General features: G+C 44.4%; 1 protein-coding gene across 1 annotated transcript; it reads left to right on the forward strand.

The window, feature by feature from the left end:
- Window positions 1–20,851: 20,851 nt before the first annotated feature.
- LOC108571432 lies at window positions 20,852–26,428 on the forward strand. Its single transcript, XM_017933475.1, has 3 exons — window positions 20,852–20,945; window positions 22,898–23,080; window positions 26,115–26,428. Exons 1-3 carry the CDS (start codon window positions 20,886–20,888, stop codon window positions 26,331–26,333), a joined length of 462 nt encoding a protein of 153 aa, XP_017788964.1. The 5' UTR covers window positions 20,852–20,885; the 3' UTR covers window positions 26,334–26,428.
- Window positions 26,429–52,101: the final 25,673 nt, after the last annotated feature.

The raw sequence follows: 52,101 nt of genomic DNA on the forward strand, positions 1-52,101 counted from the left end.
GATCGGCTGAATTACCATCCTCCGCCTATGTATTTTCAGAACGGCCACTTCCTGGGCCGGCGCGGCGCGCGATGCAGCATCGGGGACGAGCAGGTAACTCGTCCGATCGCGTGCAGCCCGCGCGACGATAATGACCGAGAATCAAGGTAACAGTACGCCGAGATCAAGTCCATAAACCATCCTCCTCGAGGGCTGGCTTTAACCGAAGACCCGCTGCCAGCCGTGGAGAGAACACTTTCCACGTAGCGCGCGCGCGGCTTGGCTCGTTCGGGTAATTTATAGTCGCGTTATGTTCGCGCGAGATTAACAGTTTACCGGCCGATCCCGTTCGACCGAGCCAGATCACGACCGGCGGTGTGGAAGGTGTTCTGCGAAACGTCTTTCGGTCTCGTTACCGCCTCTTACCTCGAATCTCTCGTCGTTCGATGGCAGCGATGACGCAGATATACGCAGTCGTTGGAAATATGTGTTTCTCGGCAGAGTGTGCGTTTCACTGTCTCTTGTCACATATCGCACCCTTATGAAAAATCTGTCGCGAGTTGGAAATTTTCGCGGAGAGCGAAAGGAAAGTTGCTTAGTTGAAAATTAAAAGATTTTGTTAATTATTCGCTTGAAGGATTACACAAATTTATCAATATTCGAAAATGAAAAATTTTCACTCGTCACACTTTTCTCGCAAGAGTGTGACGTTACCTATCGCGAATCAAAGTCGCGCTTTTCCCCAAAATTCCTGACAATTTCCCATCAATCGATATCTCGGTTTCACTCACGCTCGGCATTGCCAGGAAATAAAAATTGAAAGCAAACGAACACCACTTCCTCTTCAACCCTCCGTAAAATAGCATCCTATCTCCGGTTTCGATCCTTACGTATCATTTTCCCCAAGATATCGCGGGCACAGCGTAGTGTGACAGACAGTAAACTGACCAGCGAACGTGTATTCTGAATAAGCAGCTCGATCGGCCCATAAATTTCCAGCGATACCGTGCACCGGTGGTGGCAGCCTAGCTCGAGCGTGCTTCCGATATGTACGATGTCGGGTCTCGAGTCCGAGGCACGGCCTTAAATTTCCTTTAGACGCGATTAAACAAGAAAAGGGGGGCAGGCAACCGCGGCGAACTAGGGGAGAAGAGAGAAAAAGAGAAGGCGAACAAGATAGAGATTAGAGCACGTGAAAGTTTCGCGTCGACGATACCTCGGTCTAATGTACCGTTATGATCTTTACGGGGGGCCTTATATTGGCCGTTACGATTGAGTTTTCACACCGGCGAAGAGAATTCGCGAGAAATATTTTTCTCTCCTCGTTCCATAGAAGTCAATCTCTTCGAGGCAGTTGTGCCCGTCGTCGTAATTATCGAATCTAAGAGACGGATCGTTTGGCGCTGTAGTTAATCGAAGAAGAGAGAGGGAAAAAGGAAGAAAAATAAGAGAAGCTCGTTAATCGTAGAGCTTGGCCCTCTTTCGAGCCGCGCGTTTCCACGTTTAATTGCGTCGCGCGCGTGTAATTTCCACTCGGCGACCGCGTCCGACGTAAATGAAAATCGCTGGCTAACAGGATCATCAGGGACGAATTAAGCAAATTTGCTGCAATCGCCAAGGCGGCCCAGGATCTTTAATTAACGAAGCTTATTTTAATCATCCCCGATCAGCCGTGATAATCGCGCACTCTTGCGAAACCTCTCTCCTCTTTCTGTCCCTGTGAACGCGGTTTATCGTGAATTTCACGGCGTCGAGTATCACTGTGTAAGAGCGAAATTAATCCATGTTTTCCTTCCCTCTCTCTCCTTCTCCTCTTTTTTCCGAAATTATCCATGCCAGTATTAAGGAGATATTATCTTTCATTTTCGCAAAAAGTAACGCCGGTAGATCGCTACTATGACGAAGATAAGACAAACTGCTTCTATACAGGGTGCTTCGATGAAACTTCGTACCTTCGACATTTTTTAAACTTCATCAAAAAAGGGAAGAATTTCAGAAATAATAAATTGCTCGATAAAAAACAAGTTTCGTTGGAAAAAACTTTCTTCTCCGACTTTGTCCGACGTTGTCTGTAAAAATACACGAGATAATAGTTGGCTACCGGTTCACCCCGTATAGAAAAAGCAGTCGAGCAACGGGCTGCAATTAAGTTCACGCGACAGAATGCGTAATGTGTCCTATAAATCGAGGCGATCAGGCAGCTTTGTATTACACTTTCGAGGCTCTTGGATGATTATCTGTATAGAGGAGGAGGAGGAGAGAGAGAGAGAGAGAGAGGCTGTACCTTCGACAAGAAGCGTGTTAATTTTCCCCGGTTGGCCCCTGTTTCGGGATCGCTATGATCGACGACGTTGCTCCCATGGGTGCTCGTATTTATGGGGCTCGAGATTAGCTCGCGAGACCCAGGCGTAACCTTTGCAGGAGCGACGCGAGGAAGAGACTTTTACGGCATCGCGACGCGATCGAACAACGTTATCGTCCAGGCTGCCGCATGAGTAGCTTTATTGCCTCGCTTCAACCCTTTTCTCCACGTACTTTTGCATTCTCCTTGAGGTTAAAGAACGGTGCAACGTTTTATGTAGCTTCTCATTTTTAACACTTTTAGCAAGAAAACGATTTATAGCACAAAATTCGTACGCTTTAACCCGAGTCTATTGGCCACTTCTCCTCGACCAATACTTTGTCCCTCCCAACGAAACGAATCTTTCTTCCAAACGAATCATCCCCTTTCTATCTCTTCCCTCCATCCACGACCAACCGTTCTAAAAATGTCCAGCGTACGATTATCCACGAGATACCAAGAGCCTCTCTCGGTCAACCATGGAGAGATCGAAAGAAGAGAAAGAACGGCACTAAAGATTAAAACCTCCACTAAAAGCTATTTCCACCATACACGTGGTAAACGCTGCACGTAATTCGCGCATTAACCGAAACCGGACGAGCCCGCGGCGCCACAGAAACCGCCATAACGATCGTCAGCGGTGTTCCACGCGAGACTCCTAAATATTTAGCGATGCCTGGCCTGTATGCGACCGTACATACGTACACCACGGCCTAGCACCAGTCTTCCCCGCTTCGTTTCATTATTTCACCGTTCAATTAGTGAAACAAAACCTGTGCGAGGTTCGATCGGTTTTGCAATTCATAAACCAGATAAAGTGGCGGGAAAGGGAACGAGAGAAGGGGAGACGCATTATCGTGCAGCTCCCAGAGAGCATTATTTTCGAGATAGCAATCGCCGCGATTCCCTTAATGAGTAACGCTCGATCGAGCAATGATTTCGCCGGATTTCGAAATCGTCCGAGCACAACCGAGTTGGATCAAACTGTCTGGCCCGTGGTACCCTTCTATCCACCGTCGCTCTACGACGACCAGCCGAAACCAGGGGGTAGATAAAATCTGTATTACGTTTAGGGACGCGTGTGTACGTTCTCCGTCACTCTGCAAACCTATTAACGTGTGCGTACACGCGTTGCATCGCGACGTATATTAGAGAGAGAGAGAGAGAGGGAAACAGAGATACGTAGAGAGAGGATCGTCCTGGATCCTCCTGGTGATTTACGCGTGCCGGCGCTGCTTCGAATTCCAAAGCTGCCTATATTAGCCGGGTTGCAGCAGCTCGTACGAAATTTGAAAAACGATTTTATCGTCGTGCTCGAACGTTGGACGTCGATATTTCAGTTGCAGAGCGGGGGAGTGGGAGACAGCTCGCGTAATTGCAAGCATACATCTCCACCCCTAATTTCGCTATAAGCTTCCCCATTAAGGAGGAAAAACGTGGGAGAAAAAAACCACCGTTGCGACTCTCGGCGACAAACAATTCGCCTCTCGCGGCTTTTTTCCCACCCTCCACCCCTATTTTTCCATCGTTGCTCTCCGGCGTTTTTCATTCGACTGGCCACCAACGACCGAACAACGCGCTAAGGACACTTTAATTGACAAAATTTCGCAGACGCAACGCCACCACCGCCGTCGCCATTGCGGGGCCCACCCTTGCCGACATAAATTCCCAATTTTCGCCGCGCAGAAATGGCGAAGAAGTTTAATTGGCGCCGGGCAGAAACTTTTAAAGCGTTTCCGCTTGTCGGCCCCGAACACCGTCTTGTTCGTCCCTTCGACGAATGGGGTAAAAAGGAGCCGTCCGAGCGGTTTTTGCCGGCGCTGGTCGAGAAAGCTTCTTCTCCTCCTCTGATGTGCAGGCTGGAATCAATTTTCCAGGACGACGGAGAAACTTTCGGAAGCTCGACGTTTCGCAAAAATGTGTCTCTTTGGGCAGAGAATGGAACTCGTGTCACGTGGATATTTTCATTTCCATATTTCAGCAGCTTCCTTCGCCACACCGTCATTATCCTCTATCGAAGGTAATTTCCATAGGTAACAGGAGTTTCGATATGAAAATTCTAGGCATCGCGATAAAAACAGTCGAAACGAGCAGAAGCACGCGAGACTTCTATTACCCAGCCAGTCGAGGCAGTTTCAAAAGAGAGGAACGAAATTGTACGAGTCAAAGGTTACATAGCGAATAGAGAACCCAGAACTGGCTAATTGCGATTCATAGGTTTTACGACGTCGACTCGGATCGGTTACACCTTTCGGATAGGGAATTCTGAGTAGGCAATAATTGACGCAGGTATACTGCACGAGGAGAAGGAACAGACCGTTAAGTCTGGCCTATGAAAGTATGATGACCTGCAGCAGTAAGAATGGCGAAGTACGAGCTTCCATAAGCACCGTAGATCAGCACCTGGTATCTTTCCTCATTGTTTCACGATCTCCGAGCTTGGCCAATTTTATTCCGCTGGTAATTCGACCAGCTTATCGAATTAGCTGCGCGCGTAAAGTCGGTGGGACAAATATAGCGCGTCGAATGACCGTCGAGTTTAATCTAGCCGCAGACAAGTGGAATAAAAGGACGACTAAGGGTGTGTCAATTAGCATTATCTCCAACTTCTTTCTGTGCCTGATATGTGAATGCTAGTCAAATTTTGAGAACGTGCAAGTGACACAGAATGAGGATAAGTAATCGTCAGAAAAAAAATAAAAATTGAAGCAAAATACAGGTGAAAACGAAGATTGTCGGAAGAATTTAAAGGACGACAGAGAGTACCAACCAATTTCTTCCACCGTCTATACATTCCTAGATACACCATTCTAACCTACGACGCAAAGGCATCAGAGAAACCGTGTAATAGTAAATTAACCACACGATTAACGAACCAACCAAATAGTTCGGTCAATTAATTTTCCCCGTGCGAGAAAGAAGCACGTGAAAACACGTGCATAGTGAAACGAGTGAAATTGACGCGAAGGAAGAGGAAGCGAAGGCAGAGTACGGTGGCAGTGACGTTCGACGAGACGGTGAGAGCCTTCTGCTCCGCGAAGGGATCTTTGTAAACTCAATTTTCTGACTGGCGCGAGATAAGGGCTGGTCTCTTCCGGCGGCAGCGCAGCCCACCCTCGTCACTTTGATATCGATGAGGGTAATTTACGCGAACATTGTTGGCGAAGAAGATTGATGCGTCGAGTGCGTGCAAGAGTACCTGCGAAGGCCCTGGGGCCGTTTTCTCCCTTCTTCTTCTCCATTTTTCCCCTGCTTTCCGACGCCCTCTGCCAAAGACCCGCCGTTCCCCTTCTATTCTTTCCGGGCAGAGCAACATGATGAATTGCGTTTCGACACCCGACAGGCTTGTACGATTGTCCTACGAGACTGCCCCGTCATTCCACTTGTATTATCGCGCGCGTGAAACTGCCGCCTGGTCTGTTTCTTGGCTTCATCGTGGGTCCTCGATGCGCCCCAACATCCTTCTTCCACGCGACAACCGGACATCTTGTTCGTACAACCGCGATATTTTCCCAATTAATCTTTCCACCTGTTACACGGTCGAGAAACAAATACGATCGACTGGCGAAACGAGAAGAATCTAGAAATAATCTCCGCGTTGTATTCAATAATCGTTCGGTTCCCGGAAATTGTCTGATATTCACGCTCCGCCGTGTGCATCAGCGTAAAAATGGCGAAAACATCGGCAGACGAGGGTTTCATCGAAACGCCATTTGCTTCGCGGAATCGATACATTATTGTTGCTCGTTGAATCAAATTTCACCCTATTAACTTCGCCGTTACCGACATCCGCCGATCGATCAAGTCTCGACGAATTATCGACGAGGATTAAGTTGTACCGTACGAGCTTACGATCTAGCGAAAAATTCTCGCTGAAACACATCGTGCAAACCTCGTGCACCGAGTAAAAACATTTGCGCGCATAATGGTTCGTTTATCATTCCACATTAAACACGTCGATAGAGAGGCGCGCAAATATTATCGTTCGCTGGAGCGCGCCGTTGTCTGGAAAATGGCATTTCGTGGTCAAAATGCAATTCTTCAACTTTACCATTTGTACGAAATTTTCTGTTTTTAACGGACATAAGGACGTTTTTAATTTCTGTCGAGAAACTCTGCGCTTTCTAGATCACTGGAGATCGGTGCCGCTCTCCACTCTGATCGAGTTTTCTTTATCAAAAGCGAAACACGTTCGAGAAACTCTGCCTGTGCAAGATAAATCGCAGATATCGCGATGAATCGCACCGACGACTAGTCGCTTCCATCGTCGTCGTAGTCGTCGAGATTGTTGATCGTCCGCCGTGAAGACGGAACAGACGCTGAGCGGACGTAAAACATCGCGTTTGTATAATGAACGAAGGAAAACGAACGACTAGTCTCGAGCTTCTCCCCCGTCGCGAGATCGTGACAGGTCTTATCTACGATCGCGATTGCGTCGAATGAGCTATATAGGGACGCGCACTTAATACACCCTCGTCTACAATGCACCCTTGCACCGTCGCCCGGATACACAGGATTATCTGATGTCGGCCCTTCAAATTTTCCCAAATAACCACGAGATATTGTCGATTAAAATTTCCCGTAATCCTTCGTCCACGCAACTTCGCGCTAATGCACCCACTGAGAAAGGATTTTAATGGAGCGTTCCCTTTCAAAATTTCGCGATTTTTAAATTGCGCCTCAAGGAACTCCGAGAACCTTCATGATACTAAGTTACTAAGCGAAAGAAAATTTTTAAAAAATTTGGAACGATGATTCTTTGGATTCGCCTACCGAGAAAAGATTTCATTCGAAAAATCAAACTATTATCAGAGTTCCTTTTCAAAATTTCGCGATTTTTAATTCGCGCCCCAAAAATATACACGGTGAACGTGTTAAGGAACCCTGAGAGCCTTCTCATTACCAAATCTTGCGAAAGAAAATTTCTAAAAAATTTGCAAAGCTTCGTACAACCAGAAATGACGATTCTTCGGAATCTCTACATCGATAAATCTGAGGAAGACCTGTCAAAATGTGTTTAAGCTTCGTCTGATCGAGAGTGTTTGTTGCGAGGCATGAAATTCGCCGAGACTTGGGCAACAAAACGCTCCACGCAGCTCACTGTAGGGGAAACTTTGAAACTCACGGAACATCGGGATCCCGGTCGGACCTTGTTAATATTAATAGCATCGTTTTTCTGGCGTGTCTGCCGGCAACAAGGTACGCAGTCACGGGGAATAAAGTTTGTTGTTTCGGCTCGTTACAAGATGCATAGAAATATGAAAGTTTAACCGGTCGACAAAGGAGCCGGCCGTGGTACAACGCGGAAAGGACAACGTGGCAGCGATTTTCGCCAACTGAAGAAGAAGGCGGCGGCGGCGGAGGAGGAGGAAGAAGAGGGGCTCGTAAAACGCTAGCTTAAACGCGTCTGTTGATTTACGCGACGGAAAAGCATTCGATGTCCCGATTCGACGGATTCGAGATTATTTCCAGCGTGTGTATAATGACGCCGTAAAGATCTGCACGAGCGTTCAACGCAGAGAGAAAATGTTTCGCTTTAACAGCTTGCTTTATGATTTCTTTTCCACGTTACAGCGTTGGTTATTCGTGGTTTTAGTACCGTGTCGCAACTTTTACGCTTGACTTTTATACTCGAGAACGATTCCGACGATTAACGTTGCAGCAAATTTCCTACGTTAAACACCGCGCGAATTTAAAGAAGCTTCGAAAATTTCTTCATCCCCCGTGGCTATTCTAGGAGCAGAAAGTGGAACAGAGGGGAGAAAGATTCGACTCGTCGAGCAAAAATTAAAGTTATCGATCAAAATTGCCGCATCCGAGGGCCGAAAGCAAAAAATGTCCACAGGGGTTGACTCTGAATCTTCCGTCCTCGGTTCCGGCTGCGTAGCCACCCCAAATCGAGTTCACCTAACGTGATCCAACGTTATCCGCCAGAATACCGTCGCTCCTTTTCTCCGCTCCCTCCCCTTTTGTCCCTCGTCTTCGAGGCGCAACCCTCCCTCACGCGTGATCCCGTCGCGAGCATCCACCCTCCGTTGGCGGGCTGAGGCCACGTCGAATTCACCAGCAGCTTGCCCAGCCAGCGAGACGGAGCTTCGACACGGTGGAACGGAGGCCAGCAGCAGCTGCCTACCATGCTCTCGCGGTGCACCATGCTGGTCCTGATGGATGCTTTCACGCGTCCCTGCCGCCGAACACGTGTCTATGCGGGGTGCAAGAAGATCCGGCGAGCTTCAAACAGGACGGATCCTTTCTTCCCGACTCTCTCGATTCGACGACCGTCTTCTCTCTCCCCGATCGAAAATCTTCCCCTCTTCTGCTTGTAACGTGTACACAAAGAAGGACAGAGTACACACGGTTCCCACCCCTGCTTCGGATGATTACGAAAGACCCCTTCTTCTTTCACTTGTTTTTTGATAAAGAGTCACACGGCGGTGGTGGAGGTAGTTGCGGCGAAGGGAGTCTACGAGTCCCACGGGCGAATTCTGATATTTTTCTCCCTTTCATCTCGATCACATCGTTCGAGGGATCCAATCGAGCCGACTGCCGTAATAGGGCTTCGTGGGTAATGACGAACGGGATGAGACCGAGTAAAACGCCGAATACGGGGCGCGTCTTTTGTGACGTTGCGAACACCACCGGGGGTGGATCGATCGCGTATCGAGGCGACACGCTGACAGAGATGCATCGACGGATAATATGAATTATTAATGAAAGTTCTTCGATTAAGACGGGGACGGGGGGGGAGGAGCCTAAATAGAGTCAGCGACGCTCGAGGAATATGTGCTGTTTCGTAGAGGAGAACGTTCTGTAATCTAGGTTGAAAGAAATCTTTCATGAATTCTTCTTTCTCTATTTTTTAACGTTAGAATACTTTAAATAGAGGTTCGATCTTGCAGAAATCATCCCCGGCGACCGAAATGAGTTCTTTTACTATCGAAATGTCGAATAAAATTGGGCGACCTTTTTCCCGTGGAAAGATTCTATTTTTTAACCTGAGAAATTTAGGTTCAATCAGGTAATTCTTGCAGAAATCATCCGCTGTGACCTTATCGAATAAAGTTGGATAAACTTTTTCCTATTTTTCAACCTCGGAGTACCCGAAATTCAGGCGAATCAGGCATCGCGCGAGCGTCCTCCTCGTAGGAATCATCCCCTGCGATCGAGATGGTTAAAATTCATGACTGGGAAATGCCAAAAGCCAACACTCCGGCATCTACATACATTACAATTTTATAAAAGTCCCTGGAACACCGGATTTGCATGGTTCGATCGCGATCCTTACGATCCCCGCGAGTTCCTAACGGAACGGATGTTACTTCAAGTTGGTGGAAGGGGCCGTACAACGAGCCGTTTAATTATTTTTATGTAAATGCCAAAGCGGCGCCAGGCGGGAAGATTACTCTCCTGCAATTCCACAGGACCGACGATTTCGTTAGGGCCACGCGTAATGTTGCGAGCCACGGGGGTTACTTTTGGCCTCGTGGGGCTGTTTACCCCTCGGTTGGCCGCGCCTAGATCGCCGTAGAAACAGATGGCAACTTTGCTCTCTCGCCTTCGCCATGAGAAATTCGTCCGGTACACACTCCGCTTCTTTCCTCTCGCGGTTCAAACGACGACGAAACGAGGGGAAGGGAGAGGAGAATCGCTCGAGGGAATAACGATGAAACGTTGCTGCATGCTTCAGCAAGTATAAAAGGTAAATTTCAACGCTGTGAATTTACAATTCGCGCAAAGCCAAGCCTCCAAGAATTGTCCTCGGTTTGTACAGTTTGATAGAGCATGATTTTCTTACACAATGGCGAACGAAATTTCTACATTTTAAATTCACTTTTGCGTAACTTCCTTCACATCTATAGATCCAAAGATCTGTACAATCGAACGGGAATGTCGATAAGAAAAAAGCAAACTATTCGACGTCTCGAGGAACCGAGATAAAATCAGACACGATTTATCTGCTCGAATAATTAAAGATACGGTGGAGTGTTTACGGCAGCTGCTCTATCGTCGATCGCTTATGCAGCCACGCGTTTTTAAACCCACCGCCTTAATGCACTTTTTCAACCTTCGCTCCGTCTTACGGTGCACTCGTTTTGCATAATGTCCTTCTTGTCACACCTATAACCCCCAATTCCCGCGATATAATTACTCGAGCTTCTTTCCTCGACAACCAGCTAAATCCTCAAGCGTCACTCTCGTGTATAGATAAATATTGAACGCAGCCCCGGCGAAGGTGTTTCTTCTTAATAACTCGTCCGGCGATTAATTACCAAGGACGGCAAGTTTACCGAGGCTCGTTAAACGAAATATCCTTTGTTTAACCGAGGATTACCAGGCGTAACTTATTCGACGATTTATGGGGAATCCGATACTAAAGGGAGGACGATCACACTCGACTAGGGATGGCTAGCAAAAACAGCAGGGTGGCGTTTCGTTTATTACAAGTCCTCCGTGTGTGTACCCACGAAATCCCGCGGCTTTTCTCCGATGACTAACGCTCGCCCAAGCTTATGTTTACCCCCGTGACACCCGCGTGTTTACCGTGTAACAATAAACGCTGCCATTTTTGCCACGTAGGTAGTCGATGGACAAACAAGCTACCAGCGTCAAAGCGAGCATCTTTCTCGTTCTCTAATCGGTATCAAATGCACGTAGATATCTGTCCTTCTTTCTTCCGACACCCGTGTTTCCACGCCAATGAAGAGACGATGCTCGTCTCTCCAAATATGTACGGCGAGCGAGGATGGTGAAAAAGGCGAAATAACGAAAATCTCGGGGAATACTAATTGACACGTGGGAGAGAGGAAATAACCACGGTGGGCGTCGGATGAGATAGCGATGCCTGTTTCGGGCCCTGACGCCAACAGGCCCAGACATCCACGTCTGCTTTCTTCCAGTACTCCTTCTTTACGGCTCTCAGCGACGTTCGGTCGATTCTCCAACAATCGAGGAATAATCCAAGATAGAAATGTTTGGAAGAAATTAGCATATCTCGACTAGCTTATTTCTCGTTTCTCAAGATTTCCGTATTATTCTCTCTGTTAACTAGACAAGATAAACGAAAACAGCGTGGAGAATGCCTCCTGTCGTCTCCCAGGACACCGTTACGAGACTTTGGAGCGCAACGCAAGCTTCCCTATCGGCAGTTGACACAAGATAAACAGCGTAGGCTGCAGTCACACTCGAGACGCCGGTCAGTCGCCTACTTTTTCCCCTGCTTTTATTATCTATTTACACCACGTGCATCGTCGTCGATATCGCTCGTATCTCCGATGGATCAACAGAGATTCGTCTCTGTGGTTGGCCAACCTCGATAATCTCGTCTCGTAAAACTGCTCTTTAATTAATCGTCCAACTTTCGCAATTAAGGTTCGTCCACCCGTTATTCACCAACCACTTGGAGAAAAGATAGGAGAAAATTCTGTTTCTCAAATATTTCAGTAAATATTACACCAATCTCTATATATTCAATTATCTCCACCGAGCATATACGTTCGATTATGCACCGAACAGACGCCTTCTTGTTCGACTCGGTGCGATGCTTCGATCGATCCACTCTAACCGTGAATCACCGAGAGTCTCTCTCATCCTTCTACCAGCACGTCCTCCGATCGATAGACACAACGATCCGTTTCACGCTCAGAACCAACCGTCACCTGTTCATTAAAGCCTGTAAGACGTCGTCGAATTAACGTGTTTTCCACGGGACAATGGCGACGATTGTTGCCAGCGTAGCGGCAATTATTATGCCTCGACGGTACGCGACGTGGTTATTTTAAAGTCTGACGAGGGAGGCATGCAACGACTGCGCGATAACTGTTTATTGAGGAACGTTTCCGGTGTTTGTCGGCCTCTCTGGAGGGGTTCTCGAATCACCTATCGATCTTCGTCAACGTCATAATTAGAATGTTTTAACGAGGACATCTGAGCCCGTGATAAAAATATCTCTCGCGAGAAGAATACATCCGCGCACAGGCGGACTGTCTTGGAGAAACTTTGCGAAGGGTGTCGCGTTTCTATGGTCGAGAACCGTGGACACAAAGGTGTGTGAACGCGATACGGTTACGAAGAAAAGGATCACGGGCTGCAGCTGCGAGACCGTGTTTAACAGCGATCCAAGAAACCAAGTTCATCCTTGCACGTTCTGGAAACGTAAACCGAGAGAAGAAGCGACCGTCTCTCGCCCGGTGCTGAGTCGCGTGTTTTCCTACGTGTTCGTGGTCGCTCTGCTCTAGATTTCTGGCAGGAGGAGCTTCGATTGGCAGCTGCACAGCTAGTGCAAATGGAACTCTGTATCGATCCGAGGCATTAAGGCTTCGAGGATTCTAGCTATTTTTGAACTGAAGAACTGATAGAAGAACACTCTTTTCTCACCTGACTTCGCAGAAATTAGGCCGAAGTATATGTACAATCGTTACTTGTAAGCAGCTTGTCAAAAGAATTCCTGAAATTATTTACGTGCGCCGAATCCACCACTGAAGTTGTGAAATTCTCCTAAAAGTAGCAAGCAGAAATAGGTCGCGCTCAATTAACTATTGTTCCAAAAGATTAGCCACCCTATCCAGTCTTGCGCAAATAAATGGAAAAACGTTAGAACAAATAAGCAGTCTACAAAGTGTTAAAATTCCAACACTGCAAAGACTGAAGATTCCATAGAAATTGCAGCAAAGGTTACATTTATCTCTGGAGTGTCTGGAAATGTAGGTTAAAACATTTCCGTCTAACCGAGAAAGAGGCCGTAACGTGTCCCAAAAAGAGACACTGTTACTTCGACAAAATATTCCGACAACTCGCTATTCACACAAGTAGGAACAAGAAGAAGCAAGAAGCCTCGATTGAATATCCCCAGTGGAACTATTCCCAGAGCCTCGCGCACACACACACACGCTCGTGCATGCGTGCTATTCCACCAGAGATTCACACCGAGTTGCATTCGTCCTATAAACAGATCCACGTGGAGCGTTTCCACTCTGCACGCGTCCATACAGGCCTCCACAATGGCGTGGAAGAAAAACCGAGGAGGATAACAGAATGTCCCACCACCGAGATACATCCTAGATAATAGTCGTTGGAATAATAGAATCCCTGTTCAGCTTAAACTGTACCAGCGCTACGTGCATTCGATCAACGCGCTCACCCCTTCGAATAATCCTAGAGAGCTCCTAAATCCCCGGATCCTCTGTTGCGCGTGTCCTTCAGGATCGAAGAACGCGTCTTTCAGCCGGCGAATCCTCGGTCGGAGGACGAAGATTGTAAAAAGGCGAGGGGAGGACAGAGCACAGTCTGATTCAGTCCGACGAAATCGGGTCGCGTGAAAGGGCTTCCGGTCTTATTCAGGTATCAGAAGAAAGAGAGAATTAACGGGTGAATAGGCGACGCGGTCCCTTAAAGATGGTGCGTGTGCTGGCGCGTTGCGTGGTCGATTATGAATGCGGATTAACCTTCATTCAAGGCTGGCCAGGATCTATTGAAACTCGCGCCACGAAAACGGCGAAACAATGACCGGGGCTGTGCATCTTCGTTCCACCTACTACCGCCCCACCGTTCCCTGTGCTTCCCTCTACCCCTCCTTCGGCTGATTTATATCGAGCAAGCGGCTTTTGAAGTTGCTGCCAGACGGTCCTATAAATTTCAACTGGCCGCCCAAGCACCGTTCGATGCCGCCTTTCTAACCAAATTGGAGTACATTGTTAATTAAGATCGCGTGACGACGTATCGGGGCCTCGCGGTGTGTCTCATAGACACGTACGGTTGTTTCTTCTTCCCTTTCTCGGTGCTGATGAACGATGGCTTGAGGGAGGATACCTCTGAATTTTGGGGAGGTTTGGATCTCGAATATTTGGACAGTGTGTGATCACATTTTCACGAGCTACATATGTACTTTGTCCTTTTCTGACTTTCTTCCTAAGAGTCTGAACCTCTAGATCCAAATTGTTCACTGCTCGACACTCTCACTCGAGATAAACTGTCAAAGGGTTAAACCACGAATACGTCATTTTCGTCGGAAAAACTGGAGATACACGTGCACGAAATAAACCTCGAACCATCTCAGTTCCGATTTACCACCCTCTCCACCAAACACGCGGTACTTTCGAAAGCAGCTCTCGTGGATCGTGAAAAGTGGGTCGTGGAACGTGCCCAGGGAATATCTCGTAATTTTTTACGGCCTGTACGAACGAGTTAACCGGCCACCGGATGGATACTCGTTGACAGTATCGAGTATATACACTACCGAGAGAAACGAAGAGCCGAGGCGATAGCTCGTATCGTTCGACCCGTGTGTACCGACAATTTCCACGTGAAACGAGAGAGAGAGAGAGAGAGCATGAAACAGAAAGGGGAGAGACATGCAAATTCGCGCCAAGGTTTCACCGTGTCGATAATATTTCACGAGGGGCGCGCGAAGACGCCCGAGAGATTGATGATCGCTGTTCGAGCGGTCCGCGTAACACGCGTCTCGCTTTCCACTCGCCAGATTCGAGTAAGATATTAACTTCGTATCGAGTTAACGTTGACGTGCAATTTTTTCCTCGTCTCTCAACAAAAAAAAACTCTCCTCCGCCAACTCGAACGCGAGTATCCTCCTCGAACGTCCTCCAACTGACAAACCTTCCAATTGATTCCAATTTGTATCAATTCCTCCGCGAGAAGAACAAGAAGAAGATAGACGAATAATCAAGTTTAATGCCTTCCGACTGTACACCAGGGAAACTGAATTTCAAACTTCCTTTTTTCCCAAGGAAGATCAATCACAAGGAGCAGAGGACGGAGAGGGTGGGTGATCAACGAACGATGACGCCTGTACATGCTTTGATCCTCCCGTGGTCTTTGATCCAAGCCGCTTCACGGATCGGTTTCTCTCCTCTCCCTCTATGGAAGCCAGAAATCGGCCGAAAGAAAATAATTATCGTCGTTATAACGGCGGGGATAACGATACCGTGCTACGCTGCCTCAAGGATATCGAGTTCTCCAACGAGGGACGCCGATTTTCAACCACTTGATCAGAGCAACGTTAATTGAAGGTTTACGCGTGTACCGATCCTCTCCTACGGAGGAGCGTCCCCTTTTTCTGCACGAGGATAATCGTTGTTCGGGGAATATCGCGATCGCAACTACGCTTGGAATCTGTTAACCGACCCTGCGAAGGGGGAAGAAGGTCGAGGTGGAGTGAGCGAGGTAACTTCGATTTTCTTGCGAACACCGGGTAAATGGGGGATTAAAGAGAAGAGGATTTTCTTCGTTTTGTTGCAACAGACGACGAGCCAGAGTTGCAGGGGAGAAATGTAAGAGGCTGGGAACCAGTTCGACTTGGTCTTTTCAACGGCTGCTGAAATTTTTTTCCATTCGACACTTTATACTTCTCGGACTTCCCGGCGATTCAAAGTATATTTAATTCAGCACGGCTGAGTAATTGATTTTTAACGAGTTCTTAAATACGTGCGAGTAAAAAAGTTTCAGAACTGCGTTTTTATCGACTAAGTTGGGCTACGGTGTTCACGCCTCCGCCATTAGATAGCAGAATAGTACAATGCCACTATGTTAAAATCTTTACAGAAAACTACACATAAAAAATCGTTAAAAAATGAACGTTAATTTGTCAAATTTTTCCTATCTTTCGAACTGTCGTTTAAATCTGCATAAATCCTAAATTCGGTTAAAACGAGCTCGGTACAATTTTCTGCCTTACTAGTAGAAGATAATACAGAATACTGTACGCAATAAATCTCCCAAGCATTTCCAAAAGTATTTTTCCACGATGATTTCTCTACTTTAGCCAAATTATCTCGCAAAACGATGGTTTAAAAAGTGAAAAATAAATTTCCTCGTAAAAAAGATCGATGGATCACGCACTCACCGACAAAGTGGCGCACCCTGTGCACTCCTTCCGAGAACCAGCCGCGTCTGCATCGGCCCACACGCGAATTAAGAACAGCATACCCTGCGCAGAACGAGCATACATGCACCGAGCAAATATTTTTTATGTACACGGTGGAAAAAGTGACCATCGATTCCAAAAGAAACATCCACACGACCGTTTCAAAGGCAAACACATATCCAGGAATAAAAAAGAAAAACTTCCATCGTCAATTCCAAGCTTTTCAACTCGTTCAACCGTTCGACTATTCGGACATCGAGAAGCTTCTTTCGACGATCCACCGAAAAGCCCGATGAGTCATGAATTACCGAGGCGTCGTTTACCGGAACATCCGGCTTACACCGCAATTTCGCTGGCCGCCAAGGTTTTACGAGGCGTCGACTGACAAAAAACACGCGCACACTCGCTTCCTCCTCGCGAATTACCAAGTCCAAGATAAACACGACTCCGCCAGTCGTTATTCCGGCTATGTAGCTGCAACGAGATCCGCGAAATTCGCCAAGAAAGAAACAAGAAAACCGAGCTCTTCGACTCCGATCGATTTCACTATTCCACCACCGATTTATTTTCTCAAGCAATTTATTATTCATCCACCGATCCTCGTAAGCAATCCGATCCTCCTGCAAATCGAGACGAATTCTTATTCGACCACTCGAGTGGAATATACTCGACCCGTAAGTCGCGAAAGGGTTAAATCGAAATTTATCACGCGACGTTACCTCCGAATCAAGATTCTAAAACCACCCGCGGAACTTCAACGATAACGAGGAAAAATTCAAGAGAGTGTAATCGTTTCTCCCACTTCCACAGCAGTCTCTTTGACCTTTTTCCTCAGCTTTATTCCCGGGGTTTCCGGCCAAAGAGAAGGTGGCTGCTGTAAATGAATTATCGCCAAGAAAGCCGCTTGATATTCATGTATTCCCGGCGACACGTTCGAGAGAGAAAGAAAGAGAACGCAAATGGAGACGAATCGAGACCTGCAATTGCGCGTATTTACGTCCGGAGAGAAGAGGCGAAACCGCTGCGTTGGTTGTTAACTAATTAGAATCGGTTTCTTGGAATACTGCACTTCGCGATCTTTCTTCACTCTTCCAACATTCTTCTCCTTTTCCACACTCCAAACGCTCTCTGACATTTCCATCCTCCCGCTGATTCAATTACACAAGGTTACTACTCTCAGCCGAGAGTTCTTTCGCTATTTCCAAGTGGTTAATGGTTAGCTTCTCTATCTGGCTCTCCCTCGTGTTATCGGTATAATTAGTACCTCTGGATCGACCTTTTAAAAGTCTCGCAGATTCACGTATCGCTCTTTCCGAAACTCGTCGGTCGAACAGATCCAAGTGGAGGTGGATTACGTTACGCCCACGAATCGCTGTCTATTCGAGGGTTGATTTCGACGTGTGCACGTACTTCCGTGAACGAGCGCGGGGCGGTTCGTTCTCTCACCTCCGGTTTAACAGCATCTTCGACGCGAAAACAGACACGGTCCTGTGTATCGTGGATTTTTATTTCGCCCGGGAAAATCGCCGGTTGTTCGCGAGAACCGGGCAATTAAACGAGCATTCTGCAGTTCCACGCAATGTTCCTTTCGTGTTTGTCCAGAGGCCAATTACGAAAATATCACCGAACAAAGAAAGGACAGAGGAGAACGGACGAATTCGAAATCGTAGCAAAATTACGGTGGATTCTTATTATAACAAGCACCTACGATATTTCCGACTATCGATGAATCAGCCGCGTAGATGATTCACTTGCGCGAAAATGGAATATTTTCGCTAGTTGCGCGTATTACGCGAGAAATGTTACGAGTTCTCTCTCGCGGAACTCCGTCCACAAGCAGAGGAGATATTTCTGAAACCTACGTGCTCTATGTTCTTACGATCTTACGATCGAACGAGTTTTGCTAGCCTCCGTCTACGCCTACGTTGCGCCAACTGGTCACACCCCCTTTCACTCTTCGGTTCAGATAGCGCACACGAGGCACGGTTGCTGATAAGAACCAGTGAAAACTCGACGATGTTCGGTAAAGTTTATCTAGATTGTGGAATCTCCAATTTTTACGCGTAACCGCGACAACTGGGTCATAGAGCAAGAAGTAAGAAGAGGGGACAAACATCCGAAAAGTTTGTTGAATTTGGTGAACTAGATAGGATCTTCTTTGGTCAACCCGGTTTTCTATTAAGATCTTAGTTGTGTAATAGACGAAGACGTACTGCAGAGGGATCTCTCGTAAATTATACTTTACAGCTGACGGTGGACTGTTCTTTGAACCAAATTTTCTAATATTTTTATATGATCTTTACCTTGAGATATCAGAATCAGGACTGTCACAAAAATTCCAATTTCTCAGCCCTAACCGGAACATCAGTGCTCTACCTTGAGATGTCAGAACTAGGGCTGTCACGAGAATTGGTATGCGGCGCAATCCAAAATTCAAACCTTCCAAACACTCAACAATTCCAGCCCTCAATTCCAAAATTCCACTCTACACACTAAACACCGATCCCTTCGTCACCCCAAATTTCCCTCCAACATCCCGCGCACAGAATAAAACCACAAACATCCACCCACTTGATCGCTAATGCAACGAAATTTTTAACTACCCGTTCGATTGTGCATAAACAGAAAGCCCGCGCGCCGCGTACGATTGAAAAGCGTGAGAGGAATACCGCCGTTGAAATTCCTCCCTCTTAGAAAGGATCGGTATGCCCGTCACAGAATCAACGCGTTACGTGCGACTAAGGGTTGGCCAGCGTCGTAAAGGACACACGCTCCGTCTTCCCCCCGAAAGGAAGAGACCCAGGGATACACGGAAACATAATCGCGTAATCGTCGTTCCAGCCGACGATGTCATAAGCCCGCGTTAGAAGATGGAAGAAACTGATCGAATATCCCTCCGGCCTTACTGCCACGTCCCGATGAAACGGCTCGAGGAGTCCTTTATTCGATCGTCAGGCATTTTGTGGCCCACCTTCCTTCCTCCCCACGAGACGGACCCCTTTTATTTCTTCATTAGAACGTTTCAACGGTCTTGGAACAACGACTGCTCGTAACGGCAGGTATTTCAAAGGAGGATTGGTTCAACGGAATGGCTGCGTTATGACCGTTCTACAGGGGGACACGTTTAATTTGTCGCTTCTACCCTGTACTCTGCTTGGGAGGAAACCAACCTTCGACTGCCTCCGAGGAAATAAACTTGCACGGAAGATATTTCGAACGGAAAAAACTCAAAGTTTCGAACGAGGCATAGTAACGGGAGCAAATAAACATTTACTTAGGGAGCATCCTTATTTGTAAGAGCGAGGAATCGAAGACACAAGGACTGTTCACGTGAGCAGCATCCAATTTCGCGGGCATCTCGAATCAGGTGCTCGGGAGCCAACATTCCGTAGCAAACTCGCTACTCACTGAGCCGCATGAACAAGGCTAATCCGATTTCCAACGTGACGCAGTTTACCACTTCAAACTTCCTCGTCCTCTTGCTCAATTCACTTCCTCCGGCTTTTTCCCCTTGGAATATTCAGATACTTGGAAAAAATTCACGAACCTAAAAGCCGTCAAATGTGATACCTCGGGCAAACGCTAATCCACACCAAGATTTATCTTTCTTCATCATAGAGGAATTTTACCGAGGGCATTCGGTTCTCGCGAGGCATCGCGGAGCAAAGGATCGGCTAATTTTGGCAAAGGCGGTTACCTTCGATCTCCGATCCGTTCCGCAACACACCCAGCCAGCCCACCATGTTTGAGTGCCGCGTCTATCTACGTGGGTGTGCGTGTGTTGGTCCGGCGTGTTATTCGTTTATTATGCTAGCGGTTTGCCTGGCTTATATTGTGCCGGCCGGCCGTTGTAAATGCGCTGCTGGCACTGTTCTTCGAGCCCGCGCCCGATACATCCTCCTCCCTCGATCGCCTCTCGACTCCTCATTTTCCGTCATCCACCCGCGAACACGCCTCTCGATCATCGGCCGCGAGGATACACGGTTCAATGTTCATCGTGATCGTTCATCATGAACTTGGTGAATCCGCGTGGAAATAATCGTTGGAAAGTTTCGTCGAGAACATTCTACCTTATTCCGTCTATGTTCAACGAACAGTGAAACACAAGTGAAACAGAGATTTGTCAACTAGCTTCGCGCGTAAAGACGACCGTCTGTGGAAAATGATCGGTAAACGATTTTCCGTGGGACCCATCGCCGAGAAGCACGGCTACTTTACGAGAATTGCGGTGATTTCCAGCGCGTTTCCACCCGCGTTCTTTCCCTCCGTTCCCGACTCTTTCTAATTAAACTAGAACTGCCGTAAATACCGGACGTTTAATTTAACGCCAACTATGCCCGTAAATTTCGCCGCGGAATTCCCGGTATCGCGTATCTCTTGAGGCGCAGCGAGCGTTGTAAAAGTGTTCAAGGGGCGTGCGGCAGCACCAGGCGCAGTGGAAAAACCGAGGGGAATAAAAGCCAGCTGTGATTTCAGTGAGATACTGTATGCAATAAAATGCGCTGCAGGAGAACATTCGTCGCGCTGCAAGGTGTCCCTTAGACGCTCATGATTCACGTTCTCCCTTCAATCTCTCGAAAAATGAACGTGAAATTGTGTCAGCGAAATATCGATCATCTATGCTGTTGAAAGATCCAATTCGCAAGGACGTCTGTATCCTCGAGGATCGTTTCAATTGATCACATCATTATGCCGCTAAGATCGGAAGCTTCCTCTTCGAGGGACACTCTAAACACCGCCACCACCTCGGTTAGTTACGAAAAACAGTGTCTGTAAACGTGATATCTTCGTTGTGGAATGATTTGCACAGTGGTAAAGAAAAGCGTGGTAAACTTTCCGCCGTTTCTCCGTAAGTCGCCTTTCTCTCGTTCGAAATTTCGCACAGTTGCATGTGACTTTCGTTCCGCTCGCTTCAACTTTTCCAACCACTCGTGTAAACTCTGCCCCTTTGAGCCGGGAAGAGAAACGGTCAACGATCGTTGTTTCGTTTCTTTCTCGCTCGAAAATTACCTCTCTTCTCTCGAGCTACGTAAAAGAGAGAGAGAGAGAGAGAGCTTTCTTTTCAAATGATATTGCACGTACGTGGACCGAAACTAAGAACGATCCTTTTATAGCGTTCACTGGCCCGGTAGATGCAGTTTTGCCTTTAATCACCGGAGGGTGAAAAAAAAAAAAGAAAAGAAGAGTATCGAACCGAAAACCGTAACTTTTTTGCCGCGAGTATAGTCACACAGCCCCGGTTCTATTTCGTGTACGACAATTTTTGCGTTAATGTTAATCCTTCGTTTTCACGCGATAAGCAGGATGAAACGCAGGACACATTTTCTCGATCAATTTTCCGAAAAATTCTTCCTTCCTTGTCTGTAGACGTTAAGACACACTATTCCAGACTCGTTCAACAATTCAAAACGCAGGTTTAAACTCTACGTCGATTATTGTTTCCCTTCCGGTCGCAGAGCATTAATTTCCTTACGTCACAGCAGAAACAGCTGCTAGCGATTCACCAAAAAATCATCAATCTTTCCGATCGAAAGAAACAAACGGGCGCCGGAGAACAAGGTAAACCGTCAAAGGAGAATAGTTTTCACGAGGCGTATATATATATATGTATATACGTAGTACACCTACTTCGTATCGGCACGTGGTTTTCAACGCGCGGGGCAAAATGAGTACCGAATTCGAGATCCTCGAGGCAAATGTCAGCAACAATCTGCACACGGTACACGGTTCGTAGGCAAAATAGACTCTATCTACTTCCGGGGTAGCTTTCATTTGAATACGATAATAATAGGAAAACGCGTGCTCTGGATATCGCGGCGTGTGCGCAACGAATACAAAGCAGCCACCCCCGCGACGACACTTCCAATTGCATCGGTCGTTCGGCGAATGGAAATGTAGCTGTCACTTCCGCCGCGATCGCTGTCCAAAATTTCACATCCACACAGAGATTATGACTGGCCGTGCCACTTTTCGTTTCGCTCTCTTGCATCGGAACGTCGGCTAATCGTGTCCAATCTTTGCTGCCTTTTGCTTCGAGGATTCGAGAAGAGATTCTTTGTTCGCTGGTATCTCGCAAGGTGGAATTCTTCGTTGAATTTCTCCCAAGGAAGAAGCTTCAAATTTGCTCAAAGTTTGCCATCACCTTTCCAATTTTTTCTACCTTTATCGCGGGAGTCGTGAAAAAGCTGCTGCTAATATTCCACGGCGAACACCACGTAAGAAAGTTACACGAGGTATATTCGATAAACGAAGAGACAGACGGGTGTTGTTTTCATTTATTCGACCAATCTCGCAATTCGTCTACTTTTCCAGATAACTCCTGCTGCAATTACACACTTTTTCAGATTCTCTACGCTTGCAGCAAACAATTTTCTTTGCCTTGGACACTTCTTCCCGTGAAACTTCGCTCCACAAAAGGGGTGTCGAACGAAAAGAAATTGAAAAGAAAACTTTGCAATTCTAAAATTCCTCTCGTTTGTACCCAAACAAAAGGTATCGTATTTTTTATTTAGATACCGTTTGAACCAAGGCTCCGTCTCCTTACTCGTCGAACGAATACCCGCTAGAATAAAAGAATTGCACGTTGAATAAAGAAACGCCTCGCGGTGGATATTTCCAACAGCGAGAATTTCCATGGAAGCGAATTTACAGCCACTCGAAATTCGCGGAACACCGTCTAGATATTTGTCATTTGTTGACAGGACGAACGACGTCGCACCGGAAGGTACGTCGCCGGTGGGGCCGTGCTGGCAATCATGCTGCTCGCCGTGCATCATGCTCTCTTGCGGGACGCGTCCACCATAACTGGCGTCTTCATACCGGCCATAATAATGGTGTCCTACATTGTCTGGATCTTGTATTCCGCCCACCGGGACAGACGAAAGGTAACGAGTTTTAAATCGCGACCGCACAATGCCCGCAGCTCGTCTTTCTTCCAACTGGACCATTGCCAATAGCTTCGTTAAATGTTTACCAAATCTTCGATCGAGTGCTGGAGCAAAGATTGCGTTTAAACCCGTTCTCTCGTGAGAATCTTCTTTAGAGAAATTTTCTACCAAAAATCCCATCCGCTGTTTTACAAGTGAAATCGAATTACGAGCGATATTATCAAAGTTCGTCTACACTTTCCTTAAACAACGTTACACTACCGGCGAAACAGCGGTGATTCTCGAGCAATCGTCGAGTGAGAGAAAGAAAGGGAAGCTTTAAATTTCACTCGAAGCAACGCCAAACGAATTAAGCGAAACAAGGTGCTCAAGTTTTCGAGGAAACGATCTCGAACGTCGTCGCAGGCGAGCGAGAAGCCAGAAGCTCTTGAGCTTCTTTTCGCGATCGTTTGTCTCTCGAGATGAAAGTTCGCCGCTTTTTCATAAAGAGACACGAGACCGCCACCGAAGTCGAGTGAATTTCTCGAGCGGTCTTTTCTTTCCCTCCGCGATGCTTAAGGTACGCTCAACCCCCATCCAACCTGAAACTTTTATTATCCCCCTTCGTTCCTTAAATACCACTCGCTCTTTAATCGCGCAAAAGTGTCCCCGTCCTAGAGACTCATTAACATCTTCGATGGATTTGATCTCGCCGATGCAATCGAGTCACTCTTTGCTTGGAGACTCGGTCGACTGATTTCGTCTACGTTCTACTTCGCAAACTATTAGCCCCTTTCATAAAAATCCAACTTTAAGAATATCAGACACTATTGTAATTTGTCTGGCTAACTTTAAAAATCTGAATTTAAATCAAATTTTCAACAATCCACAGTTTTTTTCATTATTTCCCATTCACCCTTTGAGAATATCAATATCACACCACTATTCGACACATTTCAAATCTTCTTGGAGCAAAATTAAAAAATCTGCCAAGTTTGAATCAAATTTCTAATAATCCACAATTTCCAGTCACTCCCCTTCCTTCCACAGTAAAAGACTTCTCCCTCAAATCTTGCAAAAACCGAAAGAGCAAAAATGGAAGAAATCACGTTTCGCGCGAGGATCCACGCAATATCGGCACCGACACAATCAGCACACCCCCAGGTAGTTGTAACCAGCGTTCGAATTTCCGTTCAATTTTCGGGTGGAAAGTCGCTCGGGTGAAATGCTCGGACGAAACGCGTAATTGAACGGGGGATGAAGTTTCGAAATAAATGTCGTTTCGTCGAAGAGACCGGAAAAAGCGTCGGCGGCGATACCGAATTACAGGGACTCGTTCGCGCTCTCGCGAATGCACACAACCCTTTCCTTTTCCCCCCTCTGTCCTCCGGATACTTTTAATCTTGTAATAAGTCACGGGCCCGTGGCTGCAGCGCGACCGATGGCGCAGAAACTAATTGAATTGCCTGGCCTTCCGAATCGGATCGGTTTTTGAGGATCGCAGTAGTGTACGTCGTTCCCAGACTCTGCATCCTCGTGGAAATCGTCAACGAATATACATGTACACAGCGTCGAGTAGAACTGTGCATCGATACACCCAGCTCCGATAATCAGCGTTTCCGCGTTGCACTCGCTCAAAGTGCATCTCTAATAGGTGATATCGAATGACCGCTACCCTACGATCACCGGAAATTGACCAATTTGTCAATTATTTCCATTATGATTCTTTCATCTCGACGAAAGCTCCAAGAAAGCGTCACTTTCATCCCGTCTACGGTTCATCCCACGCGTGTAATTCCAATTAACCTCTGTGTCTCGTTAAACGGTATTTGGAATTTTTCGACGCACTTTTGTACCCGGCCTGAGGCGATTCATCTCTTTAGTTCGGACATGCGAGGGAATCATCGAGTTTTGATCGCGCCAACGCATCGATAAAGTGGTGATTTTCCACGAGGTTGCGCCGCCGGTGACAATTTTTCCCGCTCGTTGAACGCAACGAGCGGAAATTAAAATGCACGCTGACCGTTCACCCGTTAAAAATAATTCCGCCACGCATTTCTCATGCGTTTGTTTTCCAATTTTTTCCTTTGTTACAACCTATATACGATGTTGCGGAAGCTCGTTTCATTTTCTCAATTCGTACACGTACATATATTCGAGGCGGGAAATGCAGACGAGTATACGCGAAAATCGAGAACGTGTAAAAATAAGCAACAAACAGGGCTAAGAGCGGCGCGCAGAAAGTTCGTCCAAACTGGAACAAGGTTAGTTGATAACATAAAACGGGGTTATCTACTTGTTGGCAGGATTCGTGATTTACGACGACTGAAAACGGCGATCCGCTAGCCTCGCGGATTTTCCTGTCGTTAAATCCACCTCCGAGGAAACTACCGAGAAGAATATAATAATTTTTTAACGAACCTCCTTCGAGCGTTCTTTCACTTATCTCGAGGTACCTAATTAATCGCGTCAAAGTAACTGTAACATTCTCAGACTTTTCTCGAGAGAGCAAACAAACCTCTGATACAATTAAACTTTCCTCCAAACTTTTTTAATAATTCCTTCGTCTCACTCACGTTCCTCCCCTATCATTTGCCTCCCCTATTTCTTCGTGGAAACTCGCCAACGGCACTTCCACACGTTTTGTCGAAATTTGGTAATAAATTCAACGCAAACAAAAATTGAAAAAAAAGAAGAGGCAGGTATATACTACTAAAAAAAGAAAGAGAGTAAACTGGCGAACCACTCTAAAAAGACGAGCGTTCCCCACGTCCTTCCAACTCAAACACGCTCCTACACACGCGTGAAAGCGTCAAGAAAGGGACTCGACAACCATTGCAGCCGACACTCGCCGTCCTTTGCCCTATCAACCCGTGTGCACCGACACGTTTCCATCCCTCTTTGTCCAATGAACGCGACAGCCGACAATACCTACGCTCGATCTCATCAACCGACCTCTAATCGAACGTGCAATTCTCCTCCGGCACGCCGTCGGGATAATTCTTCCGTGGTGCACCGTGGATACTTGACGAATTGAAAATTCTCTTTACAGGCGCTGAGAGTCGCCACGATGATGCCACTGACGGAAGTCATTAGCGTTCCAGAGGACACCAAAGGAGCAATCAGCAGCAGCAGCAGCAGCAGCAGCAAGAAGAAGAAAAAGCGAAGCAACAAGAAAGATCAACGAAAGTCTGATAGTGAGAAATTAACTTATGCAGCGACGCAATCTCGCGAAAATCCAGCCTTCAATTCGAAAGACGAAGCACCGTGAATTTCTGTACGCCAAGTTTCTTTTCCCACGAGAATTACGCCTCTTTTTATCAGCAAACACCCTGCTCCATTCGTGAAACGATCCTTCCTTTTATACACACGCAAGAGTGACGCTCTTTCTCTCGCGCGAAGATGTTTCAACCTCTTCGTTTCAATAATAATAAATACGTGCGTTTGCATCGGTTACGTCGAAAGAACAAGGTCCATTCCGATTCTGCGCTATGAAATTATTTGCTTAGCCAGCAGACGCGGGATTATTTGTTTCTTCCGCGTTTCGCAACCGGCTTTTCGTTCCTCTTCGTCATAGACAGTGTTTCGCGGCGAGGATAAATCGCGCAAAATTCCAATTCCCGTGGAGAGAGTACGAACGCTCGTATCTGCCGGAGATTTTACTGGCGATTCTGTATCGTGGATCGATTTCGAGGACACTGTACTCTTGTTCGAAGGTGCGGAGACAATTTGTATTCGTTATTTTACAGGACACGTGATTTTTCTTTTTTGAGGCAGAATGATTTTGAGTTATAGAACGAGATGGTTTTCCTTGTCTAATCTATACTTGTCTTATTAAGCACATCGATGCGTAAGAGGCGACGTACTGTCAAGTGACTGGTTTTAATACTAGAACAACCGAAGATGAGAAACACAAATTGACATACACGATACGAATTTTTCTATTTCAAGAAAATTCACTTGGACCAAAGTATCTTAATAATTTCTGCAATTTCAAGTACAATAAAAAACCTAAGATCCCTCGATTCGAAGGGTTCGGTTGTTCCAGTGTCAAGCTTCACGCAAAAACACCACTTGTAAAATAGCAGAAATAAAAATTTTTAATAAAACTCTACCTCAAACACCGACTACCCGAAAACAACACCCCTAGATCACAACGACCGATTTTCAACAAGGACGACCAGGAGCTGAACGAGCGTAAGCACGGTGAATTAAACGCGAACCACAAGTGCCCGTTTCGGAGCGGTCTTGCGGTATTTCCGTTTGCTCGTTTCAATTTCTCCGTGACACCTGAATAATGGTCGCGGGAACCGACGGAGAGGGGAACGGGGAGAGAATCGGAAAGGGAAAATCCGGGGGCGGCGTGGAACGAAGCAATTCGCCGAGGTCGCCGCGCTTAATGGATGGCGTCCATTAATTAGGGAAAAATATAAAGCGACGGTGTAATTCATTAGCGGGAGCCTCCAGCTGCAATTCATTTTCGTCGTCGCCCACGTTTCCTCCGTTCGCCTTTCTTATCTCTCAATTATTTCCTTTCTTTTCTTCTCTCTCCCCCCGGTGAATTAAACGATCCTCCTGTTACGCTACAAGCAGCGATAAACGGAGACGCACAGCGACAGGGTTGAATGGAATAAGAAAGAAAGAGAAAAGGACGGTACGGTGGGTATTTGCGAGGGAAATAAAGTCGCGAGGCTCGTTAACAAAGGTGTTAGCTGTGAAGGAAGTGGCGTTAACCGTCGGAGAAACCGCGTTCAGATCGAATCGAGTTCGATTCCCGTGGATTACGCGACCCCGTAATTCAGCCGCGATCCTATTTCGGCGGGATAATTTGATTCGTCCGGGTTCGAGCACGCGATTGCAGCATCCATCTTCCGACGGTTTCGGCCGCGGAAGGAGCACGTCCGTTTCGATACGCGGCCATCGTGATTAAACGCTCTTTCCGCCCGCTGCTGCTGTCTGCCTGCTTCCTCGCCGCGTCCCACCAAAGTCACGGCTCGTGGCTAACGATGAGAAACAACCCAGCGGGAAACGTTGTTGACCTATGGTCATACGAGCTGATCGTCGATTAACACATTACGGCTTTCTACCACGCTTCCAAACAATTTCCACAGAAACTGGCAAAGAATTCATTTCTCGATCGGGTACGCACAAGTTTCGACACTTTCTCACATCGAGACCGATCTATAAATCGGCTAGCCAGGCAATTTAATACACAGACCGATTTATCTTCGTAACACCTTCGATTACTTGAAACCGCTGCGGCACCGCGATCCATTATACTAAATCGTCACTGTCACACGTCCAGGATCGATGTTCCAATTGACACGTACACCGCCACCATATCTTTATCCATTCGATTGTAACAGCAAACGGTGACCTGATTACAATTGCTCGTACGATTCTAGCTGCCTATTAACCGATAACGATCATCGTCTCGAACCAAAGGTGAACGATTAAAGATTCCGTGGCCATTGTAGCCAGTGGATCGTGGCACGATTACGAAAGGAGGGTTCTAAGTGTTTTCTCGCGAGGAAAGGGCGGAGAGATCGATCGAGTGCAAGCTCCGTCGGTGTGTCGTGGTTAATTCTGCTTCAGACGAAAGAGGAAGTTCGGTATTGTTGTGGTAATCGGAGTGGCGTGAGCGAGGAAAAGGGTTTTCTTTCAAACGAGCCCCAGCTAGACACTCCGTTGCGACGAAACTTTGGATTTGTTCGAAGGGGTGCATCGAGTTAACGAGCAGAGAGGCTGATTTACGCCGAAGACGTACCCCTTTCACCGCCAACAAATTCCTCCGAGTCGTATTTTCCTCGCGGAGATCCAAACCGAAATTCCTCGTATCTCACAGTTTCGTTACGCGAAAACAAACCCCTTTCCCATCTCCTTTAATTTATCATTCTGTTTGCCATTCGGAGAGAATCGCAAGATAGAAACGAGATTTTACGTCGTTTATGAAATTTCAACGTCTAACTCGTTTTATTGCGTAACCTTGGGAATAATTCATGGAACAGAGAAAAGGAGGAAGTTGATTCTCGGGAAGAATCAAACGCCCGCAGGGGAAAGTTATTCAATCTTTGCGATTACTTGTGAAATAGTTCGATCGTTCCTTCAGACGAAAATCGAAGGTTCCCCGGATGTAGGAGAGAACGAAATTCAAAATAACCCGGCTGCAGAGTGGTCGACTGTGCCACTTGGCTCAACCGTGGCCCGAAAAATTCGGCAAGGAAGCACTCTGATCCCACCAAAGTCTCGTAGAATACGAAAAGCTCCTTGAGCAACTTCTACGAAAAAAATATACAGAATCTTAAGCGAAATGGTACTTTTAACATTTCCCCCGCAGAGCTTTCCCCCGCAAAAACCTCTCTGCTTACCGTACGCGTATTTCTCCTCTCGTCTACGTTTCCAATCTAATCAAGTTTCAGCGGAAGGAAAAATGAAATATTCAGGTAAGAAAGGAATTCCTTGTTTCGAATCTCTCGTTTTTCTCGGCACGACGATATTTCCGTGGCCTGGCAGAGGCAACCGTTTACACACGCGCTCGACCTTTTCCACCAGACGGGTGAAACGTGTGCGAGTCCGGGACCTTTTACGCGGCACACCGTGAGCGAAGCTCCATCGAACGCGCGCGTTCTCCATCCCCGCTCTTCGTTTCATTACACCCGTCTACGGAACGCATTAACGCCCGCTGAAAACGCCCTTCGAAACACCCGCCATTACGCTCGACCTCATTACCGTGCGCCGGAATTAATCGAAAAATGCTGCACGGCCAGCGCTTAAAGGCAAACCGTGTTTCCAAATATTGCTTTAATCTGTTAACTTTTCAATTTATCTATCGGTGTAATTACAAAGTTCCGGCTAATGGGCTAACTCGACTTGCTAAGTGAATGAAAGATACCTTCATCCATTTATAATACCGATGTAATAAAGTGCGATTGAATCCAACGCACAATTTACATCCTTTTTTAATGGAGGAGAGTATCGAAGAAGTATTCAGAGAAGAGTGTCATTTTCCTCGCATCAACCATGTTTCTGTGCCATTTTTTAAACAGGTCACTTAACCCTTTACTACTTCGCTTTTCCTCTACGGAGAGTAAACTCCTCTATCCAAGTAAAATATAAATTCAACACAACACGCGTATAATAATCCTCAGCCCTTTGCTTTTCCTCCAACTCGAATCACATGAAAACCATACTTTCCCCAATCGACTCAATCTCCAGTCCTGCCCTGTTACCGCATTAAAATGATATTATATCATCCGTTCGAACTGTTCCTCGCAAGATGTAACGCTCTAACGATATACAGAACGACATTACAGCATCGCCTTCCGCGTTCCACGGTGGTTTCCGGCGAATTCCGCTCGACGTCCAATAAATCTACGCGACGGTGAATCGCGCTGATTGTAACTGGGTCCGCGGGGCGAGACGTGACCTCGCAAAATTTCACGTTCCCGTTGTTGATATCACAAACTCGCGATGATTAATCTCGCATTGAACCAACCGTCGATTTGCGATAATTTTGATTTACGAAGCACCGAGAGAGGGAGAGGGAGAGAAACGTTCAAACTAGCATCGCTGTTTTTCCTCCCTGGCTGTACTAAATTAATGCCCATCAATTAGCGCTCGTTAGGAGATTAACGAGCTACAGAGAATTCCATTATTTAATTAGAATTGGAAAAACGTGCTCGGTGAAGCTTGCCACGAAGAGGCCACTTTGTAATTTCCATTCCGTTCACCGAGACGAACCTTCGATTCGTCGAGCGTTACTCTATGTGTTTAGTCCTCGTCAGGTATGCCGGCCGCCCGACCCTTACATTTTTTAGCATGTAGTTCTATTGTATATATTTTTCGCCTTCGTTCGTTTCGTAGCAGCGGTAATTTTATGATCGTAGTCTTTCAATCTAAGAACTTGCTTTCACCTTTATTGCCTTCTTTTCGACTTAGAATCTTCGCCCCTTTTTTCACTTGTACATTTTTGCATTCATATGGTCACCAGAGCCGAAGCGCGTCTTAACGTTATTGTCTGCTACAGTGATTGTTCGGGGCACTCGGAATTCCCGCGTGCGTCACTCAAGGGTACGCTTGGTACCTGAGAGTGACCTAACCTAACCTATTAGATTTAGTCGGCACACCACGTGCTAAAATCGACGAAGCTCGAAAGTTGGTTGCAACCACCACGAGCACATCCTAACACTATGAAATCGATGGAACAGCAGCACAGTGGGACGATCCATCGTTGGAACTGTGGGTGGTGAAACGTTGAAAAAAGCTTTCAGGCTACGTTTTTTCTCGCTGCACAGCTCGTGACAGGAGATCGACGCTTACATTGAAAGTGAGGACGTGTTTCCATTGTTGCACGCACTTATAGCCCTATTTCGAGAAAGGATTCCCATTGTATCCCGTATGAAATACCTCTCGACGAACCCAATACTGTGTTTTACACAAAGGATAATATCCATTTTCCAACAATTTTCAATAACTTTTATTCGACACCGTTTCTCCAAGTTGCGCGATATATCGTAAGATTCGTGATATTTCCGTCGTTTAAGAAAGCTAAGTAATCGAAAGGCATTCGTTTCTCCGGCGAAATCTGCTCGCAGAGAAGACGAGGAATATCGAAAACGCGTTTCCACGCCGGGCCTACATATATCAGCTTTACGACGTACTTAGAGGGAAATCTGGCTTTAATCGCGGTCCTCGATGCGTCGATAAATTACTACCCCGTCGCCTACGGAATATTCTCCGTTCGGGGGACGCGTTGCTTTATTGTGCCTGTGAGAAATCCAAAGAGTAAATGCCGTACAGCCTGTAAAGTGGGACTGGAGAATTAATAGCATCCCCTCTTTTTCTCTTAAACTGTCTCATAATAGAGTCACACACGATCCATTAATTTCTAAACACTGTAACCTCGGATACCTTGAAAATTTGCTTCTCTGTTCTGTCGAAATAATTTCTCGAGCAAAAAGAGTCGCACGACTTCCCAATGTTTCCGGTGAAAGAACCGCCGTACAAATGAGTGTTGGCCACAATGATCGAGCCTCTCCATTTCACCGTAACTTCAACGTTATCGCGTTGTCACGTACACGCGCACAAATGACTATATGCAACCGACCGGTACATATACCGCACTAACAGGCTGACGTGCATCGCGGCATCTATTAATTCACCGAACCGTTATACACGAGCGTCACTTTGCCAGTTTACCGGAGCCACGCTAATGGTCCGTCGTTTTGACGGCTCGGACCAACTCCCGATCCCCTAATTATTAATTAATCGACAACCTCCCGGCGAGGTCAATCCTTGTACACATACACTTTCCGAAAATGTGGCGAATTCGTAGGGTCAAGACTGAGCAGGTGTAATTTTCATACTTCAAGTTTATATTGTTCCACGCTATTATCACACTCTCTCTGACTAACAAGTCTAATTTTTTGCAACACTGCGTCTCTCTTTTCTACACTATCTCTGCACTGTTTTCCTCACTGACCCACCACACTAACTTTTCGACACTGTCTCTATTTTATTTTCCTCACTGACCATCAACACCAACTTTCCCGCTCTTCTTTCACACCTCTATCTCTCTATCTCAAGTACTCTCGATTCACGCAACTATCGATCCAAACTAAGCACTCGATCGAAATCCCATCGCTCCCGCAGAATTTTGATACGTTACCCTCGGCTTTGCAGAGGATAGAATTAACCCCTGCACACGTGGTATGCTAATGATCTCAACGTATTTTCGTGGCATCGCTAGGTAAGTGAATTTGCAGACCCGTTTAACGGGGTTCGCTGATTTTAAGCTTCGTGGAGATTGTATGTAGAATATCGTACTGATATTCTTATGAAGATGGAAATCTTGCGAGAACCAACTCGTCGTTTTATATTTCTCGGTAGGCAAAGACACACTCTCTCTCTCTCTCTCTCTCTCACTTCCAACCGGCGTACTTCTGCTTTATCCACTTTATTCCACAGCTACTGTTCCGAGAGATTACCATCTCTCCTTCGAGGGCTCGAGCATTATTAAGCCGAGAGGAAATTGCGAAACTTTTCCAACGACAATGGAGGTGAATTTTGGCGGATTGCTAAAAACCTAGGGAGAGAGAGAGTGTAACACTGATATTTCAAGTAGACGTGAGAAATCTGGCAGAAAGGATAAACGATTCTTCGCAGGCTATGCGACATGTTCAATCGGAACAAGGTTGATCCTGCTGTATAAAAGTACCTCGTTTAAATTCCACTCGTGATTCGCTTTCAATTGATCCTTTGTTCGCTAATTAATCGTCAACATTAGCTCTACCTGATTACACAACACCAATTCCCCACATTCTATTCATTGCGTCCGTCTCGCTAAAAAGTATGTAAACCAAAAACTAGAAAAAAAAGCTTCACTGCATAAACGAAATATCTTCACGAGCTGAGGAATTTTCCTCGAGGACGTTTAATCCTAACCAGAGCCAAAACCGTGGCTGGAAATGCGACACGAGGGCTTCGAGATCGTCTGCGCGATGACGCTCGAGCGATTTCGTGAGCAGTTCGCAGATCAGAAGGTTGAAAGTGCAGGAAACCAAGCTTCTCTCTCTCACTCACTCACTCACTCACTCAAGGGTCACTTCACCTATCTCTCCAAAGTTTCTTGGCCCGTGAATCGAGCGTGGTTATTGTTACCTCGCATCCTCGGCGAATCCCAGTTTCTTCTTGCTTAATGCAAGAGGAAACAGTTTACATTTTCTCTCGTGTCTCATTAATTCGAGTGTACCGATTTGTATCTACGATAACGATATCTCTTTACCCTCGCCATTTCCATCCGATAAAACGAGACAGCTGGTCCATTATCGTCGTGACCGATCAACCAACGTATACCATACATCTCTCTCTCTCTCTCTCTCTCTCCATAAAGTCTCGCGGTTTTACAATTAACGAAGCGACTTAAACCCTCGAGAACCGGGGGCTGGCAATCAACGAACGGCGAATTAAACGTCGAGAGGCCTGAAAATGCTGTAAACACGGAGGAAACTGTGCTCGAAACCGAGTCGAGCGAGTGTGTAGACGAAGTTCGAAGTAGGCCAGTGTGTTTTCAACAAGAGCGAACCAAGTTCCAGGCTACTTCGCGACAACGTGCTGGTTGTTCGAAATAAACGTTCCTGCGGCTTTTTCTCGTCGGTGTTGTTCGTTGATTAAAAAACAAAAAAGAAAAAAAAAACACCCTCGACGAATTTTCCTCCAGAGTTCAAACGGAATTACGCGCGATACAGTTGTTTCGGATGCTTCGACGTCTATAAATCTGGGATACACGGATGTTTCGAAACCAGTGGGACCATGAATATGTATCGGACGTTTATGCATGCGCGTGTATATGAGTTTTGAGATGGGTAGCAAGGTAGTCGAAGGGTGAAGATCATGAATTTCTAACGAGATCGTGACAGCGGCAGCGAGAAGGCAATATGAAAGGCTGTCCTCGCGATTAGCTACAGAGAGAAGGGACTGTTATCACTTCTACGTTTCACGTGACAACATCTTCAGATGAAAAAGTATATTGGAGTTGTACAATGTCCGGAGAAAAATTGGATTACCAATAGTTTCGCACCGAAATTCCACGTGACACTTCAACACTCAAAAAAACACTCACCTGTCACCCCGAAAAAGAAAATTCTTCAAAAATATTCTCTCTCAGTTACACAATTTCCCTCTCGATATCGAGGCAACTAGTGTTCACACTGATACCATAACTTCTGGAACTAGTAATTTCTCCGAGGAACACCGCTCACCTCCGTAGTTCGATCGCCACGGGAGTTAATAAACGTGCATCGAGAAATGGACCGATTACTTTCGTTCGACGAGCAATTAATTAACGACGGCCGAGAAGCTATTGTGTATCGGCGGTATGTTCGAGATAAGAGACCGTGGACAATGACGCGTCGAACCTCAGGCCACGAAATGATGGCGTGGGTGATAATTTACAGTGAGGCCAGCTGGGGAATTCCAAGCTTGTGCCGCAAATCCATGATTGTCTCCATAAATCCAAACGTAATCCTCCCTCTACCGGTTAACACGAGTCTCTTGGGGAAGTTGACATGAAAATTTCGAGAGAGAGGGAGGAAGGGACAGGGAGCTTTAAGCTTGGCCTCAAGCGATCCGACGAAATAGACTTACGTCACACAACGCTGGCCGATCCTCTCTCTCTCTCTCTCTCTATCGGTGGAATTAAATTTAATTAGCACGCCACGGCGAGCTTGAGTTTCGACGTGAAACGCGGTAAACAATCTGTTTACGATCGTGCCCTGTTACGTAATCCAGGACCATCGATGCTGCGGGTTAATGACCGCCGCGTTATGTACAATAATAATCGATCGGTAACACGGCTTGGAAACTTCAGCTTCTTGAAAGCTTAGGATAATGGCCGAGCTGCTGAGGGATTTTTATCATCCCCCGGTAATTAGATGGATTTAAGAAGAGGGAACAGAGTTCTCGCCTGGCTTTCATTTTTCACCTCGAAATCGTTATACCTACCACCGCCACCGGACTCAATTTTCATTAATAAATATATCCTCGATTTGTAACACCGTGGTACGAAAAATTTCGAACAGCTGATACGATTACAATTACGAAGGAAGAAAAAAATTATCCCGGTACATTGAAACAGAAGAGATTGGAAATAAAGTGGTTTAACCGTGTTCCTACCTCGACACACAATTCTCCTCCGCGCTCTCCCCCGTCTAATTTCCATAAACAATCGTGTTTCTTTGCCGAACACGCGAAATCGAACCGGCGAAATCCCGAAAATGGTCCATCGGTGGCGGTGGCTGAGACGGCAACTAGTTAGCGCGGAAAATCAGTGCATTTAAATTCAATCTAACAAGTTTCGCCGGAGCTGGAAGCGGAGGATCGGTCTCGAGCGAGTTCGACAATTAAGCCGCGTATTGGATGCAGATCTCAAGCCACGGGGATCCGTATTTAGCCCGTGGTACGAAACCTCGCGATAGCCTGGAAAACGAATCCACCATGTGTAGAATATACATCTCGATCCACACACACACGCCTTCACTTGTTATTTTCCACGGAATTCACCAGGCTGCGATCTTCTTCACGCTCCAATTCGCCACTCTTCCAACGTACCGTTCCTTCCATTTCGGTTTTATTAAATCGTTCCTCCCTTTGTTCGTGCGCAATTCCATCGATTGTTTGCTACATCGAAAAATGTACATACAATACACAGAGAGAGGCCGATTCGATATTAACTCCAACGTGTTTCGTCGTTGCCAAGTATCCTTTCAAAGTAAAATTCCGCCAAGGAACGCCTCGTCACACTTCATTAGATCCTCTCTACCGCGAGCTAGAGCAGATTCCACGTTCAACTTAACGTCGACCCATTTCCGTTTCCGCACACAACCACGCCAAGTGTCAATTAATGTCGCGCTGTGTTTTACGTGCGTGGAAAATCGACGAGCGTGACCGTACCCTATCCACAATCGGACATTTCGGACACGTATATCGCACGTGTCCTCCTGGTTGCCACGAAAAATAGACGATGTTTCCCGCGGAAGCTTAAAAAGCACGTAAACTCGCCGGGACGAATTGCGATGTTTAATTACGAATATTCGGAACAGTTTGGAGAAAATAAACGAACGTTCCCGGTGAAACGAGGTAACGGTACCGAGAATTTCCACAAACTACGCCGAGAATTTCAGAAAAGACGCGGAAGAAGGAATAGTACTAATTAACATAGGATTAAAATTAGATAAGAAGAGAGTGGAGAATCTTGTCTAAAATGGAACGTTATTAAATATTAAACACGATAACCTGTGCAAGTAACGTTCATTTCCAGCCCTTAAATACATACACTAAACGTGCATTAACTATTTCAATGTTTCAAAAAATATTTCAATACTTAAATTAACTCTATCTTCAAACAGAGCGAAGCAGAAATATTAGTACAACCGAAAAGAGGGCGATTCTCCATGAAAACATAAGTCGAAACAAAGGAATAAAATATCTCACACGAAACTTCGTATTCCAGAAATTTAAATTTAAAAATCATCGAATACACAAACGACTCTGCTATCGCCTCGCACCGATTGTTTTCGCCGGAGTTAGTAAACGTAAACATTGAAACTGATACGATTCAAATGATACAACAGATTTCGCAGATTATAAACAAAACATAGGGGGGAGTCGTGCAGTACCGGCCAACGTACATTGCCGATCAAAGCTAGATCTCGCTTATACTGTTAGTTGAAAAACAAATAAATACTATAGCCCTGAGCAACGTATTCCGGCGACGTTCTGTTTTTTTCTAGTATTACCACAGTTCTAAGACGTGTTCCATACGACAAAAGTAATTTTTTATAGCTGCAATGATTGAGCTCATGTCGAATGTACGGATCAAGAAAATATCGATCACTAAATAATGGAAACGATTTTTACACACACTATTTATCACTTAGACCTTAAAATCTATCAACTAAGTAGCTGGCCACAGAAACGCGATATTCTAAATCGAACAGTAATTCCCTAACCACTCTCGATAATTCTAAACTTGATTTTACTTTACTGTCTGATAATAATTTTGTAATAAATGTTACTATTCCAAGTAGAATATTTAAAGTCCGGTAGTAATTTCCAAATAAGTATGAATAATTCGAATAATGATTTGATTTAATAAAAATAAAATAAAATAAAATCAAGTTTGGAACAGAATATCTCAAATGTAATAATAATTTTTAAAGTTTCAGAGTAAGGTAGAGTGTGTATAGTGTGGACATAGGCTAAGTAGCCCTCGACCACCTTATTCACATCTCAGAACCTTTAAGAGACTAATTTGCCGCGAAGTGTCTAGGGCCCAGTATAAAGGGTTAATGAGCTCCCGCGTCCTCGGCGGGTCCTTATATGCCTTCGGTACCCTCTCCCCAAAGTCATTAGCAAAAACGTCGGTTAGGTCAGGCGGGAAACCAACATTTCGCGCGGGAAACCAACATTTCGCGCGGGAAGTCGCTTATTTTTAGCGGGAAGTCGGTTACTTTCCGCGGGATACTTCCATTCCGTATTATTTATTAATTCTCACAATTTTGTTATAAACTTTTACTTGCGACAATTTTTTCTAACGCTATATAATATCATCATATGTATACCTATGCTGGCCGGTACGACAATTTTTCGTTAGCTGCAAATTACAACTTTTTTATTTCTACCAATTACTTTTCTTTATGAGAAAATTTAAGAAAAACCATATGTCCCCTTTTATTAAGCACCCATTGTACTGCAAATTACTTTTTCGAAATTTCACTTTTACCAACATTAGCCCAAGTTATAGTACAAAAACTTAGAGTGACCGGTACTGCACGACTCTCCCCTATACATCACGTATTCATGTTTAGGTTTCGTTCCTTTCTCACGCTTTTTATTTCTCAACCAGCTTATCACCGCTTCGTTTATCCTATATTTACTATTTCTTCCTCTCTCGATCCACCACTGACCACCTCATAACAGTCGTGCATTAAATGTTCCACTATAAAAACACTCGTCGTTTCATTTTCACGAATTTCCTAAATATCCAGAGTACGCAGTCGAAAACATTTTCCCAGCACGTTTCATCTGGTTCGTTGAAGGAAATATCGCGCCTTAATAGCGGGAAAATCTCGTGGTTTTATCGCGACGGTAGAATTTCAGAATGTCGCGTAACACGTTTCTCTCGGTTCCCTTAATGTTCCATGTTAACTTGTATTATCAGCGAGCGGAAGGAGGGTGTTTCACAGGATACTACGGCGTTTCGTTGTAATTACAACAGCGTCGCTTCTACCGTACACTGGCCGTTATTTAATGTCGCCGCGACGCCCGGAGAGGAAAAGGGCGTCGGCACCGGGACGTCGACGTCGTCGCCGTTGTTATAACACATTCTGACGGCACTGTGTCGCGCTAATCCCGAGGAAAAGAACCGCGCGGAACGTGTCACGGGGATAGAACGCAAACTGATTGCGTATCCACTGGAAAAATTCATGAAATTTCCGCGAGAGAAACGCGACTGGCCAGACGAAAATTCGGTTAATTCGACGACAACACGAGCCAGAGGTGACAAACGCGAAAGGAAGAAACGTCGGTGGGGAATTTATTATACAGAAACGTCATTTGTACTTAGATTTCAGCTTTACCATGGAATAATTTCTAAATGCAGAATGCACAGAGGAAATGCCGTTACACAGCAAAACGTACGATATAATTGTTACATGTAAACAGAAATTTCAGAATTGTTTACAAGATTATTTCTTGCAGGATTATCGTTACAAGAATATTTCACGTATCTTAATAATTCTATAATAACGAGGAATTCACAATTTCATTTCGTTAAACTGAGAAACTTCATAATTTATAACAAAGATCTACAATTAGGAACGTTATTCGCTACAAGCTTCGTTGTAACTTCTACAAGAAAGTAAAGTATGGTATTGCAACGAGGAAACGTTGAATAAACTTTTGGTTCGTATAAAAACTTACTTAACGTAATAATTCTACCTTCACTGTGACCATTTTGTCAGTCCATGACCACAGGTCAACTTGATTTTTAATGTTTATGGAATTAGTCTCACGGTGAGAAAGTAATAAGAACACTGTGAAACGTAGTTGTTCGTCAGAACCAGTTGCAGAAATGTATAAACGATATTATATAGCGTTAGAAAAAATTGTCGCAAGTAAAAGTTTATAACAAAATTGTGAGAATTAATAAATAATACGGAATGGAAGTATCCCGCGGAAAGTAACCGACTTCCCGCTAAAAATAAGCGACTTCCCGCGCGAAATGTTGGTTTCCCGCGCGAAATGTTGGTTTCCCGCCTGACCTAACCGACGATTTTGCTAATGACTTTGGGGAGAGGGTACCGAAGGCATATAAGGACCCGCCGAGGACGCGGGAGCTCATTCACCCTTTATACTGGGCCCTAGACACTTCGCGGCACATTAGTCTCTTAAAGGTTCTGAGATGTGAATAAGGTGGTCGAGGGCTACTTAGCCTATGTCCACCCTATACACACTCTACCTTACTCTGAAACTTTAAAAATTATTATTACACTTGAAATATTCTATTCCAAACTTGATTTTATTTTATTTTTATTAAATCAAATCATTATTCGAATTATTCATACTTATTTGGAAATTACTACCAGTCTTTAAATATTCTACTTGGAATAGTAACATTTATTACAAAATTATTATCAGACAGTAAAGTAAAATCAAGTTTAGAATTATTGAGAGTGGTTAGGGAATTACTGTTCGATTTAGAATATCGCGTTTCTATCGAAGTATTTTGGAATTGTTTTGAGAATTTAGGTAAATAGACGTTTCTATTCGAATCGTTTGTTGTTGTTTGTTGTTGTTCGATCTTGTCGGTTGGGAACTTGATTCGAATGAGTTTGAGGTTTCGCTAATGAAAATTTTTGGCGTTTCAGCTTCCTATTCCTTACTTTTTTCTATTACAGGTTCTAAATTTAATAATTTCTTTTCTCCCGTTTCAGCTATCGAAATTTAATTAGAAATTTTTCGTTTCAGCTTCATTAATTTCTTTTATTTTTCCAATTTTTAAACGATTATTTTGAATATGTTCTATTACGTGCTATTTTCTGTACTAATAATCCACAGCTATCCATGGATTTGCATGATTTGCATGTGTTTGCATGTTTAGTAGTTTGTTGATATATTATTGTATTGGAGCTGATTTGCAACGAGTACACTGTACTCGTTGCCCTATGCCCACCCTTAATTAAACCGTCTCACTAGTTTATCGCAATTAATAATCTATTTTCGAAAAAGATCAATTTTCATTGCAATAGTAGCTTCATCCCTAGTTCGATTTATATTGAATATTTTTTCGCGTTTAATTGATACTTTTCCCCAATTATCGTCGCGAATTTTCTTACATTACAAAATCGAGAAAGATATAAATTCACGGTTTCTTATTTTGCTTTTATATTTCGCGTTTTACTTTTCTTCAATTTTTCTACCGAAATTTAGCTTCGTTGAAAAATTACAAATATAATAAATTCGCGATTTCTCCCATTCTAAATAAAACTTGAATAAATCGCGTTTCGAAGTACTTTTCGCGTCGCCCATTCCACAGAGACTCACAATTTGTGAGTCTGTGAGTCTTGGGAAATCAACGCGGAAGGAAGGAAGCACGAAATACTTGTCGAATCTGAGAGGAAGGAAGGACGAAATGCAGCCAAATCTTCGTTGCAGAGCCCAGCTGCCTAATCAGCGATTGGTGAGTGACAAAACTGGGTTTTTTTCTGGCGATATGGTTTAGTAGTTTGTCGTATTGTCTATTGCTAGCTCAGAAATGAGCTGAGCAACCCCTAAATCAACCGTCTCACTAGTGTTTCGCAATTAAAAATCAAGTGTCGACATTTACGCGAATTTTTCAATTTTTATAAATACTAGAGTCATTGCGTTGCACGTTACAATAGCTTCGTCCCTAGTTCGATATATATTTGATTCTTTTTCCGCGTTTATCTGATAATTCCTCCCAATAGAGTCGAGAAAGTTTCGCGATTTTTCTTTTGTTTAATTTTTGATTCGCGTTCTATGAAAGTTTAGTCGAAAAATAAAATCTAAAGTAAATTCGCGGTTTCTCCCACTCTAAATAAATCGCGTTTCGAAGTGGTTTTCGCGTCGCCCATTCCACAGTGACTCACAATTTGTGAGTCTGTGAGTCTTGGAAAATCAACGCTTGGAGGAAGGATGACCATCTGAGAGGAAGGAAGGAAGGAAGGATGCAACGAAATCGACATTGCAGAGCCCAGCTGCCGATTCTGCGAATGGTGAGCGAATTTTAGGGTTGGTGATTGGTTATATATGTGTGTGCATGTGCATGTTTGAAGCTGAACTACCAAAACTTGGAAGAAGAAATCAAAGGATGTGAGTTCACATCCGAACTCTACTGCACTAAAGGTGCAAACGCCCTCCCATTATTAGAGTATCCCAATAGTATACCGCGTTAATTCAATTTAGAGTCAATCTTCGTAACAAATGTTTACCCATTATTTTCGACACCCTTTGCAGATTTCTATGTCTGGTGGGTCTTGGGTCAAGGGTCTGAAAGTCTGGGATTGTGACAATTGGTGGACTCAAAATTCAAGGCTGAGAGGACGACAACGGGTCACTGATGCAATTTCCAAAGTTTCGTGGGTCTAAGAGGGTCAACTAAATCCATATCGCTGTGATGGCCAATTGTGGAATCGAAATTCAAGGCTGAAAGGACATAAATGGGTCACTGAGGCAATTTCCAAAGTTTCATGGGTCTGAGAGGGTCAGCCAAATCCATATCGCTATGATGACCATTGATGGGACCAAAATTCAAGGCAGAGAGGACTCAAATGGGTCACTGAGGCAATTTCCAAAGTTTCATGGGTCACCTAGGGTCAGCCAAATCCATATCGCTATGATGACCATTGATGGGACCAAAATTCAAGGCAGAGAGGACGCAAATGGGTCACTGAGGCAATTTCATGGGTCTGAGAGGGTCAACCAAATCCATATCGCTATGATGACCATTGACGGGACCAAAATTCAATGCAGAGAGGACGCAAATGGGTCACTGAGGCAATTTCATGGGTCTGAGAGGGTCAGCCAAATCCATATCGCTATGATGACCATTGATGGGACCAAAATTCAAGGCAGAGAGGACGCAAATGGGTCACTGAGGCAATTTCATGGGTCTGAGAGGGTCAACCAAATCCACATTACTGTGATGGCCAATTGTGGGACCAAAATTCAAAGCTGGGAAGACTTGAGTGGTTTACCGAGGCAATTTCAAAAATGTCATGGGTCTAAGAGGGTCATTCAAATCCATATTGCTGTGATGACCAATTGTGGAATCGAATGGCTCACTGAGGAAATTCCGAAGGCTCCATGGATCTGAGAGGAAGGCCAGATGCACCCAGCTGTGAGGTCTATGAATGGTGAGTCTTTATGATTCGATTTTTTGATAATTAATTAGTGAGATGCTAATATTATAAATTTCATTTCAGTATATTCAGCGAGAATATTTGATTTATAATGTACTTTTGTTACGAATTATCCAATTTTTGAAGTTACAGATTTATGTGGATATTCGTTCAGGTAGATTAATCATTTTCTTAAATTAGGAATAAATCACAGAATCAGGAATGATATAAATTCACAATATATCTCGCCATGTGAACTTGAAGGAAAGAAATATTCTATTGAAATGATAGAAAGTATGATTCATATGAAGATCTTCAATAGTGAAAATACTTCGACAAGCCTCAGGAAATTCTTCTCATCTCTAAAAAATATTTAGTATACTAATAAGCTAAGAATTGCGTTTAGAAATTAAGCAGGTATTGCGATTAGAAATTAAGTAGGTATTGCGTTTAGAAATTAAGTAGGTATTGCGTTTAGAAATTAAGTAGGTATTGCGTTTAGAAATTAGGTAGGTCTTGCGTTTAGAAATTAAGACTCGCGTTTTAATTTTAAGTAGTCCATAAGCTAAAATAAGTTCGAAAATAAGTAATTCTAAGATAGAAAATTGTACCGAGTACCATGTGCGCGCTCTCTTGCAGAGATACGCGACTCGTTCGTAGCACAATTAATAAAAATCCCTTCTGCATTACACTATCATCGATATCAAATTTCAATACTCTATCACTCAGTTCCTTCGAGATTTTTCACGACGAACTTGCTCGCGAGTAGCGCGCGATACTCGCGAGTAAATACGTCGCGAAGGCTCTTAGGTTCTCCCGAGTGATCGCGAATTCTTCTGAATTTAATCTAATCGCGATTCATAATTTTTAAACACCCCGCAATTTTAAAGACACGAATTTCTTTTAATAAAACGTTTGTTTTACGTGCTACGAATGAGAAACGCGTATCTCTGAAGATAGAGAGCTGCCAGTAGGGCCCTTGTTTTTGTCGGGTCCCTTGCGTAGTCACCTCCTCGTGGTGGGACCTGGTAATTGGTATTCTTTTCCAAAGAAAATTACTATTTTGGAAAAGGATACCAAGCTGAGGACTACGCGTATCTTTACTACACTCTGATTCTCACGAATACATTTAGTTACACTATTTAGTTACACACAGTTATCGAAATAATTTTAATAAAATTACTCTTGTAAGATATGCGTTAGAATATAAGCTATGCGTTACTTTGTAAGAAATTCATGTGTGAGCATGTGACAAGCGGAAAGCAAGCGTGTTTCATAGCAAACTTCAACGAATCAACCAGTACTATATTTTTTAAATAAATCTACGAGTTAGAACAGTATGTACCATCAACGCGCCATTTGCGGCATGCAATAAAATAAAATACTTTTCCCTATGCGAAATTAACGAGATTTTACGAAAAACACGAACAGGCCGGTGTGTAAATTTCATTTGAAAACGCCTTCGAAAAACAAGCTAACACGTTTCCAGGGACGTGTGCAGTACAGAGACAGCTTGGACTCGTGTAATTTCGTAATGTAGCCAGAATATTAATGAGGGTAGCCAGTGGTCACTGTGTTGGAACGATGAAAAGCTATTGTAAAATATTTGAAACCGTCGAAAAATACAAAGAAATACTAACGGTATCGGGGAAAGAATAATTTCATCGAAATATTGCGTGCACCGCATAATTGCGTCAAATAAAATTATTAATTAAATGAGAATTAAAGCGACGATATCAAGGGTGATAACGTGGTTACCGAAAACCCGAGAAAGTAAAGACAAAGGAGAGAGAGAGAGAAAGAGGCTGTGTTTGTCGAGTGTGTTTAACGAACCATTAACATCCCAACTTCGTTATTTCTACCTTTGTCTAATTATGCCCTGGTAATTTGATAAACAAAGCGCGATTGACACGACAAACGAGGATATCCGAGGATGGAATAGAACGTTGACAGCAAGCGCGTTGGCTGTGTCATCATGATATTCAATCGCGTTTCGTGACGTTGGACAATCAGGATCAATTTTAAGTCCGCGCATCCCGGTGAATTCTATTACCAGTCCCGAATGCGACGCTTGACAATCCTGATTGCGAATTTCAGCCCGGTTGCTCCGACTGATTACTCACACGACGTTTCAACTTTCGCCAATTTAATTAGTCGTTATTAGGTTAATCGGACTGCAACCTGTCATGGACACTTAGTCGTTTCTATCTTTTTTTTTTTTTTTCATTTTTTCGTCGTATTGTATGATACCTGTCTCCGAACTGGGTCACTGCGCAATTAAACGGTCTCGAATGACCTTACAACGATAGGATCGTTTCGAAATTATTCTCCAATGACCTTAACCCTTTTTGGATCAGCGATTTTTAGGGAGATTAGAGGTTTTTCTAACGAAACTACCGAAACCTATAAAATTCCACGAATAATTTATCGCACTGATGAAAATGCAATGGCTACTAACAGTGTTACTGAAATAATAACTGAAACGTGAAAAATTAACAAGAAAGCAAGTGCTGCAAAAATGCAATCGACATTTGTCAAAATACCCAACTCTAAATTTCTAATAAATTTACACAACTAACTTTCATTTTCCTACTTCATACACCATGTCTAAAACTAAAGAATACTAAGATCTGAAAGAATGAAATTTTTCCAAAGAAACCAAGTTGAAGCAAGTCATCGCTCACCTCTGTGCACGTCAATTGTAAAAATTCCATTTCCCTGAACACCGTTCGATCAGAAACGTCGCTGTAATTCCTTAGTTACATCTTTCTCGAGACGTAGGAAAGGATTGCGTTGCATTTTCAAGATTGTTACTAAAAATCGGCTCGTCTGGTAGAAAACTTCTCTCGACGTTTCCTCGATTCTCGCGGGAAAGTTTTCACCGGAGCTTTTGTGCTCCACGAGCGACCCTAATAAGGGTGGCCCAGCGAAGAACCGAGTTGTTTCCGTCCGGGACCATCGTGCACCCGGAAGTTGCAGAGTCAATTGCATTCCCGGCTGCACTCGCCAAGCGCACTCGCTGCTACTTCCAAGTTACAGCGGCTGACAACGTGATCAAATCGACGCGACGCTTGTTTTCCTTTCTCTCTCTCTCTCTCTCTCTCTTCTCTACGTCAAATTCACCTCGAGTTCCTCAATTCTCAGTTTTTCCAACTTCCAAAGCTAGCGTCTCACGTTCTTTCTTCAGACTATTTCTCAAGATCCTGTTATCGAACAGAAATTGTTTGGAATGCTTGCGCGACAAGGGAAAATTCGCATTGTCCGATAATACACTCGAAAATTCATTGTTTAAACGCTGTGAAAAATTTTATTGGAAATTTTAGGCCGCTTAACACATTCGCTACCATCAAAAATACATTCTGAACCGCATATGCTGCGTCAGTGATAGCAAACGTGTTAACCCTTTCGTTCTCGAATTATTCAATAGCTGGAAAAAGTATTCGTTCCTTCTTGATGAGTTTTGAAAAAATATTTTAACATTTGGGAAGAGTTTGACGATTTTCGTCATTGCTAAGTATCCAAAATACAATGTATAATTACATGAGAATTTACATACAACTAAACTTTCAATATAATCTGTAGAATACCGATAAAATATTTGTCACTAAATGAAGTACGTTTAGTTAACATTTTCACTGCACAGTTACACGAGACTATACGCGTAACTACACTTTAAACAAAATCCGCAAAATGCAGATCAAATTGTTTCTAAATGAAGTTGCATTCAGCTAACATTTGCATAATGCACAGTTACACGTAACTGCACTTTCGGTGTAAAATGAAATACATTCGGTTAACATTTATCTTACACCATTTACTCCCGCAAAAATGAAATTGTCGCGAGTTAACACATTCGCCGCTAGTGTCACATACGCATAATTATATCGCAGTTATCTGCATGTAATGCGTATTGCGTATTTAACGTGTGCATAAGTGCAGGCATGCGTTATTCTATGCAAACCCGATAACAATGTACATACCTACAATTTCAACAAAAATAACATGCTTCATAATAAACGTTTCAATACACCCCATATATTTCTCAATACCACCCCACAATAATTCTCTTCTTCTCCAACGCACACACAAACAGTAAAAGGAGCACGATAACAAATGCAGCACGAAGGAGAGAAGAAGAAAAAAGTCTGAAACGTTGGTGTGATTAGAGCGATACACAATGGAAGAAGCGAGGAAAGCTGGAGAGATAAATCCGAGGTAGCGCGACGGCGGCGAATTGATTCTCGGTCGGTTAACAGGGGCCGAAACGAAACCGAGGAAAAAGGAGGAAAAGTAAACGGATTCAACGGAGCAGGAGAGGACATTAGGTCGTTTCAGACTGCTTGCAACAGGTTTAACCGTTCGCTGCAACGATCAGCGTTGGTGAACGAAGCCGTAGTTCGAGCCACCAGCGTGCACCACCCCTATTGTGCAGTTAGTTAAGCGTCATACAGACGCGTAATTACGTTCCGCGATCCCCGACGAAGAAGTAGCTTCATTCGAAAAACCCTCGTCCCATGGGGGTGGCTTTATGCAAACCGGTTGGAAATCTGTGACGAAATGGAACGATGAAAAGATCTTTTCCATCCATTTTTTTTTTCTCCACCCCCTTCCTATCCTATATATATTTTTCATCCCAGTTCGTCATTCAAACGGGAAATTACTTCTCACAGCCAGTCAGCTACAGCAAACGTTTTCGTTTTTTTTTTTTTGTTTTATAAACCAACAGATTTTTTCGTCGACACCTCCAAGCTTTTTTCCATTCTTTCCAAGTTTCATCCACGAACGTTCTTCCAACTCGGGGAACATTTAAAGGTTAGATTGAATTAGAAACGTGGCGTCGAGTTGGTCAAATATTTAAAGCTCCGTGTAACGTGCTTCATGGATGATCGATGAAGCTACTACAAGGGGAGAAAACGAGGGAACTGAAACATTGAGTAGTTTAATGTATTATGAAGAGCTTCTTACTCAAACTCTCGAGTAGTTCGACTGTTTGAAATTCTTCTGATACTTCGTCGACGTAGTTCAAAGATACTTCACTTGGAATTTCGAGGTCGATTCGTAGCCATCGCTGGACTGCGTGATTTTAGTTAAAAAGAAAAAGAAAGAAGCTTCGATATAATTGTTCGATTGCGGCTCGAAACAATTATGGGGTACTCTTCGAGCCATAATCAGATCGTTAACGTCGTTCCATTCTGGTTATCAATGGGAAAACACCATTAACAGTAATATCAGAACTATGGTGTATTTACCGGGTGGACGTAAAGCGTCGCGGTTTAACAACGCTCGGATTGCATCGCGATCGAAGCGCAAGTTCATGAAACAGAGAGACGTTCTCCGCAATGAAACTTTTATCACTAGCAATAATTCCCCGAGTAATTTCGAAATGTACCCACGGTGTGCAAGTTTATCAGTTCATAATGATATCGATGATAATAATAATAATTAACGCAATTAATATTCCGTCCAATATCGATATTTTCAAAAAAATAACATTTCGCTGAAAGGAAATATTATCCGAAATACCCAACAATTTCCCCGATAAATTACACAAGAGACGGCGAGAAGTTGCAAAACAGCCCAACTTACCCAAGATCCAATAACCCACAGTGTACGCACATAAACGAAAGTCTCAAAACCAGTCTTCCAGTTTTTCAATAGGAGAAACGGTACGTCACTGTCTCGGTCACAATGGAATTTGTTAGATTTATCAGTCAGTTAGATATAACAAAAATGAATCTAACGCCTTACTAGGAAGTATACGTTCGGAGAAATCCGTTTAGCCTTACCACCTCTGTTTAGTAAAGATCTAAATGTTTATGATACGTGACAAAAGGCCCTTGGGTCCCAAGCGCTGTCGTAGGGATTCTTAGTCTGTATACAGTGCTCTTACCATCAAGTAGAAAAGCGAACCTTCATTGTGTCCGATAAAAAGTTTATAGTTTATAATAAGGATTATTAATTATTTAACAACCAACAACTCCCATAATCCAATAGAATTCACGTGTAAAACGAATGACAGTGTAATTCTATCGAATAGTGCGCGTTACGAGGCACGAAGAGGAAGATTTAATGGTGTTCAATGTATTATTAATGTAAAAAAATTAATTAATTTACCATTTTTTATTTTGCGGAATTTATTCTCTTTCTCGTTTTACGCAACACGCGTTCGCCCTCCTTCAGACACGAGATTTCGTAATGCCGCACAATTTTATTCCCTGCTCTCCTCTCTCTCTCTCTCATACATACACGCCCACGCTCTTGTCGGGGACAGAGTCATGTTTCCCCCTTGGCGAGAAAATCCGGGAGGGATCGTTACGGCGTTTCGTGGAGCCGGCGAAAGCCCGACTTAAGGATGTAAGCTCGGGTCAGAGCACTTGGCCGCCATTGTACGCCGCGCACCCGAGTCCGAATGAGTTTAAACGGGGCCGAGAGAGGACTTTCTGCAGCCACGATTGAAAACGTGTCCCCTAGGTGAGCGATAGAGAGAGAGAGGAGAGACTCAGCTCGAGATCCGTGTTTCAAAATCAACGAAATCCTCTCTTCTCGTGGATCTCTCGATACACGTGAGTGACATTCATACGCGGCTCTTTTTTCCGAGCCTCGCTTTTTTCCCTCCGAAAGTGCAACGACGCAGTTACCCTACTTGTTCTTTTCGGTTTACGACTTGTCGTGCGGATTCTTGTAAAAATTCTCCCACGTCCGGCAAACGTCTACTTACTTCTCTCTTTGTGCGTGCATGCGTGTGTGAAATTATGGGGCAAATTGTTACGGAACACATTTTCTTCTCTTTTCCTTTTTACAACGTCTGCTTTTCTAGGTGTAAATAACGAGAAACCCGATCTCTGCAATGTTCCGTGTTTTTTTTTTAAACAGAGAATTAATTGTGCGCCGGTGAGATAAAGTAGCTTTGACAAAAAGAATTACAGTTCATTTCGTTATTTATCGGTCCCACTGCAATATCGGCTTTTATTGTTATCAATGGCGCTATATCCGGTAAACGAGCCCATTAATCGCGAATCGTATTATTAGAAACAGATTGCCGTGCGCTAGTAAATCTTTACACTTTTACCCCGGATAAAATACGATTTCAACAATACCGGTGCACGGAGGGGAAAGAGAAAACGGAACTGTACCAAGTGAACATCGTGGACGCATAGTTTTCACGGCGTTGCATCCCCTTTAACTCGACGTAGAGAAGCGGCGAGTTGCATGCGCGCTCGCGTGTAAAAACTTGCCCAAGAATTTCAAGTATTCCCAGTTGAACGGTGATTCCGAATCGCTCGAAAACGTTTCTCGCTCAGCTTTTTTATCCGTAGAATCGTTGCAACAATTTTGTCTTTTTTCTTCTCTCTTTTTTTTTTTTGTTTCGTTTTGTTCACACGTCACGCGGCCCTTTTCGCAGCTATTTTCGTTCCGGCTGTTTTCCACGGCATTTTTACCGAATACCCGCATACGTATGTACAGTCACGCTATAGAGTGTATCGTAGCTTTAGGCGGGGAAAACAAAAAAAATCTAGAAAATTTCATAAATATCCGGTCTAAGCGGACTTGGATGAGAAAACATTCAACCTGATATTTTCACGATAAACGTTGATAAACACGGAACGTAGCAGCGATATGGAGCAATGTTTCAGAGGGAGTATCTCCATTACAGGATAAGGTTCTGCGATAGAAACGGTAGAGTAGCATTGCAAGCGGTAATAACGCGAGACAATCGCATCTAAAGGTGGCTTGTTTCACGGAGAATTTAACCCATTCACGGTGAAAATCAAAGGTCCAGCTGTAGCTTGCATTAACTTCCTTTCCACGTTCAATTTGTATCTAAGAGACTATGGCCTCTTTTCTCTTCTTATTCGAGCCACGAAGTCAAGGTGGCAAACGAGATTACATCCCCAAAGGGGAAACCATCGTTGTTGCATCGAGAATCTGCTCGTGGGGGAAGATTAGGCTTCGAACTTAATGGAATATCGGTTATCTACCAATGTACACATATGTGTGTGGTGTGCGTGTGCGTGTGTGAAGAAATATTTAAACAACGGCTAGGCGAGAAGTTGTGGTCCACGTGTGGGGTGTATAAAGGGTGGATTGACAAGCTCGCGAGTCGGGCGCATACCTGTGCCGGTTTTCGAGGCTTGATTTCAAATGCGAAGATGAGAGGAGATTGGAAATTCCGTTCTGTCGCGTTTCGGTTTCGCTCTAGCCTGTCTAACGGATGAAAGGCATACCTAGCCAACCATCGAGTTTCATTTCCTGTTCACGAATAAACGACAGCGGCGTTCCTTTATTATTACAGCTGCACGAATCACCGTGCCTTTTAAACAACATTTTCACCATCACCTGTAAATTTATCACCGATGTACAACGTCGATTCACCTCGACTAGAAAGATCTATCGTTACCGATCTACACCGATTCAACGCTACTCGCGAAAAAATCCGACGAATTGTCAGAAAATTTATGAAGCTCCTTAAGCGTCTCGTCAATGTTCTACGATATCTTGGGGCAGCCTTTGCTGGAAGCGACGTTTCTTTGAACCGAAACTTCGCTCGCCGAGGATAGATGAATGATGAACACCTCGGAGGGTGCACCGAGTTTCCAAGGTTTATCGCTGAGTAAGTTCGAAGTCTATTGATCACAGAGAGTCTGGTGAGAGAAAGAGAAAGAAAGAAAAAAATTGCCAACGTCGACTATTCTGCGAATTTTTTTTTCATTCAACGAGCACACGATCAAGAATAAAAAAACGTTACCGCGTAAAATTTGCCACACGTAGGTATCGCAGGCACAGTGTATAGAGACCGTAGTATAGGCGACAGAGAAAAACACTTGTCGAGGGGTTTTCCGATTTTCCAACGAGTACGACCAACCAACTTCCCAACGTTTTGTGCTCGTTTTTCTTTTTATTTTTGGGAAACATGTTACTACCGCTTTTTACCCACTACAATCCATTCCAGAGCGTTTCGTTTTTACGCTCAACGATCCGTTTCAGTGTGGAGAACCGATGATCTATTGCATCTTAAACGGTTCCACGTACACGTAGCTAACGCAAAAGCACGATAATATTCTTTATAACGTAGGAGACGTAGGAATTTTCGAAACGTCGACCTTTCACCTCATCTACATT

This window comes from Habropoda laboriosa, unplaced genomic scaffold, assembly GCF_001263275.1.
Source record: "Habropoda laboriosa isolate 0110345459 unplaced genomic scaffold, ASM126327v1 scaffold15, whole genome shotgun sequence".
In the NCBI taxonomy this organism is placed as follows: Eukaryota; Metazoa; Arthropoda; class Insecta; order Hymenoptera; family Apidae; genus Habropoda; species Habropoda laboriosa.

What these genes read in the sequence shown, in the direction of transcription:
- LOC108571432 (XM_017933475.1), top strand. Translation starts at nt 20,886, where the DNA reads ATGCCGCTAAGATCGGAAGCTTCCTCTTCGAGGGACACTCTAAACACC. An exon ending in TAAACACCGCCACCACCTCG is followed by an intron (nt 20,946 to 22,897) that starts GTTAGTTACGAA and finishes ATTTGTTGACAG; the next exon opens with GACGAACGACGTCGCACCGG. An exon ending in CCCACCGGGACAGACGAAAG is followed by an intron (nt 23,081 to 26,114) that starts GTAACGAGTTTT and finishes TTCTCTTTACAG; the next exon opens with GCGCTGAGAGTCGCCACGAT.